General features: G+C 41.2%; 1 long non-coding RNA gene across 2 annotated transcripts; it reads left to right on the top strand.

The window, feature by feature from the left end:
- Positions 1–7619: 7619 nt before the first annotated feature.
- LOC135514687 (uncharacterized) lies at positions 7620–40496 on the top strand. 2 transcript variants are annotated; one of them, XR_010451719.1, is made up of 5 exons: positions 7620–8122; positions 9125–9223; positions 14539–14640; positions 32991–33118; positions 37206–40496. It is a non-coding gene; the product is annotated as an uncharacterized LOC135514687 (long non-coding RNA). The 2 variants fall into 2 exon arrangements; XR_010451720.1 differs by lacking the exons at positions 32991–33118; positions 37206–40496 and adding an exon at positions 19099–20867.
- The last annotated feature ends 18735 nt before the right edge of the window (positions 40497–59231 follow it).

The following is a 59231-nucleotide window of genomic DNA, read 5'->3' as shown; positions in this document are numbered from 1 at the left end:
GGGTCTGGGACTTGCGGGTTAGGACCATGAGAGGCGCTGCCACTGCACCAAAGTTGCATATAAAGTGCCTGTAAAAATTGGAAAACCCGAGGAACCGCTGGACCTGCTTGAGTGTGGTGGGACGGGGCCAGACGGCATACATTTCAACCTTTATGGGATCCATTCGCATGCTTGCGGTAGAGATAATGTGACCCAGGAAAGACACTTGGGATACGTGGAACTCTTTTCTATCTTGACATATAGTTGGCTCTGCAGGAGGCGTCTCAGGATTTGGCGGACTTGCAGTATGTGTTCTGGAAGGATTTTGGAGAAGTTCAGGATGTAGTCGAGGTAAACAAAGACGGACCGATTAAACATATCCCTAAGAGTGTCATTGACCAATGCTTGAAAGACTGCTGGTGAGTTTGATAATCTGAGGGCATGACTAAATATTTATAGTGACCACTAGGGTTGTTAAAGGCAGTTTTCCATTCATCTCCCTCAATGATTCTCACCAGATTGTAAGCGTTGTGGAGGTCCAGTTTGGTGAAGAATTGGGACCCTAGGGCTAATTCGAAGGCGGTGGACATCAGGGTTAAGGCGTAACGATTCTTGATCGTAATCCCATTCAACGCTCTATAATCGATGCAAGGACGCAGGCCTCCATCCTTCTTACCCACAAAGAAGCAGCCTGCACCAGCTGGGGATGTAGAGGGGCGAATGAAACCTGTCGCTAGAGTGACTCCCGGATGTAATTGCCCATGACTGCTGCTTCAGGGGTCGAGAGGGAGTACAGACGGCCCCGATGAGGTGTGAAGCCGGGTAAGAGATCTATGGCACAGTCGTATGGACGATGATGGGAAGGATGGAGCCTTGTCGTTTCCCGTTAGCTCTGGGCATGTAACACGGAGATGGCCGAGACCTCCGCAGTAGAGGTAGCAGCCATGCACATGCGCCTGTGGGCTCAGACATTTCGTCCCAGCTGCATGGACTCCTCAATGCTGGGTTCGGGGGGCTTGGGGTGCTCAGGAAACCGGGGCACTGGGGTGGTGTCAAAAAGGCGCTCTCACTCGTTCTGGGAAGCTGTTGTCGATCCTGATTGCCAGCATTATCAGGGACTCAAGGTCCTCTCCCAGTTCCCGAGAGGCCAGTTCATCCTTAATGGAGTTAGACAAACCCTGGTGGAAAGTGGTGACCAGGGCCTCCTTATTCCACCCACTCTTGGCGGTGAGGGTGCGGAACTCAATGGCAATGTCAGCCACTATCTGGCCCCTCAAAGTTGAATTATGTTTTTTTCAATGTTTACAAATTCATTAAAAATTAAAAGATAAAATGTATTGAGTCAAGTATTCAACCACTTTTTTATGGCAAGGCTAAATATGTCCAGGAGTAAAAATGTGCTCAACAAGTCACATAATACTCACTCAGTGTGCAATAATAGTGTTTAACATAATTATTTTATGACTACCTCATCTCTGTATCCCACACAAACAGTTATATGCAAGGTCCCTCAGTCGAGCAGTGAATTTCCAACACAGATTCAACCACAAAGACCAGGGAGGTTTTCCAATGCCTTGCAAAGAAGGGAACCTATTGGGAGGTGGGTAAAAATATAAAAAGAAGGCATTGAATATTCCTTTGAACATGATGAAGTTATTAATTACACTTTGGATGGTGTATCAATACACCCAGTCACTACAAAGATACAGGCATTGTTCCTATCTCCGTTGCTGGAGAGGAAGGTTTTCACCATGAGGCCAATTTGAATGGGTGTGATAGAAAACTGTGGATGGATTAACAGCATTGTAGTTACTCCACAATTACTAACCTAATTGACAGAGTGAAAAGAAGGAAGACTGTACAGAATACAAATATTCCAAAACATGCATCCTGTTTGCAACAAGGCGCTGAAGTAAAACTGCAAAAAATGTGGCAAAGCAATTAACTGTTTGTCCTGAATACAAAGTGTTATGTTTGGGCCAAATCCAATACAACACATTACTGAGTACCACTCTCCATGTTTTCAAGCATAGTGGTGGCTGCATCATATTATGTGTATGCTTGTAATCATTAAGGACTGGGGAGTTAATCAGGATAAAAAAGAAACAGAATGGGGCTAAGCACAGGCAAAATCCTGGAATAAAACCTGGTTCAGTCTGCTTTCCAACAACAGATACTGGGAGATTAAATCACCTTTCAGCAGAACAATAACAAAAATCTATACTGGAGTTGCTTACCAAGAAGGCAGTAAATGTTCCTGAATGTCCGAGTTATAGTTTTGACTTACAGCACCAGTCAAACGTTTGGACACCCCTACTCATTCAAGAGTTTTTCTTTATTTTTACTATTTTCTACATTGTAAAATAATAGTGAAGACATCACAACTATGAAATAACAAATATGGAATCATGTAGTAACCCAGAAAGTGTTAAACAAATCAAAATATATATTATACTTGAGATTATTCAAAATAACCACCCTTTGCCTTGATGACATCTTTGCACACTCTTGGCATTCTTTCAACCAGCTTCATGAGGTAGTCACCTGGAATGCATTTCAATTAACAGGTGTTCCTTGTTAAAAGTTAATTTGTGAAATTGATTTCCTTCTTAATGCGTTTGTGACAATCAGTTATGTTGTGACAAGGTAGTGGTGGTATGCAGAAGATAGCCCTCTTTGGTAAAAGACCAAGTCCATATTATGGCAAGAACAGCTCAACTAAGCAAAGAAAAACGACAGTCAATCATTACTTTAAAACATGAAGGTCAGTCAATCCGGAAAATATTGAGAACCCAAGAACAGGAAAGGAAGACCCAGAGTTATCTCTGCTGCTGAGGATAAGTTCATTACATTTAACTGCACCTCAGATTGCAGCCCAAATAAATGCTTCACATAGTTCACATAGGATAGTTATCAATGTTTTAGTTTACTGCGGAGCCCCTAGACCCACTCAACATGCCTCAGATACTTCCTTTGTCCCACCTCCCACACATGCGGTGACCTCACTCAGCATAACTAGTACATCCAGAGATGCAACCTCTCTTATCATCACAAAATGCCTGGGTTTACCTCCACGGTACCCGCAACCCACCATACCCCTGTCTGTACATTATGCCCTGAATCTATTCTACCACACCCAGAAATCTGCTCCTTTAATTCTCTGTCCCCAACGCACTAGACGACCAGTTTTGATAGCCTTTAGCCGTACCCTCATCCTACTCCTCCTCTGTTCCTCGGGGGATGTGGAGATTAACCCAGGCCCTGTGTGTCCCCAGGCACTCTCATTTGTTGACTTCTGTAACCGAAAAAGCCTTGGTTTCATGAATGTTAACATCAGAAGCCTCCTCCCTAAATTTGTTTTACTCACTGCTTTAGCACACTCCACCAACCCTGATGTTCTTGCCGTGTCTGAATCCTGGCTTAGGAAGGTCATCAATAATTCTGAGATTTCCATCTCCAACTACAACATTTTCCGTCAAGATATAACTGCCAAAGGGGGAGGAGATGCAATCTACTGCAGAGGTAGCTTGCAAAGTTATTTCATACTGTCCAGATCTATGCCCAAACAGTTCGAGCTTCTAATTTTAAAAATTCATCTCTCCAGAAATAAGTCCCTCACTGTTACCACCTGTTATAGATCCCCCTCAGCTCCCAGCTGTGCCCTGAACACCATATGTCAATTGATTGCCCCCATTAAACATCAGCTATCCGAGCAGCTAACCGATCGCTGCAGCTGTACATAGCCCATCTGTAAATAGCCCATCCAATCTACCTACCTCATCCCCATATTGTTTTTATGTACTTTTCTGCTCTTTTGCACACCAGTATTTCTACACTCACATCATCATCTGCACATCTATCACCCCTGTGTTAATTTGCTAAGTTGTAATTACTTGCTACAGTGGCCTATTTATTGACTTTCCTCCTCACGCCATTTGCACACACTGTATATAGACTTTCTTTTTTCTATTGTGTTATTTGCTGTATGCTTGTTTATTCCATGTGTAACTCTGTGTTGTTGTTTGTGTCACACTGCTTTGTTTTATTTTGGCCAAGTCGCAGTTGTAAATGAGAACTTGTTCTCAACTAGCCTACCTGGTTAAATAAAGGTCAAATAATAAAAAATTACAATTAAAAAGTCATCAACTGTTCAGTGGAGATTGCGGAGGCCTTGCTGCAAAGAAGCCACGACAAAAGAACACTAATAATAAGATTGACTTGCTTGGGCCAAGAAACACAAGCAATGGACATTAGACTAATGGAAATCTGTCCTGTGGTCTGATTGGTCCAAATTTTAGATTTTTGGTTCCAAATGCTTTGTCTTTGTGAGACTCAGAGTAGGTGAACAGCTGATCTCCGCATGTGTGGTTCTCACCGTGAAGGATGGAGGATGATGTGTGATGGTGTAGGGGTGCTTTGCTGGTCCCACTGTCTGTGATTTTTTTTTTTTAATTCAAGGCGCACTTAACCAGCATGGCTACCACAGCATTCTGCAGTGATATGCCATTCCATCTGATTTGCACTTAGTGGGACTATCATTTGTTTTTCAACAGGACAATGACCAAAAACACACCTCCAGGCTGTGTAAGGGCTATTTGACCTAGGAGAGTGATGGAGTGCTGCATCAAATGACCTGGTCTCTGCAATCACCTGACCTCAACCCAAATTAGACGGTTTTGTATCACGTTTTAGGGAAGATCTAGATGCAGACAGTGTCGAAGTAAAACAGGTTTATTACTATAGTGGAACAGGGAACATGCAAAACTACAGATAAAGGGCAGGCAGAGGTCAGTAATCCTGATCTGAGTCCAAAGGTACAGAACAACAGGTAGTTTCAGGGTCAGGGCAGGCAGAGGTCAATAATCCAGTATGGTGGGTCAATAATCCAGTGTGGTGGGGCAACGTACAGGCCTGCAGGCAGGCTCAGGGTCAGGGCAGGCCGAATGGAAACAGGAGACAAAGGCCTGTTAGACATGGGTTTGATTTCAGACACATGAAAAGGGTTGTGTATATAGAGGGTACGGGGCCACAGAAGACGAACAGCAGAGGGGCTAATGACCTTGGAGATGGGGATAGGGCCGTTAAACTAGGGGGAAAGTTTGTGGGACTCCACCCAGAGGGGCAGATCCTGGGTTCTTATGGTTCCAGGTTCTTATGGTCGGTCCACACAATGAACGGATGTTCCGTCCCCTCCAGCCAGTGCCTCGAGAAGCTCCCGATTCCCCACATTATAATTCCTCTCCATGGCATTGAGGCAATGGGAGACGAAGGCGCAGGGACAATGAGGGGAGATGGGAGACACCTGGTGGGGGGTGGAGACAAGCACAAAGACAGGTGAAACAGATCAGGGTGTGACAGTTTGGGATGAGTTGGACCGCAGAGTAAAGGAAAAGCAACCAACAACTGGTCAGCATATGTGGGAACTCCTTCAAGACTGTTGGAAAAGCATTCCAGGTGAAGCTGGTTGAGAGAATGCCAAGAGTGTTCAAGAGTGTTCAATGCTGTCGTCATATTTTGATTTGTTTAACACTTTTTGGTTACTACATGATTCCATATGTGTTATTTCATAGTTTTGATGTCTTCACTATTATTCTACAATGTAGAAAATAGTAAAAATAAAGAAAACCCCTGGAATGAGTAGGTGTGTCCAAACATTTGACTGGTTCTGTACATCTACTTGAAAATATATGGCAAGACCTGAAAGTGGTTGTATAGCAATGATGTAATGGCTTTCTTCTACCTCCTTCTCTGACGAAGAGGTGGAATAAGGATCGGACCAAAATGCAACGTGGTTCGTTCGATACATCTTTAATTATGACGAAACACGAACAATACAAAACAACAAACGTCGAAAACCGAAACAGCCCTGACTGGTGCAACAAACACAGAGACAGGAACAATCACCCACAAACACACAGTGAAACCCAGGCTACCTAAATAGGGTTCCCAATCAGAGACAACGATAATCACCTGACTCTGATTGAGAACCGCCTCAGGCAGCCATGGACTAATCTATACACCCCACACAACCCCAAGACGAAACACACTACAAATAAACCCATGTCACACCCTGGCCTGACTCAATAAATGAAGATAACATAATAAATATAGACCAGGGCATGACAAACGATCAACAACCAAAAGGATAATGGGAAAATGTTGCACTATCCAGGTGTGGAAAGCTCTTAGAGACTGACTTAGAAAGACTCAACTGTAATTGCTGCCAACTGTGCTTAGGCAAAGTATTGACTCAGGGGTGTGAATGCTTATTGTAAATTAGATATTTTTTGTATTTCAATTTCAATACATTTGAAAAAAAAACCTGAGAACATGTTTCACCTCGTCATTATGGGGTACTTTGTGTAGATGGGTGAGAAAAATTCAGGTTGTACCACAACAAAATGCGGAATAAGTCAAGGGGTATGAATACTTTACGAAGGCAGTGTATCTCATAATAACGACCCACTGTCTCATAAATTGTAGTCAGATTTTGTTGGGGGGTGGCTGGAACTGGCTTCCATAGAATTTGGAATAAGTATGAGTGAAACTTTATGAGGCCTTAACATATATTTTGTAGCATTCTAAAACCAAATACATTTGTAGAAACTTTTTTTCCTGAACTGTGGGCCTATGGGAGCCCTGTTACCCAAATTAAACAACGGGAGCACTGTACCCTATAGCCTGTAAAGTCACCAGAGTGTGTTATAGCCATTGGCTAATTATGGGGAAACGTGTCATCTTGTCTTGCACCATGATCCTTTACAATACCTTTATTATACCACAAATGAGCTACCACTCATCTATAATTCCTATAGACATGTTGAACCCTAGTACAGTATAACAGAGTACAATAGCTACATCATATCTGTTGACATGGAGTAATATAGCCAAATCAAATCCAGGCATGATATCACCTTGCACTGCTTGCATGGAGGAACAAAAATAACTTATAGCACTGTACTTTATTCCAGTTGACACAGGTAGGCTAAACAGGTGCATTGGGCCTAGGCCTATAGCCTACTCATTTATTTGGTGCCTATTTGGTTAAGGAATTTGGGGGAAATAGGCTAGGCCTACATGCCTGGAAATTATTATGAAATTGTTATGATGACCTACATTGACAGAATGTGTGTTTGAGACCTAGCCCTATGCCTCTCATTTGCATTTAATTGAAACTGCCTCGGTAAAATGACCAAATATGCTGACAGTAGGCAAGGCTCGCCTGTATGAACATGAGTCTCAAGTCTATTCTCGTAGGTATACATTGGCAGTTCAGGACTCCATTTAACACTTGGATAGACCGGACGAATTCCGATTGCGTTATTGAAAGGCAATCTTTTCCATGTTTTCTTATGAAACAACTACAGTGTGGTACACGTGTAATACAAACTAGTGTAATAAACAAATTAACAGGAGTAACCTAAACGTGGTGCCTCGAGTTTTTCATAGCAATATTCAATCGGATGCGTGTGCATTTCCCTTTTGTTCGCAGTAGGCAAATGCCCCACACTATCGACATCTCTTATCTTTTGTAAATATGTCATTGTAGTCGGCCTATGCTAGGTCCAGTGTGTTTCATGGCTGAGATAGTGCAGCGACAGACAGGCAGCTGCGAATCACATTTCACTTTAACTTCTCAAATCTATTTGAGCTATGGCAGAGGGAACACAGTGAGTCTGTCCGGTCTACTAATAGTCCGGCCCCGCCGCGGATGTAGCAAGCGAGGAAATGCTGGTAGCCTATTCTTTATGATTATTTCTTAAAGATCCGGCGAACGCAACACAGCTCAGTTTGCTATGGATGCTTCTTTGGCCGAAGTGTATATAGGCCTACTTTGCTACACTGTTACAATGTATCGACTCAGAGCACTGATCACTACGTAGCTTAGTCGTCTTTTCTCACACTCGCATCATTGTTGCCGCTGTGCAGCGAGGACACGATAGTTACCGGGGGAGACAGACGAAACACAGCGTGATTGTCGCTCAGGACTTGAACTTGAACTTCATTTTGAAATCGGCGTCCATGTGTGATCGACGTCAGTCTTCTTTTTTCCCATAAGCAATATTCATTATTCTGTGATTCAGTGTCAAACTACGAGGAGAAATGAGGAAAATACAGATGTTTTGAAGACAATAAACTAAACGTAAGTTAATGTGCTCCATAAAAATACTAAATAAACCGCATTTATTGAAGGGAATAGCCGTTCCAAATCATGTGTTATCTTGTCGGTGGATTGCATGTATTTTCAGTGGGGTGGATGACACGATTCAAAGACTGAGATGTTCTACAGTCGTAGGCAAGTATGAATTAAGTTTTCGCGGGTAGTTATTTCAAACGCAAACTAAATCGCCCCCAAAATGTTTATGTTGGCCCTTAACAATGACATAAAACAAAACAAACCAAGATCAATGTATAATGTATTTCTATTCTGATTAAAGGGGGATGATAGGCTATAGCCTTAAATTCACAATTGCAGTTAAATAAAGAAAGACGTCAGTTTTAGTGCATGGTTTTATATGATACCTTTTCTATTGGTTGTTCTTAACAGAGTGCTGAAATACAATGCTTATAGCCTTACCATCTCTACTAATCCATCATAAAGACGACACATTTTAAAATGTGTATTTGTGGCATTTGAACAAATGTGCATTTAATAAAACAAATGTTATTTCGCCAATTTGAGCTGTTTACTCGTAAATGACCCGACTCTGGGGTATGATTTGATTGTGTGGTTTTGCGATCTGTTTCCATGTGGTTTTCCCTCAAATATATATTTTTAATGGATTATAGCCTATTATACTGTCATTGAAAAGTGTCATTTGGGCATCAAGCCTCTATAGGTCTTAGCCTTTTTTGTAATGAAAAAGGAAACTATTGAAAGTTGGGAGACAATTGCCTTCTTTGAAGAGTTGAAATGAGTTGGAGTTTTGGTATGATGTTGACAATAATCTCAGAAATGCATCCTGTGTGTATGTGGACGAAAATGGCCTACTATAGCCTAAAATGATTTAGCTGTAAGTCATCCTCAGAATATATTTTTACTATTTGCCCTTTTTGCTGTTGATCAATTGTCATTTTCAGATGCAAAGATACAAGGGTGTTCCTGTTAAAAGTGCTGAAATGTGCTGTGATCTCTGGGTTTCAGTGCTGGCTGCTCCACCTCGGACATTGAAGAAGTGGACATTTCATATCAACAGAAAGTAAACGAATTGAAGAATGCATGTTATAGATGTTGTTATAACAGGTAGGTTTTATTCTTTTTTATTATGTAACTATTCAGTGACACAATAACAGTTTCAATCGTAATGAGACACCTTCCAAAATATTATTTAAATGTGATGTAGTTGCTGGGTGAAACATTTTGTAATATGATTGATTCAGTCCATAATGCATTACATTTTAGATCTGCACTACAAATGAAAAACATTGAGTGAAACTTGTATTTCTTATTTATAATGATTGTCAAGTAATTGTTAATAGTTCTATAGAGAATGTATAAGCTTATCATTTCTAAATCAAATAGGTAGTGACAAAACCTGTTAATGTGAAAAAGATCACATACTCTGACTATACGTCCTGACCATCCTTCATCTATCTAAAAAGGCCTATGTTTAGAGACATTGATCTGAAATATCTCCTGTAAACGTGGCAGAAAATGTTGATTACTTCTTAATTTGAGCCTTGAGCCTTGAACCTTGTCAGTCACAGCACTGGGGTCGGTACTCAGAGTAGGCCCTACACGACAGGTTTACTCTCACAGCCAAAGCTATCACCTGCACAATTCAACTGAGAGAGAGATTATGTATTTATCTATATATTTATATATACTGTATATATATTCTTTAAAGAATTATCAATATTTAGAACTAATGCCCCATCTTAATTTACATTAACAGCTTTAAATCAAACATTTTCTAATTGACGGTATTAAGGGAAAGTTTTACTCTCTGACAACTCTTGGGAAATCAATCGGTCGCCCTGAGACTTTATTTCCATTTGTTTAATAGTTGTCTCTCACTGCTCTCCTGCTTCTGTCAAAGATAACATTCAATTTGCTCCTCCTGTCATTCGGTTGGCAAGATTTTTTATTATTTTACACAATCAAAGTTATAAGTGTCATGGCCTGGGCCGGGCCGGACCTAATAAGACAGTCGTAGGTTTTCTTTCTGCACATCTGGCTATTTTAGTGCTGCGTCTGCAACTGGAAGCTGATTTTGTTGCCTGGCCTAGTGCTCTGGTACTCTGGTGATGCCGAACCCAGCTTGTCAATCGCACTGAAGCGATGTTTCCCAAAATTCTGGGAGCCGCAGCAACAGATGACAGAAACTTGGCATTTGTCGTCGGCCACATTCTCTCCTCTCCTTGCTGCTCTCTGGAAAGAGGAGCAGACAGGGGCCAAGTATGTAACGGATCATCATGACCCTGTGGCCCCTGATGGCTCAGGGTGATAGGCATCTTTAATGTGATATATTAATAACCAGTATATTGCACGTTTATAAAACACACTTGTGGCTATAAACAGGAAAGCCATTGTGCTCTGGGGAAATGAGGCAAACGCAGGTGGCTGGAGACAATGGACAAGGGCTGGTATCTCAGATCCTAAGCAGTAAAGAAAGAGAAAGAGAGAGCCTGTGGACTTGTGAATTGGTTTGACTTTGTCAGTGGCATGATTTACCCTCAGTTTACTCTAGAACAGAATAATAAAAAAATGTCTTGATTGGAATGAACAGGAGACCAGTGACACGAGGCTATCTCTCTCGCACTTCTCCGGTCCTGACCATTCTCTATGCCGTTGTTTTCACCCCCAGAAATTGATTGAAACCTAAACTACGGCACAGAGCCCTGATATTCTTCTCTATGAATAGTTTACTAGATATGATGATGATGCATTGGATGGTGTCCCTGTAAGGGAATTTCAGGTCAAGGACAGGGCTGTGCTGTTATGAGATATTCTGTTCTGCATCATAATTATTTCTTAATTTGAAAGAAGAACATGTTTTTTCAAAGAGAGATGATGCTGCAGCTTTTGGTCAGCCAGGTTTCTGCACAAGTTGAAACAGTAGTTAGTTTCAATGTTTGACAGGAGTTTTAAATGTTACTAAGCCCTCTGTAGCAGTGTGAAGCTAAAGTACGGATAATCAAATCTACATGTATTTGTCACGTGCGCCGAATACAACAACCTTACAGTGAAATGCTTACTTACAGGCTCTAACCAACAGTGCAAAAAAGGTATTAAGTGAACAATTGGTAAGTAAAGAAATAAAAACAACAGTAAAAAAGACAGTGAAAAATAACAGTAGTGAGGCTATATACAGTAGCGAGGCTATATTCAGTAGCGACTCTATAACAGTAGCAAGGCTTTATACAGGCACCGGTTAGTTGGGCTGATTGAGGTAGTACAGTATGTACATGTAGATATGGTTAAAGTGACTATTCATATATGATAAACAGAGAGTAGCAGTAGCGTAAAAGAGGGGTTGGTGGGTGGTGGGTGGCGGGACACAATGCAGATAGCCCAGTTAGCTAATGTGCGGGGGCGCTGGTTGGTCGGGCCAATTGAGGTAGTATGTATATGAATGTATAGTTAAAGTGACTATGCATATATGATAAAAAGAGAGTAGCAGCAGCATAAAACAGGGTCTGGGGGGGACACACACATTCAAATAGTCTGGGTAGCCATTTGATTTCTTGTTCATAAGTCTTGTGGCTTGGGGGTAAAAACTGTTGAGAATCCTTTTTGTCCAAGACTTGGCACTCCGGTACTGCTTGCCATGCGGTAGTAGAGAGAACTGTCTATGACCGGGGTGGCTGGGGTCTTTGACAATTTTTAGGGCCTTCCTCTGACACCGCCTGGAGTAGAGGTCCTGGATGGCAGGCAGCTTAGCCCCAGTGATGTACTGGGCCGTACGCACAACCATCTGTAGTGCCTTGTGGTCGGAGGCCGAGCAATTGCTGTTCCAAGCAGTAATGCAACCAGTCAAGATGCTCTCGATGTTGCAGCTGTAGAACCTTTTGAGGATCTGAGGACCCATGCCAAATCTTTTAGTTTCCTGAGGGGGAATAGGCTTTGTCGTGCCCTCTTCACAACTGTCTTGGTGTGTTTGGACCATTCTAATTTGTTGGTGATGTGGACACCAAGGAACTTGAATCTCTCAACCTGCTCCACTACAGCCCTGTTGATGAGAATGGGGGCGTGCTCGATCCTCCTTTTCCTGTAGTCCACAATCATCTCCTTTGTCTTTGTTACGTTGAGGGAGAGGTTGTTATTCTGTCACCACCCGGCCAGGTCTCTGACCTGCTCCCTATAGACTGTCTCGTCGTGGTCGGTGATCCAGCCTACACTGTTGTGTCGTCTGCGAACTTAATGATGATGTTGGAGTCGTGCCTGGCCATGCAGTCGTGGTTGAACAGGGAGTAAAGGTGGGGACTGAGCACGCACCCCTGAGGGGCTCCAGTGTTGAGGATCAGTGTGGCAGATGTGTTGCTACCTACCTACCCTCACCACATGGGGGTGGCCCGTCAGGAAGTCCAGGATCCAGTTGCAGAGGGAGGTGTTTAGTCCCAGGATCCTTAGCTTAGTGATGAGCTTTGAGGGTACTATGGTGTTGAACGCTGAGCTGTAGTCAATGAATAGCATTCTTATGTAGGTGTTCCTTTTGTCCAGGTGGGAAAGGGCAGTGTGGAGTGCAATAGAGATTCCATCATCGGTGGATCTGTTTGGGAACTATGCAAATTGGAGTGGGTCTAGGGTTTCTGGGATAATGGTGTTGATATGAGCTATTACCAGCCTTTCAAAGCACTTCATGGCTACAGACGTGCTTTGAAAGGCTGGTAATAGCTCATATCAACACCATTATTCCAGAAACCCTAGACCCACTCCGATGTTGAAAATATCAATGAAGACACCTGCCAGTTGGTCAGCACATGCTTGGAGCTCACATCCTGGTAATCCGTCTGGCCCCGCAGCCTTGTAAATGTTGACCTGTTTAAAGGTCTTACTCATGTTGGCTACGGAGAGCGTGATCACACAGTCATCCGGAACAGCTGATTCTCTCATGCATGCCTCAGTGTTGCTTACCTTGAATCGAGCACAGAAGTGATTTAGCTCATATGGTTGGCTCATGTCATTGGGCAGCTCGCGGCTGTGCTTCCCTTTGTAATCTGTAATAGTTTGCAAGCCCTGACACATAAGACGAGAGTTGGAGCCAGTGTAGTAAGATTCAATCTTAGCCCTGTATTGACTCTTTGCCTGTTTGATGGCTCATCGGAGGGCATAGCAGGATTTCAGTCACTGTGGGGACTACGTCCTCAATGCACTTATTCATAAAGCCAGTGACTGATGTGGTGTACTCCTCAATGCCATCGGAAGAATCCCGGAACATTTTGCAGACTGTGTTAGCAAAACATTCCTGTAGTTTAGCATCTGCTTCACCTGACCACTTTTTATAGACCAAGTCACTGGTGCTTCCTGCTTTTGCTTGTAAGCAGGAATCAGGAGGATAGAATTGTGGTCGTATTTACCAAATGGAGGACGAGGGAGAGCTTTGTACGCATCTCTGTGTGTGGAGTACAGGTGATCTAGAATTTCTTTCCCTCTGGTTGCACATTTAACATGTTGATAGAAATGAGGTAGAACTGATTTAAGTCTCCCTGCATTAAAGTCTCCGGCCAGTAGGAGCGTTGCCTCTGGATGAGCGGTTTCCTGTTTGCTTATTTCCTTATACAGCTGACTGAGTGCGGTCTTAATGCCAGCATCTGTCTGTGGTGTTAAATAAACAGCCACGAAAAGTATAGCTGAAAATTCTCTAGGCAAATAGTGTGGTCTGCATTTTATCACAAAATACTCTACTTCAGGCGAGTAAAATCTAGATACTTCCTTAGATTTCGTGCACCAGCTCTCGTTTACAAATATGCACAGACCGCCCCCCTTCGTGTGCTGTTCTATCTTGCTGGTGCAGCATATTTCCCGCTAGCTGAATATTCATGTCATCATTCAGCCACAATTCCATGAAACATATGATATTACAGTTTTATGTCCCATTGGTAGGATATTCGTGATTGTACCATGTGTAATTTATTGTCCAATGATTGCACGTCGGCGAGTAATATTGACGGTAACGGCAGCTTTCCCACTCGCCTTCTGCGAATCCTTACGAGGCACCCCGCTCGGTGTCCTCTGTACCTGCGTCTCTTCCTCTTGCAAATAACTGGGATGTTGACCTTGTCGGGTGTTTGGAGACTGTCCCGTGTGTCCTGCTTGTTGAAGAAAAAATCTTTGTCTAATCCGAGGATCGCTGTCCTGATATCCAGAAGCTATTTTTTGCCGTAAGATATGGTTGCAGAAACATTATGTGCAAAATAAGTTACAAATGACGCGCAAAACCCCCAAATAATAGCACAATTGGTTGGGCGTCCGTAAAACTGCGGCCATTTCTTCCGGCGCCATTTTACGCTCAGAACATGCGTAAAACATGCCACTCACGTTAGTTTCTTCTCCTCAATGAGTCTGGAGCGATTTGTGGAATGCAAACACATTCTAACTGTTCTGATTGGTTCCAGAAACCGATGGGTTGGGCCAGAACCAGAACGAACACCTGTGGGTTCACCCCCTCATTTTGACGTCACAACAAACAACTTCAACGATGGCAGTCTCAGTCTGAGGTATGTAGCAAACATAGAGCAGTGTGCAATTCTCTTTTATCGCATGTGCAATGCAGTGACTTCTTTGTTGTTGTAATATCGCAAACGGATTCCAGCTTTGACCTAATTTCTCAGGCGTTCGGTGAAGAGTTCAGGCAGTAGCGAGAGAGAGAGGGTAGGGAGTGAAAGAGATCCCTGGCATGTTAGTTTTCTTCCAGGGAGGGGGCGAGACACAGAAGGCCTACCTCTGTCAACCAGTGTGACTGAGCTCTCTGCTCTCTCTCCACTCTGTTCAGCTTTGGGTCGTATTTATAGTGGACACGGTAGCGAAAGGTTTTGCAACAGAAAACAAATACAAGCGTTTCATTTTGAGTCCGTTTTCTTCTGTTTGGTGCCTAGAGAATATGACCCTGCTCTCTGCCTCTCTCTGCCTCTCTTTCTGCTCTGGGTGTTTCCTCCTCCCAGCCTATAACAGGAAGCTCATGTTCAAGGTCATGTGAGGACAGGGAAAAGGGCTTTTCTTTCCACTGTGAGTCATTTGGGAGAGAGAGGAGGAAGAAAAAGAAGAAAAAAAACGAAAAACCCAAAGCCTTGCTGCCTTGCACTGAATCAACCCTCTGCAATCTGCCATGTTTTTCTCCTCTCCCCTATATTGCTTTATTGTATATTTTGGCTGAGTGTGCTAAGTTATTCTCGCCCTATTCGTGCCAATATTTTTTTTTATAGGATAGGACGTAGTGAGTGAGAGCAGAGTTGAGTTCCTGAGTTAAAAGAAGAGTTCATGAATCCTGTAAGCAAATTAAACACATCTCTGTGGGGAGCTCCGCAGGTTCTTCCGGCTTGGTTCTAAATTCCAGAGAGAACTTTGACCCGTAGTTACACACTGGAAAAAATAACACACTCTCTGCATGACTTTATACATGTTTGTGATATCTAGACTGTGTGGTCAATGTCTAGAGAATATCTTTGTGCATATACAAAGACCTGTAAATAAGGAAATTGACATGGATGAAAATCCGGCATGTGATAACACTATAGTACATGGAGGAGTACATTAAATACTCTGACATTTTTTGTTCTTCTCTCCAAGTCAGAGGTGGCTGAGCTTTTGGAAACAGTTAAGATGAGTGATACAGTGCTAGAAGTTTGTATAGTCAATTGCAGTATGGTTTAGGTGTTTTGATATTTTCCCTGTACATGGTATTTCTCAGCAGAACAGAGGCATTTTATCGAGACAAACCAGACCACAAGGAAGTCATACCCACTCCAGTGCATTGCAGGTATACCAATATACCACCATGTATGCATTGAAGGTGGCCAGACTGTCCATTCCCCGGTACTGAAGCAACTTTATAGCTTCAACATCAACTTCGGCTTCAGCTTTTCACCCCCCCGTTTACTACTACAGAGTGTACAAAACATTAGGAACAACTGCCTAATATTGAGTTGCACCCCCTTTTGCCCTCAGAACAGCCTCATTTCGTCGGGGCATGGACTCTACAAGGTGTCGAAAGCATTCCACAGGAAAGCTGGCCCATGTTGACGCCAATGCCTCCCACAGTTGTGCCAAGAGTGGTTTTTGACTTTCTCTGAATGTATCATTGGCATTTTGTACTTGGGAACCAAAGCTTTAGGGATTTCAGTTATGAGCTGCACACTGGAATTATATCAGAGGGAACAAAATGGGGTTTCAGTTGGACCCAGTTGAATGACATCAAGGACAAGTCAGTATATTATAACCTTTATAAATGAAAGTGAGCATGCTCCTCTTGAAGGACAGATGGAAGTCAGTTATGGCATATTTTAGGAGAAGGACATTTTTCAGGCAAAGGTGGCCAGGTATACTGAGGGAATAAGACGGATTAATATAACCATTTTTGAGGCTTTTGAGTCCCCTTGAGTCCCCACCATTTCTCTCTCTCTCTCTCTCTTTCTCTCTCTCTCTCTCTCTCTCTCTCTCTCTCTCTCTCTCTCTCTCTTTCTCTCTCTCTCTCTCTCTCTCTCTCTCTCTCTCTCTCTCTTTCTCCCCTCTATTCTCCCTCTTCTTTCTGTCTGAGAATCAGTCCTTATCATGCTCCTCCCCTTCGCTCTCTCTCAATTCAATTCAAAGGGGCTTTATTGGCATGGGAAACATATGTTTACATTGCCAAAGCAAGTAGAATAAACAAGAAACAAAAGTGAGAAGAAACAAAACACAACATTAACAAAAAAAACATTTTAAGTCAAATTTGCACTCATTTAAGGTTTCAAAAGGATAAAGAAGTTTCAAATGTTATGTTATCAGCTTTGTACAGTGTTTCTAAGAATGTGTTAATAGTTGTAGCATGAAAAGTAGGGGAAGATAAGTAAACAGATAAATATGGGATGTATTTACAATGTTGTTTGTGTTCCACTGGTTGCCCTGTTTGATTTGTTTTCAAATTATTTTGGGGTCTGTGTGATCTGTGAGAAATACAGTGAGAGCCTTATTCTAAAATGGATTAAATACTTCCCCCCCTCAGCAATCTTCACACATTATCCCTTAATGACATAGCGAAAACAGGTTTTTAGAAAAATAAAATACATAAATACTTTATTTACAGAATAAGTATTCAGACCCTTTGCACCCTTTGCACGGATTCAAAATTGAGCTCAGGTGTATCCTGTTTCCATTGATCATCCTTGAGATGTTTCAACAACTAGATTGGAGTCCATCTGTGGTCAATTCAATTGATTGGACATGATTTGGAAAGGCACACCCCTGTCTATATAAGGTCCCACAGTTGACAGTGCATGTCAAAATCAAGCCACGAGGTCGAAGGAATTGTCCGTAGAGCTCAGAGACAGGATTGTGTCGAGGTACAAATCTGGGGTAGGGTACCAAACCATTTCTGCAGCATTGAAGATCCCCAAGAACACAGTGGTCTCCATCATTCTTAAATGGAAGAAGTTTGAAACCACCAAGACTTCCTAGAGCTGGCCGCCCAGCCAAACTGAGCAATAGGGGGGAGAAGGGCATTGACCAAGAACCCGATGGTCATTCTGACAGAGCTCTAGAGTTCCTCTGTGGAGATGGGAGAACCTTCCAGAAGGACAATCATCTCTGCAGCACTCTACCAATCAGGCCTTTATGGTTGAGTGGCCAGACGGAAGCCACTCCTCAGTAAAAAGCACATTACAGCCTGCTTGGAGTTTGCCAAAAGGCATCCAAAGACTCTCAGATTATGAGAAACAAGATTATCTGGTCTGATGAAACCAAGATTAAACTCTTTGGCCTGAATGCCAAGTGTCACGTCTGGAGGAAAGCTGGCACCATCCCTACGGCGAAGCATGGTGGTGGCAGCATCATGCTGTGGAGTTGTTTTTCAGCAGCAGGGACTGGGAGGCTACTATGAACGGAGCAAAGTACAGAGAGATCCTTGATGAAAACCTGCTCCAGAGCGCTCAGGACCTCAGACTGAGGCGGTGGTTCACCTCCCAACAGGACAATGACCCTAAGCACAACCAAGACAACGCAGGAGTGTCTTCGGGACAAGTCTCTGAATGTCCTTGAGTGGACCAGCCAGAGCCCGGATTTCAACCTGAACATCTCTGGAGAGACCTGAAAATAGCTGTGCAGCAACACTCCCCATCCAACCTGACAGAGCTTGAGAGGATCTGCAGAGAGGAATGGGAGAAACCGAAGCCTGTAGCGTCATACCCAAGAAAACTCGAAGCTGTAATCGCTGCCAAAGGTGCCTCACCATGTACTGAGTCTGAATACTTAATATAAATGTGATGTTTCAGTTTCTTTTTCTTCATTTGCAAAAAATTATACAAACCTGTTTTTGCTTTCTAATTATTTTATTTTAATTTCCTCTTTTTGTAACTAGGTAAGTCAGTTAAGAACAAATTCTTATTTACAATGACGGCCTACCCCGGCCTAACCCGGACTACGCTGGGCCAATTGTGCGTCGATTCCCAATCAAGGCCGGTTGTGATACAGCCTGGAATAGAACCAGGGTCTGTAATGACACCTCTATCACTGAGATGCAGTGCCTTATACTGCTGCACCACTCGGGAGACCATTGTGGGGTATTGACGGGGGGGGGGGGAACAATTTAATACATTTTAGAATAAGGCTGTAACAATATGTGGAAAAAGTCAAGCGGTCTGAATACTTTCCGAATGCACTGTATGTCTCTCTAATATGGTCATACCTTTGGCAGGAGGTAAGGAAGTGCAGCTCAGTTGACAAAGCCTTTCTTCTCTCGAGAGCCAGGTCTGCCTATGGCAGCCTCTCTCAGTGACAAGGCTATGCTCACTGAGTCTCTACATCTCGCTCTCTTGCTCTGTATTGCTCTCTCCCCTATTTCTTGTCCCTCTCTTCTTTCTGTCTGAGACTCAGTCCTTATCGCCTCATCATCCTTTTTCTCCTTTCTCCCCTCTCTTGCCCCCCCCTCCTTTTCTTACTCTCCCCCCTGGACGGTTCTTTCAGGGTCATGTGGCTGTTTGTTGCAGGTGTTCTACAGATGTGGCTGACTCAGCACTACAGATCCCTGTCCATCATTAAATCCCTACTGCTGGAAATGTACACATCATCACAAATGTGTTGGAAATGAACATGATTGTATTAACATTGTATTGTAATTTATATACATTTTCATCAAGTTTTTGTAGTAAATACATTTTCAGTTTTCAGTTTATTGCACATTTTTTGCAACTAGCAGTTTGCAAGTTTTTTTTACAATTATGTTGAACCATTTATTTGAAGTTGAAAACAGTGGAAGTAAATCAATTATATTTAGAAGAATTATATCACATGTAAACTCTGTTTGCTAACTAAGAGAGAGTTCCTTAGACAGAGTGAGCTGGTCAGATGGGCATGTGTATATATGAAGTCATGGAGGAGAATTAATGAAAGTGGATGGCCCCTCTGCTCTGTGCCAGACGGCTGGAGCTTGAGCTGGAGGAGTGAACCATGTGACTGTGAACCAGCTCCTGGGAGGCTAGGTTTGCGTCCCAAATAGCACTATATTCCCTATTTAGTGCACTACTTTTGACCAGGGCACTATGGGTGCTGGGCAAAAGTAGTGCACTATAGGGAATAGGGTGCTACTTGGGACACACCCTGGGCCTTTGAGTCCCCAGTCTGGAGCTGCACTGCGGGCTGGGCACCAGCGCTGCTGCATTGTTGGCAGGCCCTCGTTTGAATAGGCCTTTAGTGTTTCTGTGTGAGCAAGTCAGCGCCATTTGCATTTGTTCCAGTCACAAAGGTTTACAGGTCAATAGGGACTGCCTGGAAGAAAACTAACATGCCAAGGAACTCGTTGGGACTCTTTATATTCTTTTTACCCTCTGTGGTGTGTTCAGGCAAGGCTCTTCCATCCATATTTTGTGTGTGTGAGAGGAAAAATGGACATATTTAGTGACATTTGCAATACGGGAATGGGAAGGGGGCCCCATGGTAATCCTGAAGCAGTATTTACAAAAGTTAAATGAACGTACATTTTACAGTGTTCTGTTTGTATAAGAGATATATGAGCAGAGGGAGGGGCTCTGTGCATGGACATGTATGTGTTGTGTAGATAAGCTCTGTGGTATATGCAGAACTATTGATGCTGTAAACCATTTCCTGAGCCTGCAATTATTGTTTTATTACAATTTATAGAATAACAGCAAACAAACAGGGGTTAGAGCGTTGGACTAGTAACCGGATGGTTGCAAGTTCAAATCCCCGAGCTGACAAGGTACAAATCTGTCGTTCTGCCCCTGAACAGGCAGTTAAACCCACTGTTCCGAGGCCATCATTGAAAATAAGAATTTGTTCTTAACTGACTTGCCTAGTAAAATAAAGGCAAAATAAATAATGGTGGGCAATTTGAGGTAACTAATTTCTCCAAAATGGATTTGCCACAACATGATGAATGTTATTATGATTATTAAAGACTAGGAGGAACTTATTGCAAAACAATTAGCTCAAATATCACCACTGACATTTAGACTTAGTATTTTATAGCAATATCCCAGCAAATTATGTCGTGAGAACATTTTCTTTTCTTGTTAATACCCAGCCTACTGTTGATTTTGGAAGCACTATCTGTGAAATAGACATATTTTTGAATATACAACCCTTTTGAGGATATTTTACTAGTATGAATTAGGGTTAGAGTTATTATATTTTAAACCAGGAATACAAAGCTTAATCCACATCCGTAAATTGTTCCTTATGTGTTTTATGTGTGGCCACAGGAAGGCTGTGTGTGTGTGTGTGTGTGTGTGTGTGTGTGTGTGTGTGTGTGTGTGTGTGTGTGTGTGTGTGTGTGTGTGTGTGTGTGTGTGTGTGTGTGTGCGTGTGTGTGTGTGTGTGTGTGTCTCTCTGTTTCTCCACTCAGAGGGGCAGACAGACAGACACAGACCTGGCATGCATCCCATGGCCGACCTGCGTTATGTGAAACACAGCACACAAAGGAGGCTCGTTTATCTGTATGCACCCAACATAGGGGACCTTTTGTTGCTGGTGGCGCGCACATGACTGTTAGCGTCTTAACTCCTTTGAGCTGCCGCACCTCGTTGAAAAGACAGTGTAGAATGGTGTGTATTCATGGATGACAAGGGAAGAAAAGAGAAAACAGCGTACTAAATAATTCATCTTTCGTCTCTCTGTGTTTCATACATTTTCTTCAATTTGCAAGATGCTGCATGTCACACCGGGGAAAGCATCGGAGCGATCAAAACAGCGCCCCTCTGTCTCAGTATGTGAAGCGGATCTATCTGATGCTGTCTGGTCAGAAAAAGTATGACATTGTTGCCGCCCATAGCATTGAATGCAAGAAAAGCCAGCAAGCATTTGGCCTCCCTTGATTTAAAAAAAGTATACAATATTAGCCAATCAGCTAAACTGAGTGAGCTCAGCTGTGAATGGTTCTGATGCACCAAAAAAAAGTGTCAAGGGAAGACAGTTTGGATTTGGCTACAGACCAATCACATCACAAGCCAAACTTGAATTGTTGCATCTCATGGTGTTGTTGTCTTCTGGTGGCTAGCTAGCTAGCTAAAATCATCCCTTTCCTAAATTAGCCAACAATGGAGATAGGGATTTGGACTTGTGGTTTTACCTAATTCTCCATACTGGCCAATAATTTGAATGTATATTCTAATCTAACCATAAATTCATGCATTGTGCCCCTGGCCTGAGGAAATAGTATGGAAATAGTATGCTAATGTTAACTAATGTTATGCTAAGGTTAACTAGCTGGCCTGGCGTATCGTTGCCCATGAAAGGAAGTTAGGCTAGCGAGCAAGTATTTTAGCCAGGTAGTACAGGTCAACAAAAATGAAATGCGTGTACTGTATGACATAGTTATAGAACATAGGCATGAAAGAGTAGGATGACGTTGGTGTTTCTCTGCAAGTAGGGTGAGTCACGCATGCACACACACACACACACACACACACACACACACACACACACACACACACACACACACACACACACACACACACACACACACACACACACACACACACACACACACACACACACACACACACAAATCAGTACCATTGACAGCTACATCATATATAGCTTACTTTGTTTGGACTAAATCGTTTTTGGTATCTTTTAGTTGTCACTGTCTTAGACTAAGCAGAGGTGATTTGATGATGTTGAAGTTGAAATGGTGCTGGAATAGTAGATCGAGCTCATGCTTTCTTTGTGACTTGCGGTAACACTCCGTGGTTCTAAATAAATAGTTGTTTAATAGTTTGCTGCATGCAATATGTTTCGTGAACTTCACAGGAAAGATGTTGCTCTCCGGTTTTGTAATGAAACAAATGTGTTGTTGAATTTATTCTGCCACTGTGTCTGTCTTCTTATTGTCTCAGCCACAGGCCTATATATCACGGTGTCAAGCCATTAACAGGTTATAGAGAAAATAGTGCAATTATCACAACCCATAGGTTGTAATATGGCTTTTTCCCCCTGGATTTTACCAACGCACCGCTAGTGGGTATAGACTACAGTTACACCATCAAAACAAATCATTTATGTTCATTAAGATACTAATTTAAAGCAAAAACCAAGACCTTTTATATCTGTTTAAGACTATGTTTGTAAAAACGTTCTGAGCTACAATCAGAATCCTGACTCCAACAATATAGCGTTCTCAAAAAAATAAATAAAAAAATGCTATATCATTATGCATCACTTCAATAAGAAACATTTACATTTAAACATATTAGCAAGTAAACAACAAAACCAAAAACTATTAATTGTATGCTATTGACTGTTTAATTTGGGGATAAATTGGATCAGTATTAATTACATTTAATCAGAAGAAATTAAACAAAAACATTTCAATATTTTTTATATACTTTAAATGCATATGTACGTTTATCCATGTGTATTGTATGTATACATTACACATATACTGTACAATAGATAGAGAGGACCAGGTGGAATAAGTGAGATACTGCAGAAAATAAAACAAGTTAATCTTATGGTTGAATGTTTTAGTCATTCTAATTACACTGTTAATTTGCTTCAAGCTAAAAGTATAACTATTCAAGTTTCTTATTGGCAGAAATTAGATGCTTGATTCCCATAGGGTGATCCCTCACTAAAATACAATTATAGACAATAACTAATATACTACAGAAAGACTAGATGGTGTCTACAGACTCGTTAACCTATTAGCACTCTTTCATTTTTCAATTTTAGGATATGCCCTTGACCAGCTAGGTAAGTCATGTTAATATTACACACTTTGAAAGAAATGGTGAAGCTATTATGAGCAACGCATTCATTGTGCTTAGTTGTCTTTGTCTTGATAAACAAATATCATCAACCCATTATATAGAAAGTGACATTGAATGTACGCTTTGAGTACATCAAATCTATATAATTTTGTTACCACATATTACTCTCTCAAATATGGTTTAAATATGGTTTACCACAATGCCATTTATTTATAATCTATATCCTTCAAGAATACTTACTTCAACCCCACTCTAGCAACCACATATACATAGATTGCGTACATACTGTATATTATATGATATAGTCAAAGGAGAGAAAAGTTTCCATTGAAATATGAAGATAAATATGAATTAGAGACCTGCGCTTCGGATTTGGCAACCCCAGAACGTGGGTGTGGGTCTAGTTTATATCTATTGGCCTATTTGAAAAATGCTTCCTTCCTTCCTTCTTTGAGGTAATCAATGACCTAACACAAGTTGGATTAAGTGGAATAAATTCAAGTTAGGATACAGTTACTAGCTTTCACCAATCCAGTCATTGCCTTAGTCATGATGTTAGATCAGTTATGACTTCAAGGAAAAGATGAAGGAAGAGAGGAAGGAAGGAAGGAAGGGAGGGAGGGAGGGAGGGAAAGATGCATTTTTTAAATGAGTCAATAAGGGCCCATGTCTCTTTCTCTGAGCTCCCCTGGGTAGTTCTGGTGTGTAGTACTGTTCGGGGGCGTACGGTGTGGAGGGCTCGATTGGGTCGACTCCTCTCCTCACAGGCCTGTCCTCGCCGGAAGAGCCATGACGTGGCACCTGCCAGAACCAACGGCCGGCATGAGTCTTTAAGAGGGACAACCAAGAGAACTTCTCCCCTAGACCCGCCAGCCTGGCTTGCACACAATGTACTAAAAGAGGAAGAAATCATTGCTGTTTTTCTGGTGCTTTTTTCGAGATTGACCGAGAGAAGATATAAGCCTAGTAAGAATTGCAGGTAACAAAGATATGGGGTTGTGGGGGTATGTTTTCTGATTGTACAAGACTGATTAGTTCAAATTAGTTAAATTTGTTGTAAGTGGGTTTAAAGAATTCCCTTATGTGGAGTTTGTTACTATTTCTGCTATAATTGACAATGTATTTTATCACTTTCAGTTAATCACAGGTTCCAAATATTATGAGTAACAATATATTACAAATCATGAATCTCTCAAGTGTTTTACCTTGACACTAGTAATTCAGAGGTAGTTCAGATAATATATATATATATATATATATATATATTTATATTCAAATCTATATTTCTTGTCATTTTTGCTATCTTACAATATTATGCTTGTGTCAACATTAAATATGGACTCATGATAATGAGCAATTTCATCTTAGGTCCTCCATGAAGCATTACTAAAAATCAGAGCTGCACATCTTTGATGTGATGGGTAAGGTTTTTCTTTTGTTTATGTCCGTGAGATAGACAATTTGCTTTCCCAAGTTAAAAACTAATACAAGTGTAAGTGTTTTGTGTTGATAAAACACTAACTGGAAAATCATGTAAAATGGTAGTCACGTGGTTAAATTGAAAGTATAGGGCCGAGATCTAAGAGATGATCTGCGAGGAGGCCAATAATAATATTGTTTGGATCAGTCTGTCTGGTTAAAGTGTGGCAGTCCTGTCCTGGACACTTACTGTATTTCCAGCTCAGAGCAGTTCAGTTCTGTCCCAGCCTCCACCTTAGAGGCTGAGTGAGCTTTTAAAGGTGAGTTGTTTAATGATTATCAAAGAGAGAGGACTGAATCACAAATAAGTTATACCTTTCACTTTTTGTACTTACCTTTTTCAGTATGAGGTTTTAGTCTCAAGCTATTGTTTTCTTTCAAGATAATGTATTTCTTATTGCTAAAATCCCCTTTAAGTCATTCACCATAGATTTTTTTCACCATCGTCCATTGTTTGATCTTCAAAGTACAAAAAAAATAAAACAACAGACACAACATTATTTATTTTTACTTGTAGTGAAAAAAACATAATGCAACTATTTGATATAAGAATTGTGTTGCTTAAAAGTGATAAAATAGTACAAATTATTAGAGAATATTTAGTATTTCCGGCACCACCAAAACTCTTGGTCAGTGTTCACAGATTTTCAATTTACTATAGTAATGTTCAGTAAAAAAAAGAAGAGCAAAAGTTGACTCGTAAGTTTTTGAAAGTGACATAAAAAATAAAACAACAGTTTAGAAGATTTTGAAACCAAATAATTGAAAATAATATAATGAATATCTCTAACATCTATGTAAGACGCTATATCATTGTTCATTTTAGTTAATTTTGGGAAAAAATACTTTTAAAAATTTATGTTGTTTATTCTTCTTCACTTTAAATAGTGCTAACACTTTTTATGAATGATACATTTTATTAAACCCATTTACCTACTTACAACTTCTTTATATCCAGTGTGTATATCACATGTTTGTATATACCTTTTAAGTTATAAAATACATGTCTATCCTTGCTTAATTAAATACATTAAAATAATAAAGATGTATAATATGGTTTACATTTTTGTTCCTAAATGGTAGTTTACGTAAGCTATAGTGTTGAAAATAAGCCATTTAAGGTAATATAAATATATTTGCCTCAAACATATTTGTATCTTTCTAATATCAAGATCAGACTTAGATGTTTTTTTTTCTGAAACCAACAAATGTAAGACTTTGTTTTCCCACAGGAAAGACCACAGTAGTTAATTAAAAGTTAGCACTTCACTCCTGGTATAACAAGGGTAGACATCAGATCAAGTTCACCCACATTACAGAATGTGTTAAGGAAAATCTTTTGCCATTCACATTTCATGCATATTTTTCTAATCTTAGATTTTTCTACCAAAATTAAACAAAACTTCTTAGGTTGTATCAACCAAAAATTTAGTAAATACTACAGTATTTTGGATATTTTTAAGTACACAATTTCATTATTGCTAAAAGCCTTTGGCAAATGAATATAAATATGATTCATATAATATCTTATTTCTTTATTTTTATTTTCTAATAACTTGAACAAATAATGTTATTTAATTTGGTAATGTATTTCTGGAGAACAGAGGCTCTGTTAGGCTATATTTAATCATATTTCTCTCTAAGTTACCTCTCTAAATCCATAGGCCCATTTACCTGTCCATTCTGAATGAGTTATACAATATGTTTATCCATGAAATACTCTTATGTTAATCATTATTCGTGTTTGATATGATTAACCAACATTAGGAGTGAAAATTCTTTCAAGCCTTCCCTCTTATCACTCTTGAGACATAATAAAATTAATAATTTGACCTTTAAAGCAATATATGTCTTCATTCATCCTTAGCCACTTGAAACAGCAATACTAAAGGCAACAAATATATATATATATATGTTAAAATTGTCATATTGTAGTTTATTTTCTTTCATATATTAATGTAAAATATTTGCATTTATCCCCGGACTAATATTTTACATTGATTGCAAATAATATAATTATTAATATGTTAGTTAGAACCATTTGCCTTTTCAATTGGAATGGACAGAGTTAACATGAACCCTATTCAAACATGAGGAAACTGTCTGAAAATGTTCAGAAAATACTTAACTTCGATACCATGTCTTTGGTATATTTATAAAAAAAGATATCAGGATATACTTCTTTAGATCTCTTATCTGAATTTGTTTAGGTGAATCAGCAATCTGTATTGCTACTTCACTAGTATCCATGTTGTCTCTGTCCTCCATTTTGATTTCTCAGTTCTGTGTTCTACCTGTTGATAACAAGACTGTTTATATCAATGCCTGAACACTTCATAATCATAACATTTTGGTTTTTAATTCTGTTTAATCTAATGCATTTACTTTATAACATAACATTTTCAATAAGAATACCATTTAATTGGTTGTATATCTGCCAATATTGAGGCTGTATTCTCTGATGGCTTTCTGTTCTCTGAGGTATAACATTTTGGCATCTAATAATTTAAATTGTCAATCTGTTTTTGAACTTCAGAGGTTTTCTATAGAAATACAATTCAATTAATTAGGGAAACATGTCAATACACAAAACAATACAGTTCTTAAATTCATGTTTTACAAATCTTGAATTTGCAAACAGCTCAATCAATCAAATGTGTTTATAAAGCCCTTTTTACATCAGCCGATGTCACAAAGTGCTATACAGAAACTGTTGAAAATATCAGCCATATAGGATCAGCAGTCACACCGGCAAAGCCCCGCTCTAGCCTCTTGTAAGTGACCTGTTGCCCCTAAATGGCTGCCGGAGGTCAGGGAGGTTAACAGAGACTGATGTTACTAGTCCCTTGAGTGACATCCCTGAGGAGATGGGCCCCTTACGGCCCCTTAATCCCTATTAGTCCCCTGTGTTAGTGATCTTTACCTTCTCTGAGCCAACACCATGCTACCTTGTCAATGGGGCCTGGTCGGCTCCCGACTTAACACTTCTGACCTCAGGGGTCTCGCCCTTTGTTCCCGTAGCAACAGAGGGTGACCCCAGGGGTCAGGGGTGTAATCGAGAAGTTGTATGGACACGTGGGCTTGAGGGGCCCCACCATAGACCACCAAGTAGAGGTGGTGGTTGGCAGGCAGTACTTCTGTCTGGTCAGTACTTCTGTCTGGCTAGCAGAGAGAAAGTCTCTCTACATTGTATGAGGTAAATAGAAAGGGACAGCACTCCAATAAATACTCTTCAATCATTTCTTTATTCATTAATTGCACTGCATATATGCGAGTCACAGCCCATTCTCTTATGGACTATGCCAGGAGATGCTGATTCTGCAGGTACCTGATTACGTTTGGACCCGGCGATTTCTGGAAGCTTTTTGCTAGGTGCAACGTGAGCGCCTATTACATCTAGTAGACTTGCTGCTTGCTAGGGCGCTGTGGATGGGGATGGTGGATGGCCCCCGAGGGTTGTGTGTTCGGAATTAATGCCTAAACTTAATCTTATCCATAACCATTTGGAATGAATGCCTCAACGTACGTTTTAGTTTCACTTTTGCGGCGTTTGAATGACAGTCAAGACACGGCACCAAATGGCTTAATTAAAAAGTCAAGCCATGGTGTAATTCCTGTTACTGCAGTTACGCCACAGGTTGGCGTTTAATTTGGAGATTGGGTTGGCGATTCAGCCTCCGTCTTCTTCGGCGTGCGGTGTCAATGAGATGAACACATGACATTTGTCATGGACAAGTATACAATAAAGGGTATGTGTTCTTCTTTACCCTACAAATGAATGTGATATATATTATATGTGACACAAAGCAGTGTACTATTTATTTACACTGTTATTATTACAGGTATTGGGTAGCGTACATACCCTGCAGCATAACTCTCCCATTCTCCAACTGTTTATAACTACTCTGCTTCAGTGTATTTATTGAATTGTTTAACCAACACTCCAGGTTAATTGTCAACCAACACTACAGCTAATAAAAAGACAACATTACCCCCCCCCCCCCCCCAAAAAAAAAGGATTTTAGTACTTTGATGTCATTTAAGCTTTAAAGCTCCGTTTACATTAAGTTGTCATTATGCTGTGAATCATTTTTGTTTTGTTCTCTTATGAGTGTCTGTGGTGATTGAGGTGAGGATTGAAGAAGCAGCCATTTTGTTGTTGTTGTTGTGATTAAATATTTTACCCTTACGAGTTGCCAAGTTACCCTCTCCGGATAGTTGGGCAGCAATGTGATTTGTAGTTGTGTGGGAAAGGATAATATAGCCTTACATGATTAAGAACTTATTTTGGCATGCTTTGTTCAAATAGTAAAGCTCATCCCATGACATGGGAACTCCATCAGAATGTTGAATTCTGATGGAGTTACATGTCTGGTCACAATTGAACAAAAACACAATGCACTGTTTTTAAAGACAACACATATTCATTGTTTTACTAAATTGCTTTGAGAGTATGTGCATGATGAAACACACGATACAGCATTGATTTAGAAATCTGCAGCGAGATGAAGTGTGTCAATAAAGTTCCGTGCTACAGCTGACGGTTGTACGACTCCTAAAGAAGGTGTCATAAAGAGATTGTTAATATTGGAGTTTGATCAATGGCAGACTTACGCAGGATAACTCAGAGCTCTCTGAGAGGGGTGAGGCCTTAGAGAGGCTCACAGTGTCAGGTCTTGGCAGCCTACCCAAAACCAGAACTGTATCCTCGAATGAACTCTCCACAACAGCCCTGCCAAGTTTTTTGAATTCTTGCTACATGTAAAATTGTAAACAACAATTTTACAACAGTCTCTCTTCAGTCAGAATGGAACAAAACGAATGAGTGAAAAGTGTATACTTTTGCTTATCTTAGTATTTGATCTATGTACTTTGTGCAATGCGGTTTTTGTCTTGAGGAGTAGCGATTGGCTAAAGAGGTGGCGAGATGTGACGTAGTAGGTTTAACCTCATGTTTGTACTGTAGATGCCCCATCAGCTTTTTTCATAAGAAAACATGGGAGAAATGTAGTTTAATTTAGCATATTCAACTGTACCGACTCCATCTTTAATGTTTCTCGACAACTCCCATGTGAACTGGATTACACACGTTTCTGAATATGGCAATATTTATATTTTATTACGTACTGGGTCATTGCAGAATGGGCAGAGTTAATGCTGAGGGTAGCCCAGATTTTAGTGCCGGACTGGAGTGTGTTCTGTCTCCGTCCCACCTCCATGGCAGGCGCGCGCACACACACACACACACACACACACACACACACACACACACACACACACACACACACACACACACACACACACACACACACACACACACACTGGGATGGAGCCAAAGCAGCCATGTTAGCTCCATCTTCTTTTTTAATCACCATTTTAAAATGTATATATATACACAAGGAGAAAACCAGGAAAAAATGTATCCCTGACCTTCATTTTAATGCATGCAGTCCTTCTTAATCTCAAGTAGCAAATGTACCAAAATGGAGAGAAATTCAATTTCTTGGCGCTCCACTTTTTTCTCTCTCATTTGTGCTCCTGCTACTTCAGGGAGAAGGGAGAGCTTCTGGGAGCTCTTGGTTTTTAGGGAACGGGAGGGGGACGATAGCCTAAAGAGACAGGAAGTTGTTAAAAAATAGCCTATCTGTCACAAACTTCCAAAGACCCTTGCTGTGGTTGCAAGCAGCCAGTCCAGAGAAAGTGTAGTAGTGTGTGTCCTAGTAGGGTTTGGGGAAACTGGCAATAATGTTTCATATTTAGATGATCTGTTACATGAATGATAGGCCACATATTTGTGTGCGACAACAAGGACTATCTCGTTACAGAGGGATTAAGACATGGTTTGTATGATAGATACTTATGGTTCAGTGAGATGAGATGTGTGGGTATGCGCAAGTGTGTATAGGATGTGATCGTCAGGAGAGTCCATTTTTATCATGCACCCCTAAATCGAAGACACCCGTCCTCCCCCTCATACCCTCCCTGTAGATTGTATTTACTAGTGCAACCATCTGCATCGTCACTGTGAATGTGAGGAGGATCTCACGGTGCACTAAGCTTTGTGTGTGCGTGAGTATGTTGTGTGTGTGTATAAAATCACAGCCAATGCTTTACTGCTTCTCCGGCCTGCAGCCTCGGTGAAGCAGTCTCACCCCAGAGGCTTATCTGGGTTTCGACTCCTTGCAGGGGCCGAGCGCTTTTTAAACTAAAAAAAGTTCCAGAGGTGGGGTGGATAGGGAGTCGACGCTGCTGCAGTCACATTCTAAGTTGTCTGTAAAGGTGTTGATAAAAAAATAAATCATTGTGATGAGCCTCAAACCTACCCCCCGTTTTTATAAGAATGGATTCGACCGTCTCTGAAAAGGTTCCAAAACGTGCCTTTTGTCAGAGCTGTAGTTGCATGGTTGTGGAATAGATTTAGTATGAAGTTTGTTTTAATCATGCACTAGATGTGTGTAGGGCCCTGGAATGATGATTTGCAACTGTGTGTGTGTGTGTGTGTGTGATATGGGAGTAGTTTGCCATTCTTCCACCCTATTGATCGTCCCTCTTGCTCTCACACACACGTTGTGTCGAACCTGTGATAAAAATGTGTCTTCCTCACTTACTTCGATGCGTCCCTATTTCATCATCAGCTGAGCTCCTTATTCCCCCCCCTCTCTCTCTCTCTCTCTCTCTCTCTCTCTCTCTCGGCCACATGCAAGAGGGAGACTAGCGATATGAAAAAAGGGAAAAGCGTCTGCTGCTATTTCTAAAGCTAGATCCTCCCCTTCAGAGCGACTGTGCCAGGAGGAGGAGGGCTTTTACTACTCTGGGGAGTTTAACCCTCTGCCTCTATCTCTCAGCTCTGCCTCTAACTCTCAGCTCTGCAAGCAAGTCCAGCTACTAAATACCCTGCAACAAGTAGCTTTGGGGCCTCCGCCGTTTGACTTTAGGTTTGGTTGCCCTTTTGAAAACGTTTGTGGACTTTTTTTCTTGCAGCAGATTCCATACTTTCGTATATTATTTTGAGTTATTGTGCATTGCGCTTGGATAATTGTTTTTTTTTTGTTGGTAGCTACTGCTATTAACATACTCCACGGTGTGTTGCATTGCCTGTACGCCATGTCGTCCCTCTTTGGAAGATCAGGATGTGCTTCTTCACGCTGAAGATGACGATGGCTGTGTTTTTGGCGACCGCTGTGCATCTGTGGTGGCAATAGCTCGTTTAGTGTCTTGTCACGTCGCTTTGCTTTTTCTGCCTATTTTGTTTCTCACTAAGAAAAAAACACACACATTCTCCTAGACTTTTTCATCCCCCTTACCATTTATTTCCCCCTCTCCCTTTCTCTCCCAATTCCTCTTTCTTTCGTCCTTTCTAACTTTCTCTCTCTAGCTCTCCCACTCTCTCTCTCCCTCTCTCCTTCCTGTGAAAGGAGAGTAGGAGGGCGGTGCAGCAGTGGCGGAGGGTTTTTTGGGACAGGTGCCAATTTCAAACAAAAGACACAAAAAGGCAATGAGTGAGAGGCCTCCAACGAAATAAAAAAATATGTTGCATGTTGAAACACAAGAAGTGATTTGTAGTGATCGTGTACTGTATGCGCGCATGTGTGTATGTGCATGTGCATGTGTGTGTGTGTGTGTGTGTGTGCAAAAACAAAAACTCTTGCAGGATTCCCGAGCGCCCGATTGAGTGAGCGAGCAGAGATTTAGAATTCTCTCTCTCTCTCTCACTGTCTTGTGGAGGCATTTGAGTTTCGGACTCGGAGGGAGGGGTGGTGGGTGAAAAGGGAAGGGGTCCTCCTTTTTGGTTGCTGTTGAATTATTCACATTCCTGGGCCAACCAACCCAATGCAGAGACGGGACTGGCTGACTGGTTGTAGCTGCTGCCTTTAGCAATCATTCGACATGCAGCTTGTCTGTTTGCTAACATTCCTCATTCAAATACTTTTTAACTGCTAGACGGGGATGACCATGCGCCTCCCAGGCACGAACATGGACTCTTGTGGCGCAGCCCGGTGATAGACCGAGACAGACTAGGGGGTGGCAGACAGGAAGACAGCCCAGATATGATTCACTGAGCTGGGGAAAAGGCAGCTCCCTGTCATCCTTCTCTGGTTCTCACCGGGAGTCTGAATCTAACTAACTAACTGGCTGACTGACTGTGGCTGCCCTCTGTCTGTCCCTCTCTACAGGATAACTACATTATGGTTCTGGATCTACTACCCTGGTGGAAAATATGGCCTGTCTGGATTTCAACATCCTTAATTTCACATCCATAGTTGTTGTGTGCTGCTGACTGTCTACCCATGTCCGATTTGAGGTAAGTGGTACATTTCTAAGTGTGCTTCCTTGCTTGAATGTGTGTGAACTAGTCTGTTTAAACCACACATGGAAGTGCACATTATTTTAATATTGTTTATTTTTAGTTTAAGGATCTCAGACTCATACAATGCAGAGATTGACTTCTCAATAATACACTATACAGATAAACATCAATAACAATAACATACAATACCGCGTCCCCAAACAATCCAGCATTTTGATGTTGCCAATTTGTACTTCGCTGAAGAAACTGCCAATGTAGTTTCCGATGTAGTTATAGTTCCTGCTTCCCTCATGGCTGTGTTTGCAATGGTCATCGTTTGGGGTCAAAAGAGGAGGACAGTTTTTGAGGGACCAGAGCTGAGTGTGGTTGCTGTAGTTTTGGGAGACATGCCAAAGCATGGTAGCAGGTCTGTGACTCTCTCCCAGAGTGGCTTTTCAGTTAACCACTGCAGCTAAGAGAAAGCCATCAGAACGTGTAAATCCAAAAGATTGTTGTCTTATTCTTAATTTAAGCTCTTACAGATATTGGCCGATTTTATTTTGTTTTTCATCCGTAAATACGGAAGATAATTAAAACAGTCACATGATGGTTGAATTGTTTACATCAATGTCTTTTTATACTGTGCAAGCCAGTTTCCATTTTTCAACAAATGTTTAATTTAACTTTAATCGACAAACAATATATTATTTTCTCAAGTGTATTTGCTCAAGTGGTCTGCCACGTGACACTTTTAATATAGCAACATTTCTATGTATAACATTTGGTTTATATAATTTCTTAGAAAATCTGTCCCTTTCAATGTTTTCTCTTAAATGGTAGAACAAATTTTGCTGTATCAGTATAGGCTTGAAAAAATAATAGGCCCAAAAATCCATGGATAGTAGTTGTGGTATGTCCAGTGTTGATGCAGATTCTGATAGACCTTCACCAATAGCAGGAGGGTATTTTGATTTAACCAATAGCAGTTGACTTAGAGGTAGGTGAGTCGTCACAGATAAAAACACACGAGAACCAACATATATTAGATGTCCAATACTCTATTCTTCACCACATAACACTGGAACAGTATAAGACTTACAGAACACCAAAATAGATTATATTTAGGCCTTTTACATTTAGTTTTCTTTAATAAATAGAAATTATCCTTCATACGGTAAGATACTAACTCTTATTTTATTATTGTAATGTAGCCCCTCGTAATAAATTGTTGTTTCAATGCCATTAAAAGCAATCATACATTGTCTCGGAATACCGTATTAAAAACTTTATCATAGGTGTTAACTATGGCAAGATGAGGGACAGTGTGTTGGACTAGAGAAGGGTGATGAAGATATGCACGTGTAGGCACAGGGCGTACCCCCTCTGTCTCAGGCTTTTAGAGGCCTAGTGGGAAGGAATGAGCCGAAACCTAGGGTCACAATGTGTTTCCAGAATGTTCTAGAATTTTGCGAGGTGTTCCAGAAACTGGTGAGGCATTCTAGAAGGTGTTATAGTTGTCATTGTACCTTCACCATTACATATCATCCAACACCTAAATACAGAAGGATGAATTTAGGCACGTGTCTACTGTACCATTTCTTACTTAATTTCATCAGCGGGTTGTACAGTTTCAGGGTATGGAAAGAAAGATCGTAAAAGAGGACACAGTGGATCGGCCCTCCAATGTTAGTAATGGATGGGTATTTATAGTTGTATTGAAGCGCATGTAAGCATAAGATACATTTCAGACATACTGAGCCCATTCCTGGGGTATGCCAAAGGGACTGCTCGTGTAAGCAGACACACACACACATATACTGTCACGTAGAGGCAGCAAACACCCAGACACACTCGATGCCATGTGCTCCACAATGGACCCTGGGTTTAACGGTGAATGGAGTTCCAACGACACTGTAAAGAAGAGGAGAGCGCAAACCCCTCCTTTTAGCATTCACATACACAAAAGCAAAATAAATGACACATTTACACGCAAACATACACACTATTTACACACACACTTATACACTTACATGCGATCACACTCAAACACAAACACACTCCACACACTCAGAATGTGAAAAATGTGTAAAGAAGAGACACTTAAATTACCATATTATGATTTTCGAACCCTGTGTTTTGTTCATACTCACAAGCAAAATAAAATAAAAATATTGACAGAGAGAAGTGCAACACCACTGCATTCGTGAGATAATTGATTGATGAGAAACAGAACAGAAAAAAATGTAGGCCAGGCTAAATTGCATTCAGACAATTTTTTAAGATGTGATTGCGAGGTTGTGTAAGTGTTTGCGCGCACATTGTGTGTGTGTGAGAGAGAGAAGGACAGACGGAGGGAGGGAGAGAGGGGGAGAGGGAGAAATAAATGGTAATAAAGCTGGTTTTGTGGAGGGAATCTAAATGAAGCATTGAAACAAAAGATCTGTCTTGGGTCTATGGGAAAATCTAACAGCTTATTCAAGTCCAAAGACTGTGTGTGTGTGTGTGTGTGTGTGTGTGTGTGTGTGTGTGTGTGTGTGTGTGTGTGTGTGTGTCTGTGTGTGTGTGTGTGTGTGTGTGAGACTGAGCCAATAATAATATGTAAGTCCATTTTTTCAGTATTTACATTATTCACAGTTATTTAATTATGGGGGTTTGCATGATAAAAATGTCTTATCAATTATAATTTTTGGGTCAAAATGACAAAAAGTATTGTACTTACAGTATTAGCCATTACATTACATTGGTATAAACATATCCAGACTTCAATCAGTATTTTAAAACAAATTTACATTTGCATGAAATCCTGGAAGTAAATATATTTTTTATATTGAACACACAAAAAGCTGTATAATATTATTTTATAATATCATAATTTTGAAGTGTTAGCCTTTGCACATGTACGTTTACTTACTCTCACATAGTTTACAATTGACTTGTCATAAACAAACTGTTCACCCTTTACAACATAACTGTGTATTGTATTGGATGGTCAAACATTTGAAATAGGTGCAACATTTCAGGTGTGTGTGTGTGTGTGTCCATACACATTCCTGTTCTATCCTAATGAGCTGTTAATTTATTAACATGTAGACGTTCTAATTTGAAGAGGTGGAGTATAAAAACAACTTTAGTGCGTCAGTTAGACAATTTATTTGACTCGGCAAGTCAGTTAAGAACATATTCTGATTTACGATGACGGCCTACACCAGCCAAACTCAGATGGCTCTGGGCCAATTGTGCGCCGCCCTATGGGAGAAATCACAGCCGGTTGTGATACAGCCTGGATTTGAACCAGGGTGTCTGTAGTGACGCCTCAAGCACTGAGATGCAGTGCCTTAGACCGCTGCGCCACTCAGGAGCCCGAGTTACCTCATTATATATAATTAAAACCATGCGTTTCTTGTTTGTTTACAGACATTATGTTGACTTGTATACATCTATATAGATTTGTCTTGTGTTTTCCTGCTATAGTGATCGAATAAAAGTTTTGACCTGTAATTTCAGTCATAATACATGACCCTTTATGATTAGAAATCACCTCAGTGATGAAGGTCATAGATAAGCAAATGAGGACACAAATCAGGATACACCCGAAGGAAAGACAGAATAACAGACATACTTCTATTCAAGTTTTAAATAGACATTTACAGTAATAACCCATACGATCTGTGAACTTCGGTATGTGGGCCAAAATAGCAATGCTCAATACAGAAAGTTACTTTATGAACAGAGACACAAGATAGAGCGAGCGTTTACTTTGTGCAACCGCTTGCATTTGATGCCACTCGGGCCAGTAACTGTCCAATACTGTAGTCCATTTTGGTACAGTCCTGATCACTTCAGCATATGGGAATTCAGTCTTAATTATATATTTGAGCAGAGGTTCGGGGAAAGCATAGGCCTGGGAGTGCTCCTGTACCAGTCAACGCGAAGTGAACTTGTACTGGGCAGACAAACTATATACAAACTATATGCCAGTTTTTACTAAATCAAACGGTAATACATTTGTTTCTGTGTTTGTGGTTTGCTTCACAAGTGTTATTCTACTTTCAGACTTTTAGAAGAATTTCAGTTGTTTAAATGCGTTGTTTTATTTTTGCAGGTTGGATTGGATCTGGGGGGCAATGTATAGAGACGGAACAGACCCTGGATTAAAAGGTGAAATTATGTTTAATTTAAATATTCTTGTTTCTTAAGCTTATTAAGGTACAGTTTATATTGGTTTGGTATTTGATTTTCATTGTACACTAAGTCAAATCAATGGCACTATGTAGCTGTTTGGTTTAACCTGAAATGAAAAGCGTCTCGCCTCGTTGTTCTGTCGCCTGCAGTTACACAAAGTTAGTCAAATGTTTATGGTGCAGTTGTTTGCTCTGAATAAACCCTCGCACTCACAGTATAAGAGAAAAAAATCTCAGCTAGTAGACTGTGGTTACAGTAATGTTAGTGATCTGTACAGTACAGTAGAAGCGGCTCATACTCTGAAGCTGCCAAAGAAATCAGTGAAAGAGGAAAAGTAAATCCAGTACCTCAAAGGTCAGATGAAGAGACAGTTGGCTCCCTGAGAAGTGCAACCCACAGTGAGTTGGCACCCTGAACTACACAAAGTCCCTATTGTCAGTGGGTGCACTGCAAACAGCACTCAATAGACCTATAAGGCCTACGGCTCCAGTCCTGGGGGAAAAGCACCACCTGTTGGCCGTTTGGTAATATACTGCAGATTGACGAGGCAAGTTCTAGAATCATGCTTGTGTGATGAGTAACCTTGCCTGAAACCTGTAGATTTATGATCCCTTAGTGAATGCCCAGCCTTTAGCTCAGTGGGATAATACAGTCTTTTGGCATTCTGGAGACCCAGGTTCAAACCCAGCCATTCAATATTAGTGTCACATGTTCAAAACATTTCCACTAAAATGGCCTGCCCTTCAGCACCCTGAAGAATGATGTCTGTAAAGGGAAGTTAATGATGTGACATTAGAAATAGTGCAATATTTTGTCTGTGAGTTTTGTGAGTGTCCTTACCCTCAGTGGAGTTGTGAAGTTCAGCCATGGTTCAGCTCCTCTTCTCTACAATGGAGAATGAATCTTCTCCATTCATATAAAGCAAAATGAAAGCCACTGACTGTGTGGGAGGTTTCACAAAGCTAGAGGCAGAGCCAGGGTATTGAAGTGTGACACCTAAAGTTTCACTTCCACATGTTATTATAACCCTGTTAGTATATTAGTATAATATAATACGCACTTTCCTGGACACAGACCAAGCCTGCTACTGAACTAAAAAGCATTCTCAATGGAGAATCTCTATTGAAAGATTTTTTTTTGTTCAGGACTGTTCTTATGTGTCCAGGAAACCGAACATATATAACCAAATACAAATACATATTATAATCTATTAGTATAATAGTACAACCTTATTCGTTTAATATGGTCTCACCCATCCAGGTTGGAATAGGAGGAGTAGCACTGAACCAACAGTGGATTGCTACGGAGGGATTTCTCTTCTCAGTCAAAGCCCTGTTGTCAGTTACATTGATAACATATACACTGAATGTACCAAACAATAAGAACGCCTTCCTAATATTGAGTTGAGTTGCACCCCCACCCCCCTTTTGCCCTTCGAACAGCCTCAATTTGTCGGACATGGACTCTACAAGGTGTCGGAAGCGTTCCACAGGGATGCTGGCCCATGTTGACTCCAATGCTTCCCACAGTTGTCAAGTTTGCTGGATGTCCTTTAAGTGGTGGACCATTCTTGATACACATGGGAAACTGTTGAGCGTGAAAAACCCAGCAACGTTGCAGTTCTTGACACAAACTGGTGCACATGGCACCTACTACCATACTCTGTTCAAAGACACATATCTTTTGTCTTGCCCATTCACCCTCTGAATGGCACATATACACAATCCATGTCTCAATTGTCTCAAGGCTTAAAAATTCTTATTTAAACTGTCTCCTCCCCTTCATCCACACTGATTGATGTGCATTTAACAGGTGACATCAATAAGGGATCGTAGCTTTCAACTGGATTCACCTCTCAGTCTGTCATTCAAAGGTGTTCTTAATGTTTTGTATACTCAGTGTACATTGATACAGACTGTTAAGATACATTGACACAAATAATTCAATTACACGCAACGATGTTTCACCCCACTCCTGTGTAAAATGGGCCACGGTTTACTTGACAAAGAGGCATGGATCCGTGCAATGGGAATTGTTTCAGCAACACATCACATCAGTCACTTATTCAAGTGATTCCGTTTTGATTTACATAACCTATTCTCTGTGACTGATGGACAGGGAGCACTGGATTTCTGTGGCATTTATGTGGTCCCTATCCTCCTATAAAATAGCCAAAAGCTGATGTGAGAGAATGTGTGTGTGTGTGTGTGTGTGTGTGTGTGTGTGTGTGTGTGTGTGTGTGTGTGTGTGTGTGTGTGTGTGTGTGTGTGTGTGTGTGTGTGTGTGTGTGTGTAATTCGTGACTGTGCATCAATCTCACTCCTCCTGAGGCCTGTGACTCACCTTTGTGGTTGTGACTCCCCCGTCTCCCCCTTTCTGAGGTAAACCACAGTGCTGCCCACAGCCACAGAGAAAACTCCCAGCGTTAACCACAACCTTTCACCTCTTGTCTCACCCCCTCCACAACCCCAACACTAAACCATCACCAGATTTAAAACCTCCCTACTTGAATCACTTGATAGTCTCCTAATAGTAACTCTCTAATATGGCCTTGATTTGTCAGTGTCACCTTTATAAACCTTTATAATATAGACAAACTCTTGATTTGAGTCTTGGCTGTAACACACTTGCTTTTCGGCTTCACAGTGAAATCAACAACGTAGAAAAAATGAGATCCTAATGGCTCTAATATGTAATTATATGTAATCCTATGATTGAAAACATCAACAACATTTAATGTTAACTGTATTACATGTGCCAACATGTGAGGCTTGAGTAACTTAGTTGTGTGGAACAGATATATCTGACCCTGGTCTGGTCTGGTCTGGTCTGCCTGGCTAAACTATAATCAAGGGTAGTTAATAATGTAGCAAGGCAACAACACAGCAGGTTTAAGCCTAGCTGTCCACTCAAGTAGCTGTTGTTAACTCTCCTCTTTTGAGTCTTACAGATGGTGTGAACCTGAGATGGGTCAAGGAGGAACAGGAGGCAAAATATGAGATCGGACATGGACTCATTGCATGCTTCTACACCTGCATTGCTTGCTGTTTGGGGTTTTAGGCTGGGTTTCTGTACAGCACTTTGTGACATCACCTGATGTAAGAAGGGCTTTATAAATAAATGTGATTGATTGATTGCATGCAATTCACCTTTTCATGTCTGAGCTCTCACATGAGGATCACTTTAAGGACTACTCGGACTGTTCATCAGAGACAAACCAACTGTCCTTTGGTGTGAGGTAGTAGGTTGTATAGTTTTAGGGTCACACCCAAGCTGTCAGATGACTATACAACATACTGTCTTTCCTGAAGTGGCTGTAATATCATCACAGACTCTCTACATGAAGAACCCTCGTCAAAAGCTGCAATGAAAATGTACCTTTCGTGCCTACGTTATTACCATTTTTACAATATTATATTATTATTAATTTAATATTTGAACAGGAAATGGGATTTCACATCTTCTGGTTGGATTCCATCTCTAACCAACTGGTCAATCGGATTGTGACCGGGTCGATGGTTCATGGTGTTCGCACAGAGTGAGGTAGTAGGTTGTGTGGTTTCAGGGTTGTTATTTTGCCCCATCAGGAGTTAACTGTACAACCTACTGCCTTCCCTGAAGGGCAACAACACAACGCTACGAGCATGGCCACAATGGAGCTCACTGTCTACTGTGCTGCTTTTAAGTGGAGCGAAAAGTAAAGAAGGTAAGCTATCTCAAATCATTGCCTTGGTACTTTTTATTTATTTAACTAGGCAAGTCAGTTAAGAACAAATTATTGTTTTCAATGACAGCCTAGGAACAGTGGGTTAACTGCCTTGGTCGGGGATAGGACAACCGATTTTCACCTTGTCAGCTCAGGGATTTGATCTTGCAACATTTTGGTTACTAGACGAACGCTCTAACCACCTAGGCTACCTACCAAAACAGAGTATTTTATGTATTGGAATTTGGAAATAGACCTATTCAATTTTGTAATAATCCATACTGTACTAAAAGTCATAATAAAAAGTGAGTAGTCTTAGTCACATGTGTGTCGACTCCTTTTGATTGTCAAGAATTGGAAGTATATAGTTATGAATGTTCCTAGAAATATTGTATGTGGCCATTTCTTATCCTGGACATGAAGACTGAAACATCTGCTGGGAGAATGGATCAATCAATACATAAAGAAGGATTACATGTCAGGATACAAATAAATGAATTACATGTCAGGATAAAACAAGCCGACATTTTGTAACATTGTGTTTGAAATCTACAACGTTTGTGTCCCCACTCTCTTCCCAGCCAGATTCCCATGTCATTTATAGCTTTTATGGTAGATACAATATGAGCACAGCCAGCCCGGACAGCCATTAGCCAGTGTATAGGGCAGTCACAGATGCCTATGTCACTGCTCCAGAATTTATGACTGTTGGCTGGCACAGGCACACACAGTCCCAGACCGACAGAAGGAAACACGGCCACAGGGGGAAATGAGGGTTTGAAGACCGCGTTTTCTATACAAGGACACAACATCTCAAACAGCGCCTTATAACTGTTTTATTTATTAAATGTGAATGAAGTGAGCTCACTGGGCGATTTGTTCATTGAAAATGAGGTAAACTAGGTAATTCGGTAACAACACCAGGTGGCGCCATAGATCATTGTATTTTCTGCAGCCAGGCAGGTCTTCCTTCCGTAATGATTTTACAGACCGAATGAGAATACATTTGTAGAGATATATAGAAGTAAATTCAGCCATTGCAGCCCCAAAAAAAAGCCAACATAAAGATATAGTCAGGAAGCAAACTGTGGATGCATTTTTGGAATGACCAGACTATACCAACAAGCAATCGTTGAGAGAAAGTTAAAAAAGTGGACAGTCACTTTAGCCTACTGTCTACTTATAGTGGTTTAGACTTGCCATCAGTGCAGATGATATATTTAGTTTGTGTCCACATCAGTGGTTTTCTGTATTTTTTTCTTTAAAACTTATTTTAAGATTGACTGCCAGAGTTGACAGTGAATGATTTACAGTCTAAAAACATGTTGGCCTATTCATGAAACATTTGGAAATGTCATACAGACACTTCACATTCATACATACACTGACTCCTCTTTTATTTGCAATCATGTGTTGTATGTGGCTTGATGGCTACTTGGCCTTCATCTGTCGTTGTGCAATTTCCCTATCGTATTATTTTCTAATCAATTGCATTTTGGACAGTGTTTTGCAATGCATTTAGTAGTGGGTGAAGGATTCTTTCTGTCGTCTGGGGTTGATGAAACTGTAGGATAAATGAAAAGCTTTGGCATGTCTCTGTGGAGCTGTCCAGTGGGCATAATCTCAATTGTTACGGTTTAACAACAGGCTTTTATCAAATGGAAATCTCACCTGTGTGGAACAAGCATCTCTCACTGAGACCTCTGATTTCCTATTCGCTGAAACCATAGGTGTGTCAGGAGGGCTGTGCTTCTCCGGAGTTGTATTACTACATCATTTCCGAAAGGGAGTGTGACGGTTTTGACAGAGGGTACAGTAGTTTTGACAGTCAGTGGTGAACAGCGCAGGCTTGTTTGTATCAAAGGGACTATATGCACCTGTCCCCTCCGATTTCACCTCTGACAGTTGTATTCAGCACGCTTTGCAACCATATGGGGACTTTGGATTGGACAGTCATTGTTGAGGTATAAACCCTCTACAATGTTGTTATGTAATATTGTGATAATAGCCTACGCATTATGTACTGTTTGGATGGAGGAATTAAAAACGGCATGCTTTTAACCCCATTTTGATCAATATTTGACTTTAGTATCATGTTGAATTATACAATTCAACATCAGTTGAGATAAATTGGAAAGTAGAGAAGACAAAAGTGAGAAACTTAATACAAACAATTGACTTTCCTTTTAAAAAGTATTCCTGTGTTCTGCATTGTATAATTCCCCATCTAATAGGCTAAAAAGTATCAGGTCTGCCTAAGATGTTTATTTTGTCACATACACCGGATAGGTGCAGTGAAATGTGATGTTTTACAGGGTCAGCCATAGTAGGATGGCGCCACTGGGGCAAATAAGGGTTAAGTGGATAACAGTTATTCAAACCAGCAACTTCTTGGTTACTGCTCAAACACTCCAACCGCTAAACTACCTGCCACACTTGTAGAGTTGGGCAATGGGGTGGATTTCTGGTTACAATAACCTACATATAGTACAGTAGCCTAGGCTAAGCTATATTCCTATACAAAGTTGGCCTAATGCAAATGGTATTCACTGTATAAAGCATGCATTCATACATTGTTCTCAGAATGCCAGTGGTGTGACAGGAAACATTCCCAACCACTTCCTTTCGTACACCTGTTCTTATCATAGTCTGTTAGCAGGCAGCCTTGCAGGCTCCATGTTTATGTTTTGAGTACGAGGCTACACAGACTTCTTTCTTAGGTGGAGCTAAGAGATGAAGGGGGTGTACGGTTACTGTATACAAGACTTAAAAGACCTAAAAGAAAGGTCATTGGTTTTAGCATACCTGATTCAGTTCATCTAGATCCTGATGACTATGCGCAGCTGTCTGGTTTACATTATCTAGAGCAACTTACATTAGTGCGTACACACATTAACATATTTTTTGAGTATTGGTCCCCCATGGGAACTGAACCCACAACCCTGGCATTGCAAGTGCCATGCTCTACCAAATGAGCTACGCATTAACATGGTTACCTTCTGTTAAAACAGGACAATACAGTATTATGGTCCTGCTATACACTGAACAAAAATATAAACGCAACATGAAACAATTTGAAAGATTTTTACTGAGTTACAGTTCCTAAAAGGAAATCAGTAAATTGAACTAAATTCACTAGGCCCTAATCTGTTGATTTCACATGACTGGGATTTCACATGACATGCATCTGTTGGTGACAGATACTTTAAAAAAAGGTAGGGGCGTGGATCAGAAAACCAGTCAGTATCTGGTGTGACCACCATTTGCCTCATGCAGCGCGACATATCTCCTTTCACATAGAGTAGCAGGCCGTTGGGTGACATGTCTGATGAGTATGCAGGGACATTTTCAACTTGCAGGAATTGTGTACCGATCCTTGCGACATGGGGCCGTGCATTACCATGCTGAAACATGAGGTGATGGCGCCGGATGACTGGCACGACCATGGTCCTCAGGAACTCGCATTCAAATTGCCATCGATAAAATACAATTGTCTTATGCCTGCCTATACCATAACCCCACCAACACCATGGGGCACTATGTTCACAACGTTGACATCAGCAAACCGCTCGCCCACACAACGCCATCTGCCCAATGAAGTCAGTTACAACACCAAACTGCAGTCAGGTCAAGACATAGTATTTGTATTGATTAGGGATCCCCATTAGCTGCTGCCATCACACATAACAGTACAGCATATAACATTATTACCCCACTATATATCTAAAATACAAAGTGCATAATACCACCATACAACAATATATGTGTGTGTGTGTCTGTACCTGTGTGTGTGTGTCTCTTCACAGTCCCTGCTGATTCATAAGGTGTATTTTTATCTGTTTTTTAAAATCTGATTCTACTGCTTGCATCAGTTACCTGATGTGGAATAAAGTTCCATGTAGTCATTGCTCTATGTACTGTAGTACTGTGCACCTCCCATAGTCTGTTCTGGACTTGGGGATTGTGAAGAGACCTGGTGGCATGTCTTGTGGGGTATGCATGGATGTCCGAGCTGTGTGCTAGTATTTTAAACAGACAGCTAGTTGCATTCAGCATGTCAACACACCTTACGAAAACAATCTCTCCTCCACTTTGAGCAATGAGAGATGGACATGCATATTATTAGTCTTAGCTATCTGTGTACATTTAAGGGCCAGCCTTGCTGCCCTGTTCTGAGCCAATTGTAATCCCTATTTGTGGCACTTGACCACACAATTGAACAGTATGTGTTAAGTTTTGCAGTGATTTCACTCACTGAGAAGCTGACGTGTATAGTGGTAAGTCATCTGCATACATAGACACACTCAAATCAAATGTATTTAAATAGCCCTTCTTACATCAGCTGATATATCAAAGTGCTGTACAGAAACCCAGCCTAAAACCCTAAACAGCAAGCAATGCAAGTGTAGAAGCACGGTGGCCAGAACCTAGGAAGAAACCTAGAGAGGAACCAGGCTATGAGAGGTAGCAAGTCCTCTTCTGGCTGTGCCGGGTGGAGATCATAACAGAACATGGCCAAGATGTTCAAATGTTCATAGATGACCAAGAGGGTCAAATAATAATAATCCCAGTGGTTGTCGAGGATGCAACAGGTCAGCACGTCAGGAGTAAATGTCAGTTGGCTTTTCGTAGCCGTTCACATTCAGAGTATCTCTTCTGCTCCTGCTGTCTCTAGAGAGTTGACAACTGAAAACCTATTGTATGATCTCTTATACACTAGGCCTCGCCTTTGGAATTTTGGTTTCCTAGATATGGCTAGTATAATGTCCTCACTCCATCTGATGGATTTTAATACTGTTTTAAAGCACATTTCTGCTGCATTAGTAAAGATGTATTGATACCATGTATTGATCCCATTCCTGTGCTATTTGTAACTGCCCCTGTAGGTTGACTGATAACCTGAAACAGGTTACAGTTGCTGGTTATGGTTTGAAGTTTTTTCTTGAGTGGGCAGCTTGATGAAAGCAAGTCAATATTTAAATCACCCAGAAAATATACCTCTACATTATCAAGCAATTCACACATATTCATATTATCCAGATACTGACTGTTAGCACTTTTTGGTCCATAGCAGCTTCCCACCAGAATGGGCTTTAAGTGATGCAAATGAACCTGTAGCCATATTACTTCAACAGTATTTAACATGAGATAATCTCTAAGCTTTACAAGAATGTGGTTCTGAATATAGACCGCAACACCTCCCCCATTGGCATTTCTGTATTTTCTATCGACGTTATAATCATATATTGCTGCCACTGTGTAAAGGTATTATTTTATTGAGTTTCAGAGATAATCAGAATACAAATGTAATCTGTTACTAGCAAGTTATTGACTTCATGAACCTTGTTTCTTAGGCTAAATATGTTAAGGTGGGCTAATTTTAGCACTTTCCTGGGATGTTTGATTGATTCAATTTTTTTTTACTGGGAAGCAGACATGCACATCTCATTTTTGTTTGAGCTGATAGTGAAGTTTCAGCTGCACACAGTGGACTTCCTACTAGGACACATCGCTTCAGTGCTAACCGAATATCTCTGGTTCATAGGCACATGATTACTGCATACAATAGCTGTAGGATGAACAGAGGCATTCAGAACAGTTAGATGGACACAAATTAGATTACTTACATTGTGTCTGCCAATTCCCCAGGGATAATGTGCATTTCCTGAATGATTATCATAATTTAGCGACACAATTGTAGGGATTATCTGAGCTGGGCTTGGGTCATAATAAGTAATTGTCTCAACATAGTCTTGAAATGTGTGAACAAAGTCCAGTTGCCAAGATGATTTGGATGAACTCCATCAACCCTGTAGAGCATTCTCTGTTTCAAGGTGCCAAAGTTATCTACAAAAGTGATTCCAAAAGAGCGAGGATGACAAGAATGGAAATGAGCTTCCCTTAGACAGTTTCTGACAGTTTAGAAATGATTCGGTTGTGCAAACCCACAGCTGTCCGGGTGGCTGGCCTCAGACGATCCCGCAGGTGAAGATGTGGGGGTCCTGGGCTGGTGTGGTTACACATGGCCTGCAGTTGTGAGGCCAGTTCGACCTAAAATAACATTGGAGGCAACTTATGGTAGAGAAATTAACATTCTATTCTCTGGCAACAGCTCTGGAGAACATTCCTGCAGTCAACATGCCAATTGCATGCTCCCTCAAAATTTGAGACATCTGTGGCATTGTGTTGTGTGACAAAACTGCACAGAGTGGCCTTTTATTGTCCACAGGTGCACCTGTGTAATCATGCTGTTTAATTAGCTTCTTGATATACCACACCTGTCATATGGATGGATTATCTTGGCAAAGGAGAAATTCTCACTAGCAGGGATGTAAACACATTTGTGCACAACATTTGAGAGAAATTATTTTTTTGTGCCTATGGAACATTTCTGGGATCTTTTATTTCAGCTCATGAATCATGGGACCAACACTTTACATGGAGCTTTATATTTTTGTTCAGTGTAAATACCCTAGTGGGGTTAGGGGTAAGAGTAGACAAGTTTGAATCGCAAAACAAAGAATAAGCACAGTAATAGGTCAGAGGTCGGAGAGGTTTTGGGGGCCTCACAGCATTCTAACAGCTCCTTAACTGTCACTTGAGGCCCAAGTTGATGATGTAACTTTTAGACAGTAAATATCAATTATTAGAGAGATACAGTTGACCTGAAGTAGGACTTCTTGACAATATCTCTGATAGCCAGCTATACTGTATAGTACCATGATGTTATCTGTTTGATATCATCAGTCTATGATGTAGCTGTAAGAATATTTTGAAGATAAAAACACAACGCAGAGTTTGAGAGGACTAAAAATTAGAGTACTAATGGTCAATAGTGAATTGTAAATAGGAGTTGGCTTTCAGATCAACATCTGTTCAGAATCTGTGGAATGTCACCCCTGAACTCAGAGCGATGTGTTCTACGTGGGCCACATTTTCATTGGTCTGTACAATGAGTCCGGGGTGGGATACTTGTTATCTGGCCATTGTCCAAGTTGTACTGCAAAGACTTCTAATTGGTCAACCCTAGGCTAGGGTGGGGGGTTATCAGTGGCATCCTGTCCTCAGTTCCGGAGGGAAAAGATGAGGACAGGGGGATTGAACATCTGACTTCCAGCATAATACCTTGAGTTGTCGTCTCTGAATAAACCTATTTTTCTCCCCCTGATTTGCTTTGGAGTTTGTGTTATTGAAGAATAACATAAATTGCTAACTTAACTGACCAATTTTTTTTATTGACAGGATGTGTTTTGCACCTAACAGTAGAATGTAGAAGTCAGGTCCAACATTGGCACCCTTGATAAAGATGTGCAAAAACGACTGTATGAAGTAAATAATACTGAGATACAGTGCATACGGAAAGAATTCAGATCCCTTGACTTTTCCAACATTTTGTTACGTTACAGCCTTATTCTAAAATCGATTAAAATAGTTTCTCCCCTCATCAATCTACACACAAACCCCATTATGACAATGCAAAAACAGGTTCTTATAAATTAGCGGAAATATCACATTTACATAAGTATTCAGACCCTTTAAATCAAATCAAATGTATTTATATAGCCCTTCGTACATCTGCTGATATCTCAAAGTGCTGTACAGAAACCCAGCCTAAAACCCCAGACAGCAAGCAATGCAGGTGTAGAAGCACGGTGGCTAGGAAAAACTCCCTAGAAAGGCCAAAACCTAGGAAAAAACCTAGAGAGGAACCAGGCTATGTGGGGTGTCCAGTCCTCTTCGGGCTGTGCCGGACGGAGATTATAACACAACATGACCAAGATGTTCAAATGTTCATAAATGACCAGCATGGTCCAATAATAATAAGGCAGAATAGTTGAAACTGGAGCAGCAGCATGGCCAGGTGGACTGGGGACAGCAAGGAATCATCATTTCAGGTAGTCCTGAGGCATGGTCCTAGGGCTCAGGTCCTCCGAGAGAGAGAGAGAAAGAGAGCACACTTAAATTCACACAGGACACCGAATAGGACAGGAGAAGTACTCCAGATATAAGAAACTGACCCTAGCCCCCCGACACATAAACTACTGCAGCATAAATACAGGAGGCTGAGACAGGAGGGGTCAGGAGACACTGTGGCCCCATCCGAGGACACCACCGGACAGGGCCAAACAGGAAGTATATAACCCAACCCACTATGCCAAAGCACAGCCCCCACACCACTAGAGGGATATCTTCAACCACCAACTTACCATCCTGAGACAAGGCTGAGTATAGCCCACTCAGCCCCTGTAATAGGGTTAGAGGTAGAGAATCCCAGTGAAAAGAGGGGAACCGGACAGGCAGAGACAGCAAGGGCGGTTCGTTGCTCCAGAGCCTTTCTGTTCACCTTGGCCAGACTACACTCAATCATATGACCCACTGAAGAGATGAGTCTTCAGTAAAGACTTAAAGGTTGAGACCGAGTTTGCATCTCTTACATGGGTAGGCAGACCATTCCATAAAAATGGAGCTCTATAGGAGAAAGCCCTGCCTGCTGTTTGCTTAGAAATTCTAGGGACAATTAGGAGGCCTGCGTCTTGTGACCTTTACTCTGTAATTCTAGGGACAATTAGGAGGCCTGCGTCTTGTGACCTTTACTCTGTACTTTGTTGAAGTACCTTTGGCAGTGATTGCAGCCTCGAGTTTTCTTGGGTATGACTCTACAAGCTTGGCACACCTGTATTTGGGGAGTTTCTCCCATTCCTCTCTGCAGATCCTCTCAAGATCTGTCAGGTTGGATGGGGAGCATCGCTGCACAGGTATTTTCAGGTCTCTCCATTCAATGACATTTAGAGACTTGTCCTGCACCCACTCCTGTTTCATCCCGACACTTGGCATTCAGGCCAAAGAGTTCAACCTTGGTTACATCAGACCAGATAATCTTGTTTCTCATGGTCTGAGAGTCCTTCAGGTGTCTTTTGGCAAACTCCAAGCGGGCTGTCATGTGCCTTTTACTGAAGAGTGGCTTCCGTCCTTCCGACCTCTGTCATTGCCAACAAAGGGTATATAACAAAGTATTGAGATAAACTTTTGTTATTGACCAAATACTTATTTTCCACCATAATTTGCAAATAAATTCATTACAAATCCTACAATGTGATTTTCTGGATATTTTTTTCTCATTTTTTTTCTCGCATTTTGTCTGTCATAGTTGAAGTGTACCTATGATGAAAATTACAGGCCTCCCTCATCTTTTTAAGTGGGAGTACTTGCACAATTGGTGGCTGACTAAATACGTTTTTGCCCCACTGTATTTCTCTTTTATATTTTTCATAAATTTGCAAAAATGTTTGTCATTATAGGGTATTGTGTGTAGATTGATGAGGAAAACATAGAATTGAATACATTTTAGAGTAGGCTGTAACATAACAAAATAGGGAAAAAATACTCTCCGAAGGCACTGCGTATTGTATTTATTTATTTATTTTTATATAACCTTTATTTAACCAGGTAGGCCAGTTGAGAACAAGTTCTCATTTACAACTGTGACCTGGCCAAGATAAAGCAAAGCAGTGCAACACAAACAACAACACAGAGTTACACATGGAATAAACAAACATACAGTCAATAACACAATAGAAAAAAATATATATATTGTGTGTGCAAATGAGGTAAGATTAGGGAGGTAAGGCAATAAATTGGCCGTAGTGGCAAAGTAATTACAATTTAGCAATTAAACACTGGAGTGATAGATGTGCAGAAGATGAATGTGCAAGTAGAGATACTGGGGTGGAAAGGAGAAAAAAAACAATATTAGGATGAGGTAGTTGGATGGGCCATTTACAGGTGCAATGATCTGTAAGCTGCTCTGACAGCTGATGCTTAAAGTTAGTGAGGGAGATATGAGTCTCCAGCTTCAGTGATTTTTGCAATTCGTTCCAGTCATTGGCAGCAGAGAACTGGAAAGAATAGTGGCCAAAGGAGGAATAGGCTTTGGGTGTGACCAGTGAAATATACTTGCTAGAGCGCGTGCTATGGGTGGGTGCTGCTGTGGTGACCAGTGAGCTGAGATAAGGCAGGGCTTTACCTCGCAAATACTTATAGATGACCTTGAGCCAGTGGGATTGACGACGAATATGAAGAGAGGGACATCCAACGAGAGCATACAGGTCGCAGTGGTGGGTAGTATACGAGGCTTTGGTGACAAAACGGATGGCACTGTGATAGACTGCTTCCAATTTGCTGAGTAGAGTGTTGGAGGCTATTTTGTAAATGACAGTCAAGGATCGGTAGGATAGTCATTTTTACGAGGGTATGTTTGGCAGCATGCGTGAAGGATGCTTTGTTGTGAAATAGGAAGCCGATTTTAGATTTCATTTTGGATTGGAGATGCTTAATGTGAGTCTGGAAGGAGAGTTTACAGTCTAATCAGACACCTAGGTAATGTAGTTGTCCACATTTTCTAAGCCAGAACCATCCAGAGTAGTGATGCTGGATGGGCGGACAGGTGCGGGCAGCTTGGTTGAAGAGCATGCATTTAGTTTTACTTGCATTTAAGAGCAGTTGGAGGCCAGGGAATGAGAGTTGTATGGCATTGAAGCACGTCTGGAAGTTAGTTAACACAGTGTCCAAAGAAGGGCCAGAAGTATACAGAATGGTGTCGTCTGCGTAGAGGTGGATCAGAGAATCACGAGCAGCAAGAGGGACATCATTGATGTCATTACATATAAAGGAGTGAGAAGTTAATGGTTCTCTGTAGAAAGACAGAGTGGCAGTGGAATGTGCTGGGTGGATGGGAGGGAGTCACGGGAGTGCCATAGGTGATATGAGAGGGCATCTGTGGATTAGGTGAAGGAGGAGATGAGGTCAGAAGGTCAGGAGGTCAGGTCAGATCACATGAAGGGAGAAAAAAATGGTTTATTATCATGTTACCCTCTTCCTGTCAAACCATAAGATGTAAGGATTGGAGAGAAGGAGGGGTGCCTAAAGTGGAGTATATATACACTATGTCTTACCTATTGTAGATTCAGTCTTCCCAGCCTGGTGCAGGTCTACAATTTTGTTTCTGGTGTCCTTTGACAGCTCTTTGGTCTTGGCCATAGTGGAGTTTGTAGTGTGAATGTTTGAGATTGTGGACAGGTGTCTTTTATACTGATAGCAAGTTCAAACAGGTGACATTAATACAGGTAATGAGTGGAGGACAGAGGAGCCTCTTAAAGAAGACGTTACAGGTCTGTGAGAGCCAGAAATCTTGCTTGTTTGTAAGTGACCAAATACTTATTTTCCACCCTAATCTGCAAATAAATTCATAAAAAATCCTACAATGTGATTTTCTGGATTATTTTTTCTCATTTTGTCTGTCATAGTTGAAGTGTACCTATGATGAAAATTACAGGCCTCTCTCATCTTCTTAAGTGGGAGAACTTGCACAATTGGTGTCTGACGAAGTACATTTTTGCCCCACTGTATATAGTAGACCAAGTCAACTTCTTGTCAATATTTGCTTGTTAGCAATACTACTTACATGCCATGCTTGCTGTTATTTGCCATGTTGGACTTTAGGCTATCCTTTGACATGGTCTGTTTTATTGATTTCACCTTATGATCTCAATCAACTTTGGTAATCAATGTTGTTGTCGTTCTAAATTGTCTAGTTTATAGAGGTATATTATCTGTTAGCATTTATTGCTTTGCCTTGTTGAGCTTGGCTCAGAGATGTTTCTTCACCTATTGCGATCCAAAAATATACCTCCAGGGAGTCTGGATTATGAACCCCTAGGGAATAGCCAAACTGAAGGCACAATGACATCTGAAGTGATCGGGAGATAATGAAATAATAGAATACTATATAATAAAATGTATTTATAAAGCCCTTTTTACATCATCCGATGTCACAAATTACAATACAGTGCCTTGCTAAATACAGTGCCTTCATCCCCCTTGGCGTTCTTCCCACCCTGCTGCATTACAACCTGTAATTTAAATAGATTTTATATGGATTTCATGTAATGGACATACACAAAATAGTCCAAATTGGTGAAGTGAAAAAAAAAAACTTGTTTCAGAAAAATCTAAAAAATAACAACTGGAAAAGTGGTACCTGTGTATGTATTCGCCCCTTTGCTATGAAGCCCCTAAATAAGATCTGATGCAACCAAATACCTTCAGAAGTCACATAATTAGTTAAATAAAGTCCATCTGTATGCAATCTAAGTGTCACATGATCTCAGTATATATACACCTGTTCCGAAAGACCCCCAGAGTCTGCAACACCATTAAGCAAGGGGCACCACCAAGCAAGCGGCACCATGAAGATCAAGGACCTCTCCCAGGTCAGAGACAAAGTTGTGGAGAATTACAGATCAGGGTTGAGTTATAAAAAAAATATCAGAAACATTAAACATCCCACAGAGCACCATTAAATCCATTATTAAAAAAAGGAAAGAATATGGCTCCACAACAAACCTGCCAAGAGAGGGCTGCCCACCAAAACTCATGGACCAGGCACGGAGGGCATTAATCAGAGAGGCAACAAAGATAAGTAAAAAAAGATAAACGTAATGGAGCTGCAAAGCTCCACAGCGGAGATTGGAGTATCTGTCCATAGGGCCACGTTAAGCTGCACTCTCCACAGAGCTGGGCTTTACAGAAGAGTGGCCAGAAAAAAAATAAAAAAATAAGCAAACACGTTTGTGTTCACTAAAAGGCATGTGGGAGACTGTCGCAAACCTAAAACCTGCAATCACCCCGAGAACTCCATCCCCACAGTGAAGCATACGATAGACTGGTGTTTATAGGTTCTCCCATGTCTCATGTCATGTCTGATCCTCTCTGTGTCTCTCAGGCCGCACCACGTAGGCCTGAATGGCAGTTATCGGGAGTGGGAGGGTGGTATATGATTGGGTGGAAGATGGTTCAACAGAGTAGCTGCCTACAGCTGTCTTATACTGCTGAAAACAATGAGAAATGCATCAGGTCTGTCTGTGATTACTCCCAAATATGTAGCCGAACACACACATACACGCGCACACACACTCACACATGGATTCAGTACAGGAGTGGGGAAACGTTTTGGCTCGAGGGCCACATCGGGATTTTGAAATTCAACGGAGGGCCGCATTTTGTGGGGGACTAATTGTTTGTTCAAATAATTTTGCATGGGGCCTCCTGAGTGGCGCAGTGGTCTAAGGCACTGTGTCCAGCCCGGCATGCCGGATACTTTGTCCCCCCTTGATCTAGTAGTATGTGATGAAAAACAAACAGCATATTTAAACTGAACAGATCATTTACTGTCAGGACTTGAGTGAGATGATGGTGTAATTGGAATTGAGGTAAACAGGAACTTGCATGCTTCTGTCTCTGCAACAATACAGTGATTGTTGGCCTCTGCCCTGGAAGTAGTGAGGCATTTACCTGGCAAAGACTATGAGGGATTTGCATCAGAGGCAATTCCATGGTAACAGAATGACACTGATTTTTCACCTTAAAATGTATGCCAAATAAAAACCAGTGATTACAAAGTTAAACATACCATACAACTCTATGCACAAGGATTACTTTTAACAAGAGAAAGACTTTCCTAACAGAATTATGTAAAAATCTCCCTCAGTTTTTATGTGACAAAGTTTTTAAAAAACTCAAAAGATGTCTGCAGAAAGAATGGGGTGTCAGCTATGATATAACACCTTGAGTTTGAAAACATCTATTTTGTTAATTGAACTACAGTAAGTTAAATGGATTAACAACTGGTAACAGAATAACATCATGTGTCCCTGATCTGTACTATACAGAAATGCATTATTACTGTTCTGTAATGTGCTGTCCAGACTTTTGAAACATAGACGGCTATGATTGGTTCAGATTTGGACTGACCAAATTTCAACTACTTGTTAACGTCCATGGAGCACATGTGTCGGTCAGTGCTCAAAGGTTGAGGACGCTGCCCACTGACCACAAACGTCAATTCAATGTTTATTCCAAGTTGATTCAATGTCATTTCATTGAAATTAAATATAAATGTTTATATTAGTTGGCAAGGGTCTTAACTACAACATTATTGTGTTTTGATGTATTTCTAATACCTTTAAAACCATTCTCTGGTAGATGTTTTCTAAGAGGACAGATGTGAACAGCTGGTTAATTGACTTCAGTCTCAGTTTTGGACGGAGCTCAGATGAAATCGGTAAAGAGTCTGGGATATAGCATCTCGGTAGATTTACTTGGAAATGTGCTGTTGCTGGGAACCTCTGTGTATGTCTGTATCAATCAGTGTTTGAAAAGATCATTATTCATACTGTGATCTACAATAATTGGTGGTAGCAAAAATGTGGATGCTGTAGCAGTAGCTTTATCTATAGTGTCTATAGCTAACAAATAACAAAACTTAGATACAACTGCCTCTTGTGATCAATATCTGATAGCTGATCAATAACGATGAACCAAGGAACCCTAGACAGTCTATTGTATGTCCAGACCTTCAAGGGTCATTGCAGGACGAAGTGTTAGCTACAGAGAGGGGATATTCACCCACAGTGCTATAATGTCTCCGGCAGATGTTTCCAACCACAGATTGAGAAGAGAGGCAGCTGTGTGTGTTTAGGTTAGTCAGATCTAGTCCCACGCAGTGGAACCACACAGAGATAAATAGAGTATTGCAGTGCTGCAATGTCGTTTTTCATCACAAATGGGGCAGCTCCTTGTAATATGCTCCATCAAGCAACGCAGTGTTTTCCAGGGAAGTAGCAGTATTGAGTGAGTTTCGCAACGTCTGTCCAGCACCTGTGTCTACATCACATATTTTCCGGCATCCCTTCTGGTATAAACACTGAAGGGATGGATGTTCAGCTACTTCCCCTCTAACTAAGCTACCCTTTTTCCACTAATTATTTTGAGATTTGCTAAACGCAATTATGTCTATGTCCAGTTTGGAGGAGTGTCTGTGCGAGCTGGTGAGACAATTCGAGAACCTTTACAACCCTTCGATGCGGTTGTATTTGGACAATCAGGCAAATGTCAACAGCTGGAGGGAGATATCACGGAATTTGAACACCGATACTGATATCAAAGAAACATGGAGAAAGATTTGGGACAGGTATGTTCACAATCTGATAAGGGTGAAGCAGAAGAGGTGTGGCGCTGCCACTGGTGTGTGTCTCACCGATTAGCTTCGTGTTCATGTAAAACATTGTCAGCAGACACCGACATGCAGCGGAGTCCTTTTGTACAGCTAGTGTGTTTGTGGCCTTATGTGTAGCAGACCTAGTTAGATCAATTGAAGTCAGCTGTTTTCTGGATAGGAGAATTTGTGAGTGGGAAATATTCAGTGCCTGGGTTAACATAATGATAGCAGGGCTAATTCAAACATCAGAAAACAGACAGTGTGCTGTGTGTGTGTGATAATTAGATTGAGAAGTTTATGAAATCAGTTATTTTGGGTAAACATTTTAACTCAAAGGAGCCCATGGAGATATTTATAGATTGCTTGCATGTTTTTTAATACTTATTTCCTCATTGTCATGTTACTGGTGTTTACTTAGTTATTTCTCGTATTTCCCCTTTCATCACACTTTTCACCTGTGTACTACATTGTTTTACATTGCACTTGTGGCAGAAAATATTACTGTTTTGAATCAGTCACTCAGTAAACTTCTACTGCTTTGTTCATGATTGTAGCTCATTCTACCTCATTGTAGATGAGGTTAATGTCTTGAGGTTCTAGCCGTATTGTCTACAGCTGGACAGATACTTTTCTTTTTGCTATAGCAAGAAAGTTCTCATTGAAATGCCACTACACAACACAAAGGTAGTTAAATGTCTTGAGATTCTAGCCTCCTGAAAAATATGAAAAACGAAGGATGAAGTAATTGTCATTATAGCACTCTTTTTTGTGATTTGTAAAATGTGAATAAGAAAAAGAGCAAAACCAAGTGTGTAGCTCACAACATGACACAAACAGTCATCCACCAGAAGAAGAGAACGTATTTGTGCACACATTTTCCAAACCACACTCCAACATTTACAGTAGGGTGCCACGCGTGATAGCAGCATCCTGGAAAGCCACTTGACCTGCTGGTGTGAGGAAGTAGTCCTTGAAGTTGTTGTGCACGTCTATGGCAACTCTGACGACATGTTTCTTGGGTCCAGAATGCTTGTGTCCCCTTGTACCACCTGTCTCCACTCTCCTGAAAGCAGGTGGGTGTGGAGTGGTCAATAAACGTGGGGTGGATGTACCGTGTTGATGAATCTGTATTGTTGATGTCTGTGGTGCAGAGGTAGTTGTGGAAGGCCGCATAGGCATGCACAATGGTCTCAGCTTTCTCTGGGTCAACCTCAGGGGCTCGTCCCAGGATCCTCCATCTTGCAGCAAGGATCTCAAAGCAGTTCTCTGAAATTCTTCTTGAGTGGCGACAGTTGTAGATCTTCATGGTGTCAAGATGGCACCCAAAAAAAGTGTTTCCATTACTATTGAACAGGAACATGAAGGCTATCAAATGTATACTGTAACAACTGTGTAGCCAATGCCTTAGACATAGGCCCCCATCCCGTTATTGGGATGCCAAATCACTTTTATGTCATTACAACGTCTGTAGCGGTATAACATTCACATTATATGTATATTGCGTATGGTGGGTCGGTACCTTGCATCGCAGACTGCCATCAGGACCATTTGAGAAAAAGCCCTTATAGGTGTAGTATTCGTCTGCCGAATCTCTGGTCCGAATGGATAATTCCAACGATCCCCAAAATCTCTGGCGATTTCTGCCCATTTTGCCACGGAGGGATAAGCAACAAAACCCTCCTTCAGGACATGCCAGGTGGCTTGGCACGCTTCCATGACGATTGCACATACTGTTGAGATTCCTAACATATTAATGATAACTCGCAGCAAGACTTGGCTGTGTGCAGCCACTCGCCAAAGACCAAAGGATCACACAGACTTTCTGCAGCACTTATGGGCAAGCTGCGAGTTCTCTTGTGTGAGATGTTAGGGGAAAACCGCTGAAGCAAGTCGTCATATCTGGCATCCAACATCCGAAAGTATTGAACATGTCTCTCCTTGTTAACGCTTCACATAGGTTGGACAATTTTCACTGGCCTAGTGCGTGGTGCCGGCACCTCGCAGATGCGAGGAGCTGGAATAGTGCGCACCGGGCTAGAATAGTGCACTGGAGACACCGTGCGCATCTCTGCATAACATGGTGCCTGACCAGTTACACGCTCCCCACGGTAAGCACAAGGAGTTGGCTTAGGTCTCCTACCTGACTCAGCCAATCTCCTCGTGTGCCTCCCCCCCAAAAAATCTTGGGGCTGCCTCTCGGGCTTCCGTGCTATCCGTGTACCCTCATAGCATTGCCGTTCCTCCTGTGCTTTCTCCACCTGCTTCCATTGCAGAGTCCTTTCCCCTCGGTACTTCTCCTCGTAGTATTGCCGCTCAGCTTTCGCTGCCTCTAACTCCTCCTTCGGATGGCGATACTCCCCGGCTGTGTCCAGGGTCCTGCTCAATCCAGTATTTCCTCCCAGGTCCATTTCCCCATTAATCGCTGTTCCTCTTTCCTCTTTTTTAATGGAGGAGACCAAGGCTCAGCGTGATGTGAATACATTATTCTATTTATTAATGAAGAAACACAACAAACTATACAAAACAACAAAAACGAACGTGCCGCTATATATAAACAAGTGCAGACACAGGCAACTAGACATAGACAATCACCCACAAATTACCCAAGGATTATGGCTGCCTAAATATGGTTCCCAATCAGAGACAACGATAAACAGCTGCCTCTAATTGAGAACCAATCTAGGCAACCATAGACATACAAAACACCTAGACTAGTAAACAACCCCATAAACATACAAAAACCCTAGACAGGGTAAAACACCACAAACCACCCCTTGTCACACCCTGACCTAACCAAAATAATAAAGAAAACAAAGAATACTAAGGTCAGGGCGTGACAACATCAGACTAGCCTGACAAGTAGCTAGCATTTGTAAACAGGCATATACAGTTAAAGTCAGAAGTTTACATACACTTAGGTTGGAGTCATTAAATCTCATTTTTCAACCACTCCACAAATTTCTTGTTAACAAACTATAGTTTTGGCAAGTCAGTTAACACTGTGCATGACACAACTAATTGTTTACAGACAGATTATTTCACTTATAATTCACTGTATCACAATTCCAGTGGGTCAGAAGTTTACATACACCCAGTTGACTGTGCCTTTAAACAGCTTGGAAAATTCCAGAGAATTATGTCATGGCTTTAGAAGCTTTTGATAGGCTAATTGACATCATTTGAGTC

This window comes from Oncorhynchus masou, chromosome 26 (assembly GCF_036934945.1).
Source record: "Oncorhynchus masou masou isolate Uvic2021 chromosome 26, UVic_Omas_1.1, whole genome shotgun sequence".
NCBI lineage: Eukaryota > Metazoa > Chordata > Actinopteri > Salmoniformes > Salmonidae > Oncorhynchus > Oncorhynchus masou.
Note: the sequence above shows the minus strand (reverse complement) of the source record. Positions and strands in the feature narration are given on the sequence as shown.